Here is a 72,089-nt window from a genome sequence, read left to right on the forward strand (position 1 = left end):
CGACTAGATTGATCCTAGGACACATAGTCAAAAAGATTGTTATCAATGGTCATTCGAACCATAGTCATGATTCGTCTTCGTTAATAAGAATTGTTTCGAATAAAACGAGTAGTCTTGACAATCACTTGGTTATACGTAAGTATAATTTCCGTGAAAGGATAAGTAAAATAACATATGAAACGAAAGTATTGTTAAAGCATAAAGAATCTTAAAATGCAGGAATGTTAAATACTTCAAAAGTAAATGACATGAAAGTAAAAATACAGAAATGTAAATGGCAAGAAGTAAATGAAATGCAATAATACTGAAAGATATTTGAAAACGAAAGAGAATACACATGTATTAAAATGGTGGTGTCATACGTACATTTTCTCAGCGAACTCTTTCTCTTAACACTTGATACTTGAGTAATATGTGAGTGATTTGTACAAAATGAACACACAGAATCCTAACATTAAGACTCTTATTTATACTAATTTCGACCTTAACGGCCCTACGCTAATCTAATGCCACGTTTCTCATAAGAACTCCAGGGACGCCATCTGTTATTTAGACAGTTACGAAACCGTCTTCGAATTTCAAATCTTCCCGCCTGAGTCCCTCTTCGACGCGTGGCAGTGTATTTAAAAACACTACGAAAACACGCTAAGTAATAATACTTGAACATATTTCATAAATTTTGTCTAAGTCCTCGAAGACATATACTTCTACTAGCTTCAGTATTCATTATCTTCATAACGAACTTAGAAGTCTTCATTCTCGAAGCATGGCCATCAGGAGCCATTCTTTTATTTTTAAGGGATGGTCATCAGTAACCATCTTTCCTTCGAATTTTTACTTCTTCGAAGAACCAATTTATAAAACGAAATCTTCAGCTAACAAATTGCCCCCAATAAATGCCTGTTTCGACAATCAAGAGAAATAGGCGTTTTTTGCCATCATAAGATTTCGTCTCTTATTGATCTTTGAAAGTTCCAAGATTGCTGACTAACGTCACAATCATTGCTGACCCTGTTTCCAAAATGTCTTGTCATTTTCAAAGATGTCTTCTCACAACTTACATTCCCACGTTTTTGACCTTACTTCTTGATCATTACTCCTACATACTAGGAGTAAAGCAAATTTATTCGACCGCCGTTGGATTAAATCACTAGCCGCCACGTGTCCCTTGGTTTTTACCCAAAAAGATTTAAAAAGGGTTTCCGTTAAACCTTTAAATACTTGATCTTGCACTTTTATACAACTTTTCATTCCTACTTCTTCATCCTCTTCAAAAGGAAAAAAACACTCTCAACCCTTTCAAAAAGCTTACTTTTCCAATCAAAACCTCTCCATGGCTTCATCTTCAAATGTTCTTCAACCTGTTCTGAAGCTCCAAACAACAACGCGGTCTGGGGAACAAGAACACATTCCAAACCCTAATACCGCAGAAGTGCGCGCTATTTACGCTTCCCAGGTAATCATTCCCTTTGAACTTTCTGGAAAACCTCTTGCTTTTATGGGTCCATTACCAGGTGAAAACAATTCATCTATGAACAGATTCTTCCCCGCTTATTACAAAACTAGACCCTTAGTTAGTAAGATTAAAATAGATGAAGATGGTCGTTCCCCCTTAGGAGAATCTGCTAATACTGAAGAAACTTCAACTGTGACCCCTTTGGCTTTGGCGAAAATTAGGTTAAACTATATGACCAACTTTATAAAAGTGTTTAGGTCAATCCCTTTAGCCAAAGATCCTGATTTGTACTATGCCTGGTTAGAAAAAGTAGAGAGAACGAAAGGATCTTTCTGGAAATCGTTAGGCATATATGATTTAATTCAACTGTCAAAAACAGGCTTAGAATATAACCAACCCATGTTAGTAGCAGCGGTTCACTTTTGGGATGCTTCTCACAACACTTTCCATCTCCCATGTGGGATGGTTACCCCCACTCTCTTTGATATAGCTGCTATTACGGGACTTCGACCAACTGGGGAGACCTTCGATCCCAATGAGATGGATACTGATACTATTGGTTTTAATGAATCGACAGTTACTTATACTGCATTCATTCAGAAGCACCATAACAAAATGCAAGAAGAAGTTTCTGATGAAGAGCATATTGCTTTCTTGGCATTATGGCTCTCACGATGTGCCTTCTGCTCAAGATCCATACAGGTAGCAAAGAGATACCTTTGCATGGCTAATCAGCTACATGCTGGAAGAAAGCTCAACCTAAGCCAGTTACTTTTAGGATCTCTTTATGAGAATCTTAGCGAAGCTTCGAACCTTACCAAAAACTACAAAACTGGCACTCTGCTTTTTGCTGGTCCTTTCTGGCTACTGCAACTGTGACTTAATGCTACGTTCGAAACTCATCTTCCTTTTCGAGGCAATGTCAACGAAGAAGATAACAAAATTAAGAATCAAACTATAGAAGGAACCAGGTTGGCTTACCTAACTCCAAAAGAAGAAACTGGGAAGCTTCGTGAACATTTTCTAGCATATTCAATGATGTTCGCCCAGCGCAATCAGTTCGATCCTTCTATGGCTCCGTTCGTACACAGAACAATTGGTCCTGAATGGTTTACTCGAAAGTTCCCATCAACATCTCAGGATCAACAAACTGAGTCTATGGAAATTTGGGAGGCCTTTCTGACCCCAAGGTTGTTTTCTCATCGCCTTCGACCATCAAAAGGTCAATGTGTCCTTGTATGCTACCAACCGAATCTGGTTTCGAGACAGTTTGGGTTGGTTCAAGTAAAACCCAAGTGTTTATATGAGAAAAGGAACCATATGTGTTTCCATACCTTGTACCTGACTGAAGAAGAATGTGAATCCAAAATCAACAAATACGTTGGCGTCGCCAATCTTTCTCCTATTCCTTTCGAACCTGCTTTTTATACTACACCAGACTTTCATCAGTGGTGGACGGATTACTATACTTCTCAAATCTTTGATGCCGATAGTCTTACTCAAGAACTAACTGCAGCTTTTGCTGATGTGCAGGAGAATTTTCGAAAAGGTACCTCGACTCACATTAAAGAAATCCAAGCTTTTCAAAAATTCTTTGAAACTATCTACAGGCCTGATGATCTTAGTCGGACCGTTCGTGAGGCCGCAGTCATTTTGCGCGAAAAGTTTTCCGCCAAACTGGATAAGTTGAAATTGCCCTCGTATGTTCGACCAGAACTACGTTATGAAGTGGCTTTCAAACTTAATCCTCCAAAATTCCCTCCACTACCAAGTGCGGATTTTGGTGTGGCTCTGAGCCCCCCTTTTCCAAATTGGTTTGTGTGTGGCAACGTTTTAAGAGATCTTCGAGAAAGTACTAAAAAACGTGTTGAACGAGTGGTTCCGACTAAGCACACCTTGGATACTTTCAAAGGACATCTTCATATAGATCTTGAACATGTTCGTGTCTTGCTGATATACTGATTTCAGTTTCAACTACAGCTGTTGCTCGAAGGAGGAAGATTAAAGAAGCTCCTACCCAAAAGGATTCTGGGGCATCTAAAAGCAACAAACCAAGTGAAAGTGACTCCATTGTTACTGACAAGAAGCCCACGGTACATACCCACTTTATATTCTTAATCTTGTATAATCTGTGAGCAGTACTCATTTTGCTTAATATATATTTTTTCCAGAGCTCGAAACCCCCAACAGGTTCGAAACGGAAAGTCTCTTCAACAGTTGTCTCAGATGATGACGATAAATCTCCTCCTCGTACCAGACAAGGACATAGAAAGAGACAAAAGGCTGTTACCCCTTCAGGAAAAGAGAAAGGGGTAAGTTCTTCCAAAGTTGCTTCTCCTGGCGACAAGGCATCTTCTGAAGAATCTCCTCTAAAAACCGCCAGTAATGCTTTCATTGTCGAAAGCCATAATTCAAGTCCAGACAATATCCCAACCAAGGTATTTGGGTTTCAACCTGCATACTGTCTTGTAATTTTAACTAAATGATTAAACCGACATCTTACCTTGTTTATTGCAGGATGATGCTGGCACTGCCACTTCAGGTCTTAAAGCTTATGACCTCACTATTAATGTTGATAAACTTCATGGTAATCGTAACTCTTTTACTTCCGTCGATAAAACTCCTCAAAGCCTTATCTTTACGACTGATTTTGGTTTGTTTAACACAGATATCTCTCAAAAAAAAACTCATGTTCTCTCACCAGTCTTCGAAGATGCTAGGCCACTCACCACCATATTGCCTAATGAACCAGTCGAAGAAAGCCAATCTACTGACGAATCCCCACCTACTCATCAAGACAAAAATTTGGAAGAAGATCATCCATTCTCAGGCAGCGACAATGTGAATCCACAACCACATGACAGCGAAGACACTGCATCGGACCAAGATGCTATGGAGGAAACTTCTAAACCAGAAAAACACAATCCTCAAGAAACTTCAGCCCTAGACACAGAAACCACTCCTGGGACAACTTCGAAGCCTGCCCCTGCGAAGCCTACTCCTTTGGAACTGGAACAGCTTAAGCAAACTGATCCTCTTAGTTTTTTAAAGGCTATTATGACTGTGAATACTTCTTCACCTTCAGAACTTGATGTCTCTCCAGCTGTCGTTATAGAATCTGGTGACAAGGAAGATATTCCCAACCTCCTTCGACAGATAAAAGAAAAGTTCTTTGGGGTCAATCTCGTGGATGTTCTTAGCCGGGAACCGATTAAGAGTCACCACTTAAATCAACTCTTAAAGAAAGTGGATTTGTTTCAAGTCTCCACAGAAGTTTCAGAGATAATTGTTTTGCTAGGCTCTCTAGTTGAATAACTCGAGGCCAACATTCTTCGAAAGCAAAATGTCGAAAAGGAACTATCTGAGAAAATGGCCTCTCATGACTCTTCATGGAATTCTGCTGTGGATGCAACGAGACAAGGTGAGGCCCTCAAGCTTAAACATTCAGAAAATCAGAAGGCTTTTGATGATTACGAGAAGAACATCAACTCCTGGAAGCAAGAGATAAAGGCCCTCGAAGAAAAGATAAAGGAAGCTGAACATTGTCAGGCAGCCATACAAAAAGCCAACCAACAGGATTTGCTCGAAGTGGTGCAATCGGGAATTAAACATTTCGAAACTGCGCAGAAGTTAGTGCCAGAGATTGAAAGATTGAAGAAACACCGGGCGTTACTTGAGCTTCGTATGTCTTCGTGGGAGACTCAATATTTGAAAATAAAAAATAGCCTCCCTGAGGATTTTAACTAGCTGTTTCCAATCCTGTATTTTGTTGCATTTTCGTTTTGTAATCGAACCTTTTGTAGAAACATCTATTTGTATGCTTGGCTTCTATTTTCATTCTATCTATGTTTCTAATATTCGCAAGCACTATCTTTTAGCAAATCTTCCAAGTTCTGCCAGAATATATCTTCAGATTTTCCATAGTGATTTTATTTAATGCAACATATAGACCCTGACTATCCTTCGCAGCATCCTTGCCTTTAGACTTGACGTTTCCACTTCTCTAGCCATAATCATTATTAAACAGTGACGTCACTCTCTTCAAAACGTCTATTTGAGACGTGCGTGCATCAGTTTCATGATTACTTCTCAACTTCCAAGGGCGGGAAACGGCGGAAGCCTTAACTCCCTTTTTGGAAAACCAAATGCAGTCTAATCAATCATCAACATTTAAACCAACCTTTAGTATCCCAGGTCTATATAAAGGGTCTAATATTACTTTCATTTCTCCATTCCTGTGCTTTCTCACATACTAACAACAGAAAAGAAAAACCAACTTCTTTCTCTAACCCTTTTTCTGAAATGGTTGCACCTCTTTCTTTCAACAACATAAAAGCTCTTATCAAGAAAGAATTCAAGCTTTCTGAAGATGAACTTGATAACAACTTCATCAACCTCGAACACCTCTTTGTCAACCAAGAACTGGACTTCTACTTTGGAGACATCCTGGAGGGTCCTGTCTACCCTAACATGTTGGCAGATTTCTGGATGTTTGCGTCTCTACGCATAGATCCTGAAGGTAGGACCACCATTGTTTCTGAGGTTCGACATGCTCATATCAGCATTACTCCCACCACCATTGCCAACCTAATGAGATGCAACAATTATGGGGAAACTTTTGATGATAACAGCTTCAACATGACTACTCATCTCATGTTGAGGACTCTCATGGACAACGACCCCTTCAGTGCCAAGGTTATGAGGATCTGGCATCAACTGCTTGTGAGTAAATTCCATCCTCGGAGGCTTGATGAAAACAGCATCATGGTTGAAGATTTGGAGTTTATTCTCTGTGGTCTTCGAGGGAAGAAGATTAACTTTCCTTTGATGATTTTCAAAGGACTTGTTAAGGCTTTTTCCATAGGTGTCACACGTCAAGGGGCTGTGACATGTCTTCCCTATGGGAGACTCCTCTCTTACATTTTCCTTAAGAAAGGTGTAGTGAGGAGGATGCGCAATTCTGGATCCATGGACATGTTCGAAGCCGAAAGCTTGCCTGTGCTGTCCTTGGAGGGTTTAGACCAAAGGATTAATTAGCAAGTGTTTGCCCTAGGCTTTTATGCTTTCTTTTTGTAATCTCTGAAGTTTCTAGATCATGTTCTTTGGATCCTTTTTGTAATGCATGTATTTCTGGGTTTGAATGAAAAATATTTTGGTGTTTTCTTTGACTCTTTTCTTTTACCTTATCAACCCATTCTTATTATAAAGCCATTTTGATCAATGCAACGTATATGTTTTGATATATGCCTGACCATTTTGGCTTTTGTAGTACCCTGAATGTCTACGTTTTTGCAATCTTTACTTCGTATATGCTTGGTTTATATCTCTTCAAATATTTCCCGTTTACTCTCAAGATCCTACGATCTTCTGCCAATTCTTCAATTTCGTAAGCATTGTTCGAAAATACCTTTAAGATTCGAAAGGGTCCTTCCCAGTGTGGGGACCATTTACCAAGTGCCTGATTCTTTCGATCTATAGGTAAAATAACTTTCCAAACTAGGTCATTATTAATAAATGTTTTACCTTTCACCTTTTTGTTGTATGCTCTGGACACTCTTTCCTTTTGTCTTTTTATCATTTCCAGCGCTCGAAGTCTGTCTTCGTCCAAATCTACCAACTCATTCATCATTAACTCCCAGTATATGTTGGGAGGAATATCTGCTTGCCTTTGTATTCTTACTGATTGCAAATATATCTCGATTGGAAGTACTGCATCATGTCCAAACGTCAACTGGAAATGAGTTGTGTTTGTAGCTTCTTTTGGAGATGTTCGACAAGCCCAAAGTGCTTGGTCCAAAGTCTTATGCCAATTCTTGGGTTTCTTTCCCACATGTTTTTTAATAAGGCCAATTATTATTTTGTTTGCTGCTTCAACTTGTCCATTTGCTTGAGCGTAGTAAGGTGTAGAAGTAAATAACTTGAAACCTATTTCTTTGGCAAAGTCTTGCATTTTTCGTCCAGTAAAGACTGATCCTTGATCAGTTGTTATACTTTCTGGGATTCCAAACCTATATATAATATGTTTCTGGATAAACTCAATCACGGCCTCTTGATCCACATTCGCCAGTGGTATTGCTTCGACCCATTTCGTGAAATAGTCTATTCCTACTAATATGTACCTTTGACCTTTAGACGACTTAGGGTGAATTTCTCCAATCAAATCTAATGCCCATCCCCTAAAAGGCCAAGGTTTCACTATTGTACTTAATTCGTTTGCTGGAGCGTGTTGGATACCTGCATGTTCTTGGCACTCTTGACACCCTTTCGCAAACTCTATGCAATCTTTTAACATCGAAGGCCAGTACATCCCATAACGAAACAAAAGCCATTTCATCTTGTGCCCTGCTTGATGTGCACCACATGCTCTACTATGTACGTTCGACAGGGCCAGATATGCTTCTGCTTCACCTAAGCATTTTAATAATACCCCTTCAGGAGTTTTCTTGAACAATTCATTTCCCATCAGGAAATATGACAGGGCTCTATATTTGATTTTCCTGTCTGTATCCGTCGAAGGATTTTTTAGATAGTTTATTATTGGACTCCTCCAATCTGTATCTGCTAATGAGTCTATATTTAATACTTCGAATTCTTCTTTGTTGGCATAACCCAATTGTGAATTCTCTAGGTCACCTGGGGAAAGTTTAGTAGACATTGCTCTCCCTCTTACTTCAATCAATTCCTCTAACTTCTCTTTTGATACTTTGTATCCTGAAGCTAATTGTGCCAAGTCATTTGCTTCTTGGTTATTTATCCTTGATATGTGTTTTAATTCCACATATTCGAATTTCTTGAGTAGCCTATTTGCTATGACAAAATACATGATCAAATTTTCTTTGATGCACTTGTATTCCTTTGTCAATTGTTTAATGACCAATTCGGAGTCTCCTTTAATTTCGACTCTGGTTGCCCCCAATTCTAACAAAGCTTCAAGTCCAGCAATTAATGCTTCGTATTCAGCTTCGTTGTTGGAGCATAATGGACCTTCGATTTTATACTTGAGCTTTGTTGGAATTCCATTAGGAGAAATTATCAACATTCCAACTCCAGTTCCTTCTCTATGCGTTGAACCATCGAAGTATAACTTCCAGGGTTTTAAACCCACATACTGTTGATGACTCTCAACTACTGCATGGTCGACAATGAAGTCTGACACAATTTGACCTTTCATTGCCTTGAGAGGCTGAAATATTAATGAATATTCAGTAAGGGCTAAAGCCCACTTACCAATTCGACTATGTAGTATTGGCTTGGATAACATATGTTTAATAACATCACAATGAGATGAAACATAAACATCAACTGGCTTTATATAATACTTAAGTTTGATACAAGAGAAATACAAGCAAAGGCAGAGCTTTTCTATAACAGTATATCTAGTCTCTGCATCATTGAGTACTCTACTTAAGTAGTAAATGGCTCTTTCGATGCCATTCTCATCTTCTTGCGCCAGCATGCTGCCTATTGTTTTATCCGACGCTGAAATGTATAGGCGCATGTGCTTCTTCCCATTTGGGGGAGATAAGATTGGTGGACAAATCAAGTATTGCTTGATCTGATCGAAAGCTTCTTGATGTTCAGCACGCCATTCAAATTCTCCTTGCTTAAGCCGTAGTAGAGGTGAGAAAGCTTGCGTGCGTCCACTCAAATTAGAGATAAATCTCCTTAAGAAATTTATCTTTCCCAATAATGATTGTAGTTCTTTCTTTGTGGATGGAGACTTGGTTTCCATTATGGCTTTCGTCTTGTTCTGGTTAATTTCTATTCCTTTTTTGTGGACTACGAAACCCAAGAAATCACCTGCCTGCACAAAGAAAGCACATTTGAGGGGGTTCATCTTCAAGCCATGTTTCCTCATTCTTTCGAATGATTGGCTCAAATGGTCGAGATGACTCATACCCGAGGTAGACTTTACTACAATGTCATCTATATATACTTGCATGAATGTTTCTATAAAGTCATGGAATATAGAATTCATTGCTCTTTGATAAGTTGCCCCAGCATTTTTTAAACCAAAAGGCATTACAACCCATTCGTAAGTGCCTATTGCCCCTGGGCAACGAAATGCTGTTTTGGATACATCATCCTCTGCAATAAAGATCTGATTGTATCCAGAATATCCATCCAACATGCTCAAATACTCGAAGCCTGCGGCTGAGTCTACTAGCATTTCTGCTACAGGCATGGGATATTCGTCTTTAGGAGTGGCTGCATTAAGATCACGAAAGTCTATGCATACTCTTAATGAACCATTCTTTTTAATTACAGGTACTATATTAGCAATCCATTCAACATACCTTGTAGTTCGGATAAACTTGCAACGTAGAAGCCTTTCGACCTCTGCTTTAATCTTCGAATGAATCTTTGGCGCGAATCTCCTAGGAGTTTGCTTTACAGGCTTCTTCCCTTCTTTTATTGGTAGTTTCAATTCAACCAAGTCTCGTCCTAGACCAGGCATCTCATCATAATCCCAAGCAAAACAATCTCTGTTTTCTTTCAACATTTTGATGACCGTTGCTTTTAGTTCTGGTTCTAGTTTCGCGCTGATGTATGTTATTCTTTTTTGATCCATGTCTCCAAGATTTACTTCTTCAAGTGGATCTTGAGCCAACATCTTTATGTTCGACGCCATTGGGTCTTTTTCAAATCCCAAAGGCTCTTCGTCGTAAATTGCATCTAACCTTTGACTCGATTCTTCTCTCATGATCTTTTCGACTTGAACCGGGTCTCCAGAGGATTCGAAACTCGTATGTACCTCTAACTCTGTTACTCCTTTTTTGGTTAGAACTGCGTCCATCTTTGCATTTGATAGTTCGGCTTCGAGAGCCGCCTTCCTTTTGTTCTCGGTCACGTAAGCCGAAATCTTTTCGAAGAAGGAAGACTCAGACACTATTAATGTCATCGTCCCAGCCTGTTGGCCGTACTGCTGGATAATTCTCCAATTGTGCTGTATCTGCTGGACCATCCATGATCTCTCTATCCCACTGGAATCCATTTAGGTGTAAAGTTAAGTAATACAATGCATTCTTATTTGGGGCGTACATCTCTTCTGCAGCATGACAAGGACTTATGTTTGCCAGGTTCCTATCGAAGTTGGTTTTATTCACCTGGTTAACTTCAGCCATATAGTAACTCTGATCTCCTTCGATATTCTCCACTATACCATCTTCCCTCCAAATTGTCACCCTTTGATGCATTGTGGAGGGCACAGCTGCCACCCCATGAATCCATTCCCTACCAAGCAAAAGGTTGTAATTTGCTTTTGCTGGTATAACCATGAACATAGTTGGCCTTGTGACTGAGCCCACTGTCAAATTGACCTGAACGACTCCCAATGTTTGTCCTATCTTGCCTTCGTAGTTAGATAAGACCATGTTATGTGGCCTTATATCAGTATCGAACATACCAATTCTCTTTAGCATGTATTGAGGCATTAGGTTCACCGCTGCTCCCCCATCGACTAGGACTTTATTAATGCCAACATTCTCAATTTTAGCCCTGATATAGAGTGGCTTCAAATGATTTCGCATACCCTCATCAGGCCTTTCGAAGAAAGTGTTCTGTTCTTCAACTGCACCATTATTCAGCACATAATAACACACAGGCCTGTGCTTCGCCATTTCCTCGATATCAGCCTCTTCGCAGTCTTCAACTTCAGTCTCCTGATTAAACTCACGAGGGAGTACGGATACAACGTTGCAATTGAGGTTTATAGACGATACTCCATCAGAATCGAAATCATTTGTAATTCTATCCTCTTCTTTCCAGGAGTTGGAGCGCATCTTTTCTTCCTCTTCTAAAATGTTTTCAGCTTCGAAGAGCCTACGTTCCACCGGAGGTTTGTTTGACTTTGCCCCCTGGTGTGGGACTTGGTTGCTACTAGAATCTCCAACTTCTCTTGGTCTGTATTCCTTTTGAGCCTTTTTTATTCTCTGATGCCTTCTCCACTGGGAACGGGACATAGGATTTTTTCCTTTGTAATTCTCCAGTCGATACGCCTCTCGATTTGGTTTTTGAAATTGCTTCCTGTATGCTACTGCAGTTCTTCCTCCTTGGTCCCAACTTCGCCATTTATTGTTTCTTGCATTAGCTTGCACCCATCTATCCCTGGGTGCATCTGCAGGGACTTTGAATGTTACCCTTCGAGCTCTGGGGTGTGGGCTATCAGGCCTCTTCGTTGGAGTCCATATGTCGAAACCGTATAGGTTAGGACGCAACCCCTGAGTTTCTCGACCCATGTAGCAGTACACACGTTCGAAAGATCTTGCCAGCATTTCATTATAGACTGCCCCACATCTGGGGCATAGTGCAACTTCAGTGTTCCCTTTGTGGCATCTGACCAAAAATCCTACTAAGCTTTCCTCCATCCTTGGGTACACTTGTAGTAGGGGATTTGGTTCTCTCCCTGGGTGTTCCCATCTTTCGCGTCGAGCCCTTTCGAAGTTAGCTTCGACCCTTCGATTCAGCATGATCGAACACCTTGGACACATCCATTGTTTTCCACCATTCCTCTCATGGCAATTCCAAAGGTAGTCTTTGAGGCTTTCACCTTTTGGAGGAGCTTCGATGCCCCCATTTTGCCTCGTCAGCCATGTCTCTAATTCGCCAAATTCAGACACTGGACGTCTGGCGCTAACCATGTTAACAACTGCTGGAGGAACTTCAGAGATTTGGATTTTCTGGAGTTTCATTCTGAGGTCTTCAGTGGCCTCACTGTTGTCTTCCTTCGACCCTTCAGGTATCTCTATCTTGGAAGATTCTTCAACATCAGTATTGAAGAGTATATGATTATTTAGGCTCTCAGTAGCCTGCTTTCCATTGAACATTGTTTTGGTTTCCGCAACTTCGACTTCAGATGCCTCCACCATGTTGATATCTTCTAGCTCACAGAGGCTAGCGTCAGCAATGTTCAGGGGATTGGTATCGACCTTCATGTGACTCTTGGTCTTGTCAGCAAACTTCAACCTTCCATCTTTGATAGCATTTTGAATTAGATCCCTGAAAAGAAAACATTGTGAAGTTTTATGGCCTAAAAAACCATGATATTTACAAAAACCTCTTTTCTTCCGTTGTTCCAACGGAGGAATTTTGGAATTTGGAGGCAGTATCATTTGGCCATCTTTTACCAGTAAATCAAATATTTCATCACACTTGGTAACGTCGAATGTATAGGTTTTCTTAGGGAACCTATCATTCTTATCGTTTTCTACTGGATTTTTTCCATTTGCAGGGTTTAACAATTTGCAGGCATAAGGTGGCGCTTCTTTTAACTCAGCTAAGTCTATTTCGACTTCTTCAAGGTTATACGAGTCATTGAAAGACTCATCATCAGCGTCCTCGGCTTCGACGTACGCTACCCTTTCCTTCTTATAACTTTTATTTGCTCTAACCTTTTCTGCCTTCAAGCGTTCGACCTGTCGAACCCTATCTGCCAACTGGGCCATATCCCTAAGGTATTGGGTATCTAGTTTCTTTCTAATTGAATAATCTAGACCACCCGCAGCCATTTCGACTAGTTCATGCTCTGGGACTGTTGTAAAACACCTTGATTTCAACAGACGGAACCTATTCAAGTAATCATCAATTGGTTCTGTGAACTTTCTTTTAATACTGGCCAATTCTTTCAGACTTATCTTAGTTTGGCCTATATAGAATTGTTCATGGAAAAGCCTTTCTAAGTGTGCCCATGCATCTATTGAATTTGGAGGCAGGGTAGTGAACCAAATGAAAGCATTCTTTGTTAGCGAACTAGGGAAATATTTGATCCTTAGATCTTCGTTTCCTGCTAAGTCCCCTGCTTCTGTCAAATATCTAGCAATATGTTCCACCGTTGACTCGTTAGTTTCGCCTGAAAACTTTGTAAATTTGGGTACCTTAGTGCCCCTAGGTAACTCTGTCTGCATGATATAATCTGATATGGGGGATGTATAATTTGGACGTCGAAGTCCAGTACTAAGGCCATTATTGGCCATAACCCTTTCTATCATGGCAGTTAAGTTATTTTCTGTAGCCAGATTTTCTCTTCTGACTCTTTGGACAATCTCATCTGGATGCTCGTTTCTACCCACGATCCTTAATCTGGGTCTCTCTTCTTCCATTTCCTGTCGAACGGGAACGGTTCTTTGGTTTGAAGCCTCTAAATTAATTACTGGAGTCCCTTCGGTCATCTCTGTTCTTCGTGAGGGGCCTACATCTCTAGTGGTTGTCCTAGATGGTGGAACCACATCTTGTATACGTTCCAAAATGGGTCTCTCTTCTTGATTCGAAGGCTGTTTGTCTTTCCTTCTTGGTTGTGGCACTCCCATGAAATCTGCCATTCGATTCATTTGGGATGATATCTTTTGGAAAGTTTCCACATTATCCCGATTTGTATTAGCAATATTTGTCGCTAGTGGGTTCAAAATTGAAGCCAATTCTTTGGCCAAGACCCCTAACATATCATGGTTGCTTGCATCCATTTCTTGCCGAAATGCTGCTTGGTTATTTGTGGTAAAATAGGGCATCTGGGTAGAAAAATTAGTGTTGTGTGCACTTCGACCCACTGAACCAACATTCGGTGAAAACGTCGCATTGTTAGTTGTGGCATATGTGGGCCATGCCCCTCGTACGCCTGTTCCTAATGGATATGGCATTCCGTATGGATTATTAGCCTCCACTCGAAAGTAGAATTCGTGCCTTGGCCAAACAAGTTATTCGCAGCATTTGTCGAGGAAAACGGTATTTCCTCTGCGCTTGTGGATGAAGGTGCGGTTGTCGATACTGAAACTGGAATAGTCCCTGAAGGTCCTGTATTATTTTCAGGCATAGCCTGGGAATTATCTGCAGGTCTCGATCCATTTGGACCCTGTGTATCCCGTGTTCCCTGACTAGAAGTCGAATTTGCCGCTCCTGATCCTGAACCTTGTGGGGGACCTTGGTCACCCCCTGCACTGGCCGTAACGACCATTTTCTTGTTGTACCTTCGTTTGGGAATCGGTTGCGCACTGTTTGTTAACTTACCGTTCCTAAGGTTCATACAAGGTCTTGATATTGTCTAGACAAAAATAAAACAATTGATTAAAACAATCTGTTTGACACGGTCCCACTGGGCGTGCCAATTTGTTTACGGTGATTTCCGGTAAACAACCGCTAGTCTTCCAAACTATAATAAATATGATTTGGTTACTCGCAGGATCGACTAGATTGATCCTAGGACACATAGTCAAAAAGATTGTTATCAATGGTCATTCGAACCATAGTCATGATTCGTCTTCGTTAATAAGAATTGTTTTGAATAAAACGAGTAGTCTTGACAATCACTTGGTTATACGTAAGTATAATTTCAGTGAAAGGATAAGTAAAGTAACATATGAAACGAAAGTATTGTTAAAGCATAAAGAATCTTAAAATGCAGGAATGTTAAATACTTCAAAAGTAAATGACATGAAAGTAAAAATACAGAAATGTAAATGGCAAGAAGTAAATGAAATGCAAAAATACTGAAAGATATTTGAAAACGAAAGAGAATACACATGTATTAAAATGGTGGTGTCATACGTACATTTTCTCAGCGAACTCTTTCTCTTAACACTTGATACTTGAGAAATATGTGAGTGATTTGTACAAAATGAACACACAGAATCCTAACATTAAGACTCTTATTTATACTAATTTCGACCTTAACGGCCCTACGCTAATCTAATGCCACGTTTCTCATAAGAACTCCAGGGACGCCATCTGTTATTTAGACAGTTACGAAACCGTCTTCGAATTTCAAATCTTCCCGCCTGAGTCCCTCTTCGACGCGTGGCAGTGTATTTAAAAACACTACGAAAACACGCTAAGTAATAATACTTGAACATATTTCATAAATTTTGTCTAAGTCCTCGAAGACATATACTTCTACTAGCTTCAGTATTCATTATCTTCATAACGAACTTAGAAGTCTTCATTCTCGAAGCATGGCCATCAGGAGCCATTCTTTTATTTTTAAGGGATGGTCATCAGTAACCATCTTTCCTTCGAATTTTTACTTCTTCGAAGAACCAATTTATAAAACGAAATCTTCAGCTAACATGGGTATACCAGCATCAGCCACGGTATGCAGGGGGCTTTTGTGGAGCGGTGACATAGGGAGACGTCTTATTTCCACTCACTGGTTGGGGAGTTGACGATCAACTTGCACGATGTGCATTGTCTTTTCCACTTGCCAATTAGGGGGATGCTGCTGAACCATCCCCGGATCCAGAGGGTCGAGGCGATCGCGTGGATGGGGATCTATCTGGGTATGGACCCATACATGGCTGAGTTTGAGTGCAGGACGACGAGTGGGGCCCATATCCGGTTCTCCACCTTGAGAGAGCTGTATGAGCACCACTTGGTGGCGGCGGCCGATTCCGAGGAGGCGGGTAACGACCTATTTACGGAGTATCACCGTGCCTGCTCTCTCCGATGCTGGTTCATGTTCTTGGTAGGCACTGCACTCTTTATAGACAAGAGTGCAACCTACGTTGACATGACTTATCTCCGCTACTTCATGGACCTGACTACCATTCACCAGTGGAACTGGGGGTTAGCTATTCTGGTATACATATACCAGAAGCTGAATGAAGCCTCCAACTAGAGGACCAGGCAGTTGACTGGATCTGCCACACTCTTGACGGTACGTTTCCTTTTAATTTTTACACATTTATTTATGGTTCATATTTATTTTTAATACATTATCGTGTTTGTGTTTAAGGGCTGGATCATCTCCTACTTCCCCCGCATCTACTGTTTCGCCATTGATCCTGCGTACGATGACGCTTTTCCCAGGGACGCCCGATACATTCTCCAAACGGGGAACAACGCAGTGGGACCATATCGCGGGTACCTCGACCGCACAGCTCACGAAGATATCCGTTGGACTCCATTCACCGACTACACTGTTGTTGTCCCATTCGATCACATCGCTTTATACTCAGTATTGAGGCCACCCAGGAGTGGCACTGTGTAGAGGGGTACGTGACATGGTTCTATCGGGTGTCACATCCTCTGATGACACCCGACGCTCCCGGCGCTCTTAGGCCAGCATATGAGGAGATCTTGGAGAACCAGCAGGCTGAGGATGACCATGCCACTAATCTCCTTTCGATATGCCAGCGGATAGAGATGTTTGGGCGAGACGCGTTGGAGCGAGGTATCATTGATCAGGGTTGTCCAGAGGCAGTTGCCATGGTGGAGAGGATGGTCGGTGATGCGGGCGGTGTGGCGGCATATAGGAGGCAGAGGAGGTCCCAGGGAGTTAGGGTTAGGCATACACAGTAGGGGTTCCGGTTTATTTTTTTATGACTTTATTATATTCGGTTTGTATTTTTTGCATTTACGTACATTTACGCACACTATTAGTATTTTATTCGGCTTGTATATATAATATTAGTATTTTATGTTGATATGTCGCTTATTTTATTCGGATTATATTTTATTTATAGTAAGCGTTTTTGTTTAATTAAAAATACGGGACTAGACGTTTATTAGAAAAACATAAAAAAAAAAAAAACACAATTTCTGCATATTTCGGAAGTGCACTTTCGAAAACTCCCAAAAATGTTAAAAAAGTGTTTTCGAAAGTGCATCTCCGAAAACACCTCCTATTTGATGTTTTCGGAAGTGTACTTCCGAACTCTAGAAAAATCTAAAAAAAAATTTACTTCGAAAATGCATTTTGAAGTAGAGGTATTTGAGATTTTCGCTTGGGTCATCTCATAGGGGAGTCAGTCATAAAAGAAATTCTCTTTAAAAATACATTGGCGAATGACAATATTGTGATGCTTATTAATTCCTATGTCTTTAATCTTCATTTTTCATCAAATTTTCGAACGCTCCATGCCAAGATACTCCTATAACCTAAAATTAATGTATTCACGCCAACACCTATCATCCTAAGATATAACGGTAGTTTACAAAGAACTTTTAATGAGAATCACATGACACAAGAGGTATGTGAGATTGGAATGCTACCATAGTATAGAATAAAAACAGCTAAAGCAAGCCAAATAAATTTTCTAGCATCTCAATCCATGTCCTCGATGGGAGATTTGGAGGAAACAAAATGGTAGAGAATTAGATTTTCTATAGTGATAATTATAATTATTTCTTATTTATGGGAGATATCATGATTTTGATATCATGTTGAAAAAGTATTGGTTGATTTGTTAGAAAAAATTATTATTTAATGTTATTATTTTTTATTTAATGATTAGATTTTTAATTTAATATATTGAATTAAGATTAGTTTATATTAATTTTGTTTTGATACCATGTCCTCTTTGGATTAATTACCCTGTTTGATCTAGTATGAAAATATTTGAAAAAAACTATTGAGATACAGGTGTGAGTTGAAAGTTAAACATTATTTAAAAAGTGGAGATTGAACATCTTATAAATTAGTGGACTCATATACCCAATGTCTTCAGGTTTTGGTTGAATTTATTGTGTCTCTCTCACTTGTGTGTTTTTCATGACTCAATCCTCCTCAAGACCCATCAGTGGTATCAAAGCTGATGGTTTGAGTAAGGGATCGACTCCTTGTATCAAAAATCTTCCTAATAAGGTAATGGTTAAGTGACATGTCATGTTGAAGTGTTTTTCACGTGGTAAGGGTGTCAAGACGTGATAAGGATATCAACGAAGGTACAAGTGTATATGGATGAAAGAGCTTTCAGTCGAGAAAAAACTTAATTAATGAACTCATACTTGAGAGGGAAATTATTGAGATACAATTGTGAGTTGAAAGTCTCACATTTCTTGGAAAAATAAAGATTGAGCACTTTATAAGTAAAATGACCCATATACCCAATGTCTTAGGGAATGTTTGGAAATTTGGAAGGGAACGGAGGGGAGGGCTTAGAAAAAAAAAGGGAAGGATTAAGTGGAAATAATTGAAGGAATTTGGTTGGGAGGATTTTGAAAGGTTTACTATTCATAACACCAAAAACTCTCTAATTTGGAGGAACTCAAAATTTGTATTGAAGAAGGATTTTGGAGGGCTTACATAAATTTTTCAAATATATTTTATATTGCTATAATATTATAAAAATTAAAAATATAGTAATGATTAACACTCTTTTATCATTCTATACAAAATCATTCTTTCGAAAAATGTCAAATATTTTCCTATATTTTTAAAAAAATTCATTTTTCGGAAGCCTTTCCTTCCCTTCCCCTCTAAACTTCCAAACAAAGCCTAAAGATTATGCATGAATATGTGGTGTCTCTCTCACTTGTGTGTTTCTCTTGATCCAATATAGATGCTCCTTTTTATTGAGAAACAAGTGTGAGTCGTGTAAGTACCATGTTGCTTGAAAAAATGGAGGTTGAACACTTTATAAATGAGAAAACTCATACACCTATCACCTTAAGGTTTTGGGTGAATATGTGGTGTGTCTCTCACAAGGTGTGTTGCTCATAAAGAAAGACCCCAATATAAAAATTCTTCCCTCACATGACCTTCAAATTGATGACATAACATTTGGTATCAGAGCATGGTTCAAGTTAAGGTGCGACTCACTTGTATCGAAAGTTCTCCCCCACATGGTAGGTAGGAGACATGTCTCGTTGAAAGAGTCTCAACATCGATACAAGTATGTGGATGAAAGAGCTTTCGCTTGTTCGGAGCATAGTGGATAGACTTACACTTGAAGGGGAGATTGTTGAAAAACAAGTGTGAGTTGTGTAAGTCCCACCTTGCTTGAAAAAGTTGAGGTCGAGCACTTTATAAGTGAGAGGACCCATACAACTATCACCTTAAGGTTTTTGGTGAATATGTGGTGTGTCTCTCAAAAGGTCTGTTGCTCATTAAGAATGACTCTAATGTAAAAATGTCCCCTCATGTTGACCTCAAAATTGATGACCTAACATTTTTCATGATCCATAAAAAACAAGACACATGGTACCCGTCATCACGATCTCTTTGCAATGGGAATCAGGTGGGTTTGCAGAAACGTAACTCAACTGTTTATCACATGAAACAATTCCACGATACAAACTTACATTGGGTGCCCATTCCATGACTGACTTTTTCGCATTTACTTTCGTATATCACAAACAAGACATACAAAAAATCGTTTTATAAAGAGGAACTCCCTCGATTACTCTTGCATTATTATCAATGTAGATAAAAGTTGTAATAACACTCCAATCTGCACGGTATTTGGGGATACCTTCCGCATCTGATATATGGTAATGTGACTTCTCTGCTTTCAAGTTGAACTTCTCATATATTCTAAACGCTGAATTTTAGACCACTCGCAAATGACTCTCACTTACAAAAGGTGTGGGAATTACTGTTTTTCCTTGTTACACTATTGCTGCTGATGTTAGATGAATTTTATTTTTGAATAATCTAATTTTTTTGTTGTTTTTTTTTTAGGTGTTTAGATGTTGGACTTGAATCATCTCCTTCATTTTTCTCTCCTTCCTTCTTCATCCTCTCTATCTCTCTTAATCTCACTTTCACTCATCATTAAAAACAACATATAATTAAGAAAGAGAATGAAATTAAAAGAGATAGAGACAATGGATAGAGAAGAAGAGAAAAATAAAGGAAAGAATTTAAAGGGTTAGATGTCTAACACTCTATATTTATACGGTGTACCAATTTAATTAATTTCTCTCTTTTATTGTCTCAATTTTTTTTTTGTAAGCAAGGAATAATATAAAAAGGGAGTACTAGGGGTACTCAATCCCTCTTACAAAAATTGGTATCTACCGAAGAAGCGTCCGAAATTACATTACAATTGCAATCTATCTAAGAAAATGCAAAGGATCTTTGCAAAAATCATAAAAATTGCAATTGTCGTACGTAATTTTGCCGTGGAAAGACCATTTCCAAATCAACACTTTTATGCTCCAACAAATGTCCGAGACACTCCAATTATCGTTACCGAAAATGACTTTGTTCCTCCTTCTCCATAATCCCCAACACACCGCTATCCAAACCAAACTCTCCGACCCTCTCCTCACTTTCTTCCGCCTCATACTGTCATGAACTAGAAGAAAATTCTCCCAAACTAACGGAAGCAAAGCCAAATCCATCTCTAACCAAACCAAAATTGAAACCCACACCTTCTTAGCAACAACACAAAAAAAGAAAAGATGTGCTATATTTTCCTCACTATCTTTACAAAACTCACAAATAAGGTCGGAAGGAGAAGAGAATATACCTCTAACAAAAAGATGATTTTTAGAGGGGAGTCTATCAATCAAAACCCTCCAAGCAAAAGCTTTATATCTAAAAGGTACTAAAGCTTTCCAAACCAAATTCAAAGCCTTCTCTCTATCCGGAGTAAAAATAGAACTAAGACTATTTACCGAAAGATAATCGTAACAAGACCTTACCGAAAAATTCCCGTCTTCATTCGGGATCCACCAAGATTCATCATCCCTCCCACAAACCGGCCGGATATCCACTAACATCTCCTTAAGCTCTTGAAGCCGAATCCAAATAGGAGAATTAAGAGTTGCGGAAATTCCCAAATTACTCCACCTCCACCTCCACCTACCCTCTTCCCACTCACCCATACCATCCACCAATTCATTCTTCAATTCCGAAAGAAGGAATAAGTCCGGAAATACCTCTTTCAAGTTACAATCCCCCAACCAACTAACATGCCAAAAGAAGATAGAATTTCCTTTCCCTAGAATAAATTTACATCTCTCAAGAAAGTCGCCCTCTAAGTGTCTCTTTTCCAACCGCATGATATCTTTCCACCAAAAAGATGCTAACCTGCAAGAAAAACCGGTGAACCCAATCAAAATATTTCTACCTCCATATCTAGCCCTTAGCATCTTTATCCACTGCGCGTCTCCGCCTTTTGAAAGCCTCCATCTCCACTTCATAAGCAAAGAAACGTTAAACTCTTCCACTAATTTCAAGCCGAGGCCACCTTTCTCCTTAGGAAGGCAAACCAAGTCCCACCTAGACCAATGGATCTTCTTTCTATCCTCCACCCCTTTCCACAAAAAGGAGTTTTGGATTCTGGAAATCTCTTTACCAACTTGAACAGGGGCCCTGTAAAAAGACATCAAAAAAATGTGAAGGCTACTCAAAACAGATTTCAATAATGTAATCCTTCCTCCCAAACTAAGGAATCTGCCGCTCCATCCATTGAGTCTCCTTTTCAGCTTAGAGATCAAAGGCCGCCAAAAAGACAAGCGCCTCGGATTAACGCCTATAGGGATACCGAGAAAAGTGAAATTCTGAGACTCCGTATCACAAGCAAGAAAATTAGCTGCAGCCCCCACAAAATGCACACTCGTATTTATGCCAATCAACCTACTCTTATGGAAATTTACTCCAAGACCGGATACAAGATCGAAAGCTCTAAGGACCGCCTTCAAAGCCCAAATATGATTCCAACTTCCATCCCCCACCAATAAAGTATCATCCGCATACTGAAGAAGATCCACCTTGCACTCACCATTAATATTTATCCCCTTGAAATTCTCAACCACGCAAGCCCTCCTAACAAGACCCGCCAACCCTTCGGCCACCAAAACGAATAAAAAGGGAGACAAAGGGTCACCTTGTCTAAGACCTCTGAACACCTTGAATTCCTTTGTAGGACTTCCATTCACCAACACCGACATATGACTATTACACACCAACGCTTCCATCCAGTTCAACCATAAGTCTCCAAAACCTAACCTCCTCAACATATATCTCAAAAAATTCCAACTAACTTTATCGTACGCTTTTTCGAAATCAACTTTGAAAAGGACGCACTCTTTCTTTTCCTTTACCACATAATCTACAAGCTCATTCGCCACTACCACACCGTCAAGGAGTTGCCTACCCGGAACAAACGCCGTTTGACAATCCGAAACAATATCCTTCAACACCATTTTCAACCTTGATGCAAGTAATTTCGCCAAACACTTATAAAGGCATCCAACCAAACAAATCGGACGGTAATCGTCAAGACTCAACGGGTTGTCCTTTTTCGGAATAAGGGTCAAGAAAGAAGAATTAACCGCTTTGGACAAAACCGCATACCTGTGAAAGTCGTTGAAGAATTTCACGAAATCAAACTTCAAAAATGACCAACACTTTTTAATAAAGAGGAAGTTGAAACCATCCGGACCAGGACTTTTAGATCCTTCACAGCTCCAAACCGCTTCCTTTATCTCATCCTCAGTAAAAATTGCCTCCAACCCCTCAACCTTAGAAACATCCAATTTATCAAACGGGACGCCTTCCAAAGTTGGTCTATTAAAATCACTCTCTTTGAATTTTTCAGAAAAGTGTCGTCTAACTTCCTCTTTAACTTCCTCTACCTCCTTGAGAACTCCCCTCGCCGAAGGTAAAGAACCAATATACTTTCTCCTCCTTCTCTCCTTCATGATACAGTGAAAATAACGACTATTATCATCACCTTCATTATCCCATTTTAGCCTTGATTTCTAAAAAAGGAGATTCTCTTTTATTCTCAAATTAGTCCAAAACCGACTAGTAGCTTCACTCCTCTTTTTAACCGCTTCCTCTGTATACTCAAAATTGCAACTTTCCATGAATTCGTCCTCCTTATTAATCAACTTAACACCCTCCTTTATAACCAAATCGATTTTCCCGTACACCTCTATATTCCAAATCCTAATTTTCTCCTATAAAATTCTCAGCTTCTCCTTCAGCACATAATCTCCTCTCCCACTTACATTCAAGGACAGCTAAACAGACTCAACAAAAGGCTTGAACAGTTTATTATCGAACCACCCATTGTTGAAAACAAAAGGCTTGGGACCCCAATTTTCCTTGTCCACCATTAGCCAAACAGGACAGTGGTCCGAAATATCCCTACTAGCGATGTATTGTCCAACTAAACCCCAATCTGCGATCAGATCTTCGGACACCAGAAAACGGTCAATCCTACTGCAAGACAACCCGTTACCGCTATACCATGTGAACCTTTTACCCTTACAAGGTAAATCCACAAGATCCACCGATTCCACAAAGCTGGAAAATCCTGCCTCTTCCGCCCTCCTACTGCCCGAAGATACTCCCTTCCTCTCGGACTCAGAAGCTACAGCATTAAAATCACCAGCTAAGACCCACGGCGCATCAGAAAATTTCGTCCTCAGCTTAAGAATAGCACACCACAGCGCCTTCTTTTGCTGCATGTTGCACGAAGAATAAATATTAACGACATAGAAGAAACACCCATTACAACTCAGCTTAATACCCAGGTATCCATCCCCCTTAAAACTCAGAATTTCCTCGAATATGTCAGCCCTCCACATTGTTAACAAACCCCCTTTACTGCCAACAGCACCCGCGTACGACCAACCAATGTCATCCTTCTGCCACAAAGAACCAATCAGCCTGCTATCAATCTCCTCTAACTTCGTTTCTTGAATTAAGAAAATTCCAGCCCTCCCCTGCTTGATAATATTTTTTATCCTTCTTCTTTTCAAGGCACTACCCCCTCCCCTTATATTGAAGGATCCTATTATCATAATAGGCATTTGTTATTCACCTTCTTGCTAACCATCCTAGCTTTATCTAACATTTCCATCTCTTCAATCTTCTTTTGATAATCAATATTGATGTTGCTGCTAACCACTCCCATATTAGATATAGCCTGCCATGTCTTATTCCCAATGTTTGTGTCCACATTTTCCCAGAATCTATTGTTGCAATTTGCCATATCACCATCCGAAATTGGGTCACTTCAAAGAACCGTCCCAGCTGAGAATTCATCATCGGCCTCATTTGCTGGAGAAGACAGAAGTAGAACTTTGTTTTCATCCTCTTCGTCCCTTGCTACCGTCTGACTTAAGGGAATAACAGGTTGTTCATTCAAGATATGTTTCTTAACCCTCTTTTTCTTTGCTGAAAGAGGACCAACCAGATCTATTAAAATTCTGTTCTTGATCTTCACTCCACTGTTGGCCTTCTCCGCGAATCTGCTATTAACCTTGCCAATTTTAAGAGATTCCTCCTACTTAAAGAAAGTATCCACCGAACTGCTCACCAAAGAACACGATGAATCATTCGGAACTTGTAGAAAATCTCTACATTTGTCCTTCTCCATAGCCGTATCTTTAAGCTTCTTAACCTCCCCAACCGCCTCGTCAAAAGAGTAAGGAACTTTCTTGTTATAATCACTCTCCGTCGGTTTGGAATCTGACACAAGTTCCCCTTCCTCCAAAGAAATCTGGGGTTCGTTTCCAGCAGGTTCCCTGGCTGTTTGAGGTGGCGAAACCTCCTCTTGGACTAAATCCTCTTCCTCTTTACCTACCACCGATCCTGAGAAAGAATTCTCAGCCGTATCATCTTCCCTATCTGCTCCCTGATTCAGTAACCAGTCCTCTTCAGAGTCAGAAACCTCTCTGGCGGCAGGTTCCAACCCAGAGTTGTGAAGATTAATTCTGAGAGGGCCTTGCAAATCCTCCATAATCTTGATAGAAAAAGGGACCCCGTCGATCCTAACACACAGCTCTTCGTTCAGCACTTTCGCACAATGAGTTCTAACCATAAACCTCGCCACATCAAGATTCACCGCCTTCAAAGTATTATCGTCGGAGCAGATATAAGTCCCCACCCTGTTGGCTAAAAAATCGAAGAAATCGTAACCCCAGACATGGCAAGGAACCCCGAACACCCTGAGCCAAGTTACTCTTTCATCGTCTACGTCCTCTATTCTCCACTTTCTAATCTCCGTGAACCATTGCTTCCACCAGCTCTCGCCTTCCCTAACCAAAATCTCTATCTCTCCTTCCTCAACCTCTTCCAGAAGACATAAGTTCGCTCCCAGCGGAGTCACCTTAATTGAGAAATAGCCCTCAGTTTCAAAGCAAGTCTGAATATTATAGGTCATACCTGGTGTCGCCACTTTCCCTACATAGGCTTTGGCAAATCTAGCTACCACCTCAGGAGACGAAGCAAACTCCTCAGCGACTTTCGATCCTCCTGCTCCACCCTTAGCTTCCTTGCCGTTAAGAACCTCAGCGAAGGATCTGTTCCCAACGCCCGGATCCCACTTCTTCTTCCTAACGAAAGGCAAAACATTGTTGCTCCGAGTTGCTGGAATTGAGTTCACTCCAACTGAAACCCCTTCCCCTCTAGAACATCTCTCAAACCTCGGCAGATTAGCGTGGATCTTCACGCCGTCAATAACAACATTGTCCAATTTTACTGCCAGCATCCTAGAGTTATCCACTTCCTTGAACCTGGCGAAGCCAAACCTCTTTCCCCACTTGTTCCTCCTTGGAGATATCACCACCTCAAAAACCTCCCCAACACACCCAAACAACCCGAACATGTCTCTGGCATTTACCCTGTCTGGAAACTCCGAGAAATAGACAGAAGAGCACCTTTGCGCCGCCTCCCCAAAAAACTTCCTTCCCCCATGGGGAAAAACATCCCATCTTGGGGAGATGTGCTTGAAAACCCTCTTACCCTTGCTTCTCTGCCAATCCATGAAAAAAGATCAAAACTCCGCGCAGCGAGGAACGCGAACACCCAAGTCCACGCGAAAACCCGAAGCCCTAAATCGGAGACAGAACCACCACCTCGATAAGGTCCCTAAGCCCTAAAGCCAGGAGTTTAAACCAAAATCAAGGAGATGAACGTTCCTTTCTAGAAGCCCCAAATTCCACCGGAGGGGTTCATTGGTCGCGCCGGAGAAAAGTTTGCTTCCTAAAATTCCCCAAATTCCGCTAGAGAATTTCTCATATTTCTTACACGGTTACACCTTTTTCATCTTTTTTATTGTCTCAAATTTTGTGTGTGTTGATATACCACGGATTTAAACATGCAAAAAGTAGTAATCATCTTAATTGATAAGATATATACAACAACACTCATCCAATTACTTTTTATTATTATACTAAAAACGATGCTTACGTACTCATAATCCCAAATCTAAATTATTACAAAACATACGTTTAAAAGAGAAATCATTTTTTATTATTGAAAAATAACTAATTGACAATAATTTATATATGTGTTTAAATATTTTAATCTGTGATAGTGAATTTGGGACTACATTGACCACAAAAAAATTATCCACAATGCAATATATATTAAATTGTCAGTTAACTTCTAGAACAAGGCACCTAGATTTTGGATCTAGGTGTTAGGTGTATATTAATATATTCATCCCCACTTTTCTTTCAATTATTGTGCATTTTAAATTTGGCGAAAATTTTTTTTTTATTCAATATCTTACGTTTTATAGGCTGAAAATATAAATAATATTTTAAAATTGTATTCTTTAAATCAATTTGTAATTAATAATGATATTCACACTGATATTTTAGACTATTGACCTGAATATATTTAAATTATTATTCCTAAAAAATATAATTGTAATCATAATAGAATCTTTAACACATCAACATCGTATATAAGTTGACATTACCCAACAATTAAGGTTTAAAAAAATCTTAATTTATCTGTGTGTACCAATTTCTCTATTTTATTCAAACAAATATCATAAGAGAAAAGAAGTAGTGCATTAATAGTGTAAAATAATTTTATACTAACATGATAAACGGTTAGTTTTTTATTGGATGACAGTCAGTGTATATCTATTTTACACAGTCAGTCTATATCTATTAAACTCATATCATAATCAATATGAATATCCACTAAAACTAAATTTGAACCCTTAATTGAATTTTCAAATTTAAAATTTGAAAAATAAAATAAAATTTTATAATTGATCTTAAAAAATCCAAACTAATCTTAATTTAATATTAAATTAAAAATATAATTATGAAATCAAATATATTAACATTAAATGATAGTTTTTTACAAGAAAAACTTCTATTTGAAAGAAGGGGAGAGATTAGTAAATTAATACGGTTAAATTAAGTTTTTTATTTTATTATTGTAATGAATTTTGTAGCTATAAATAATTTCAAATTATTATATATATATATATATTTATATATATATATATATATATATATATATATATATATATATATATATATATATATATATATATATATATATGAAAATGTTAATGTTATATTATTTTTTAAAGTTTATTATTCAATCTTATGACCGACTAATTTTAAAAAAAAAAAATCAATCACATAATTCATTTACATGACACATTTAATATATAAACAAATCTCTAACCTAATGCATAATTATTTTAGAACTTAATATCAAAATATTCTTACATTATCAACAAATGTCAATTATTAATAAATATGATTTTAAAAATAATTATAACTATTGGTTTAACTAATATATTCATCGAGTTCGGATATGCTCCATTTAGGATAAACTCCTTTTACTCCTTTTAGGTTTATTGATGTAAGACATGTGGCAAATAAGAAATTAATGGTTGAGATTTAAAATTAATTACTTTTTATTTATTTAATAAAAACAATGAGAGAGAAAATCACTTTCTCTATATTCACGTTTCTCTGTTTCCACACGTTCTAACTTCCAGTATTCCATCATCTTCTTTATTACTATTTTTTTTCAATACATTCTCTCTCTTGCTAATTGTTTAGAGACTCATGCTTCTTTCTTCTCTTCATTTATCTCTACATATTAATCTTTCATCTCCATCAACCATTACCGTGTCACTGCAGTTAGATATCGCTGTATCATTGTCGCCGTCGAATATCGTTATTTTACCTCCCTGATCGTTGTGACTGTTTTGTTGAAGGTATCACTACAGTTTTATGTTGTTATTAGTATATTTTATGTTTAAAAAAATTACTTCAATCAGTTTTTTATTGTTGTTATTATATGTTGTTATTAGTATATTTTATGTAAAAAAAATATTCCATTCAGATTGTTATTAACTAATCTACTTTGTTATTACTTTAGTTTTGCAATTCTGTTTAGTTTTATGTTGTTATTACGTTGTTATTATTTTAGTTATGTTGATACTATTTCATGAAATTTTCTTATTTTACTATGCTTATTGTAATCATATTTATTGTTACTTCATGTGTTGTTACTGTAATTTCTAGATGAAGTTTCAGATAATAACTATGGCCAACATTACGGCAACATATGAATTTTGACTGCAAATTTACAACAATATATAAATTGTGATAATAGAATTACGATAATATAATTACGATAATTTATGAATTTTTGCGGAGGAGATGACATGAAAAAGAAGTAAAAATAATGAGAAGAAGAAAAATGTTGCAGAGATTGGAAATAGGAACGTGAATATAGAGAAAGTGATTTTCTCTCTCATTGTATTTATTAAATAAATAAAAAGTAATTAATTTTAAATCTCAACCATTAATTTCTTATTTGCCACATGTCTTACATCAAGAAACATAAAAGGAATAAAAGGAATTTATCCTAAATGGAGCATACCTACAAGTCTCCCATGAGATAGTTGAAAGAAAATAGAATTTAAGTTTTAATATAAATAGAGATAGTTAGTTTGAGTTTTAATATAACAACAAAATATAGTCTTTTTAGGTATATTGGAGATTTGCGTGGTTTTGTGTGTCTAGAGATGGTTTTTCTATTTTTTTGTTCAAAAATAGTTTATTGAGAGAATTTTTTATTTTTCTGTTCAAAAATAGTTTGTTGAGAGGATTTTCTATTTTTCCGTTCAAAAATAGTTTGTTGAGAGGGTTTGCAATTTTTCTTTCAAAAAATTGCAGTTGAGAGATGGTTTGTAATTTTTCTGTTCAAAAGTTGCAATTGAGAGAGGGTTTACATGGAGAAGCAAATGTGAGTTTTAAGTCTCACATTGCTTTGAAAAGTGGAGGTTGAACACTTTATGACTCGAATCAAATAAATGATAAGGAGCATTCTAAAAGATTATCCTTTTTTTACTTCTTTTTTGAAGGAGCTTGGAGCTAAGGAAATGTATGATGAGTTCAAACATTTCAAAAACATTAATGAGGTTATAATACCTTCCAAGCGTGAGATTAGAGGGCGTCGTTATGGTTTTGTAAGATTTTTTTTATGTTAGGGGTGAAAGTCATCTGGCCAAGAAGCTAGATAATCTTTTTATTGGTAGAGGAAGATCTTCACAAATCTTACGATATTTCAAAGAAACAATACCTCCAAGTAGAGACTGAATTAGAAGCATGTTGTGTCTGGTATGCATAAGATGTGGAAATCAATTGTTGGCCAAAATTCAGGAAACTCGCAAGCTCATTCCTATGTAGTGGTTCTTAGGAATAAAGTAGCTTATCCAAATCCTTCTCTGAAGTTCTCTCTTGAAAATGGGGACCTTTCAAGATTCCAACAAGCTTTTGTAGGTTTAGTGGAAAATCCTGGAATGACTTATAATATGGAAGAGTATTTCAACTTAAAAGGATATTTTTTGGTTCTTGTTACTCCTCTTGGTGCAAGTTTGTGTCTGCTAGAAGATCGTGTCAAAATGGAGCTTAAAGCACTATTGAAAGATGGAGGGAAATGGTTGAGTCAATGGTTCATGGAAGTTCGATCATGGAAGGAGACTTGCGTGGATGATGAAAGAGTAACTTGGATTTGTTGTTATGTTATCCCTAGCCAAGCCTGGAAGATGGAGTATTTTGAAGCATTAGTGGAATCTATGGGGATTTACCTTTTATGTGATGACAACAGAAGATTGCAAACTAAAATGGATGTCTTTCTCGTATTCTAGTTCGAACAAGGAAATTTAAAGTTCTAAATGAAGTCAAAGATGTTTTGATTAATTGTGTGCTTTTCACGGTAAAAATGGTCGAAGACTCTCAAGGCCCCTCCTCATTATTATGTCAGAGTTACCGTCCTTAGATTCATCCTTTAGTGATGAATCCGACAATTTCTCTAGTGATGTCTAGAAGGAAAAGCTTACGAAGTTAGCTCAGAGGAAGGTGTTGGACTTGAAAATGATTCTAGAATTAAATGTTCCCCTAAAGGTAACACAAAAGTGGCAGAAGATCAATCCAAAATGGTGTCCCATCAGGAGATGGTGGTTCCCAATGAACTTGATGAAAATCCTAGGTATCATAATATTTCAGAAATTGACATAGACAGATTAGAAAAGTCAAATAGCGTGGAGTCTTGTCAAGCTGCAAAATGGTGCCACTTTTCAGTTTAAGTCTTTGGGGTGTAACGTTATTTCAGCCTTAAAGTTTTCTTCTTTGGGTAAGGTTCTTCTTTATGAAGGTGGGCCTTTGGATTGTCATCGGATTTGACTAGAGTTTTAGACTATATTCCAAGAATAGGACTTAAAGTAGTTGCTTCTAGACCGATTTCTTCTCTAGTCAAAATGGCCCATCCTGCTCGTAACTGTAAGATTTTGGGAGCACCAGAAAAATCTCCTTTGTCCCCTTCTGCCACTTCAATCACTTCGATTTTCTCCCCTATTTCTAAACCATCATATTTTCCTTTCCAACCGCTTCGAATTTGTCTTCAGTAATGTTCTCAGATGGTTTTACATTTTGATGTGATTCAACCACATATCTTAATATAATACAAGGAAATAAAAGGTTTTGGGCAAAGAAAGATAATGCTTTAGGCACTAAAATCTGCAGAAGAGCTTTCAACATAGGAATTAGGGGCGACAATGATGATTTGGCTTACATTGCAGAAATTAGGAGGTTAGAGAAGAAAAATCAACTCCTTTTCAAATCGAAGGATGCAAAATTTAGGGGTTCAAAATGAACTTGGTCTCCTTTAATACCATAGGGAGTGGGATTTCATCCAATTTGAAATCTTTGAATTCTTAGTTTCTTTAGGGGCTATGAATATTTTTTTTATTTCAAGAATATAATCATCAATTCATGGGAGATTCTTTTATTCATGCTCTGTGGAATGATAAGGATGTCATGTCAGGTGGTATGCTTTTGATGTGGAAGCCTATTTTTTTTGAATATTTTCTAGTTTTGAAGGTGAAGGATTTGCTGGTATTTAATTGAAGTGGAAAGATATCTAAGTGTATTTTGCTTGTATTTAATCTTCCCGCATCTCTTGTAATAACAGGATCATGTGGCGTAGTCTTTTTATGTTGAAATCGTCTTTTCTAATTGATGATTGAAAATTTCTCAATGCGCCAAATTCTTTATGGAGTTTTCTTGTATTTAGATTTGGTGATATCAATAGTCTCTATTTAGACCCTCTTGCTTCTATCAATAATAGGAACTTTTCCTTATGGTGGAATGATTTGAGGTTTGCTTTAGCCTTTGGTTGTGAGATTGTAAGTTGGTTCAGTTTTTCTGGTTCTTGCAATCTTGGAGAAGGGATATTTTTTAAGGATCTAGTTAGGATGCTTATAGTTTTCTTGGGGGCTGGTTTAGTGGATATTGTATTGGCTCCTTTCTATTTAGACTTCAAAACTGGTTTTCTAACCATTTATTGTGGTTTCTTTTTGGGAAATGCTCTTCCCACCATTATGTGTGCATCCCACACCATCATAAACCCGAAAATACCCTTCATGCATCCAAAGATACATCTCTGAACGCACCCAAAATCACATCAGAAACGATTATGATATCCACCCCCTTTTGAACAAAATATGGTCCAGAGATGCATTTCGGACGTTATTTGGGTGCATCCGGAGATACATATCTGAAATGTACCATCAATGATTTCAGAGCAACACCATTGTCCCAACATTGTAATTTTTTTAGGAAAAATTATATTAAAGTTAACTCAAATAATATTAAAGTCAAATGAAAGTTAAAAGTCGCATATTAATTAAATTAAAACAAAAAGGTCAAGACCATACATAACATTTTTTTAAAAATATAAAAAAAATAATACATCCAAACATAACCTACTAGGTATATCTGACCCATTGCTTTCTCCTCCGCCTGTACTGCACGACATTTAGTAACTCGACAATCACATTCTCCGTGAGGGCCGACTAGGGACTGTCATGCTCAAAGAGTCATGTCGATATGCCCGCTCTACCCATCTCCATAACACTCGATATACTGCTGAAAGTCTCTCAGTGGGGTCACCCTGGCCTTAAGTACCTCTTGATTAGTTGTCCTAGGTGGTCTTCAAGGAGCGTCTGGTGTCATGATAGGGTGTGACCTCTTATTCAACCATGTCATTTGGTCGTCAAATACATCTCACTAAAAATGAGTTGGCACTTTGTGATACTCCTTTAGCACCAAGTGACTCTTGAAATCATCCAGCATCACATCAAGATCTTTACGGAGGATGCCGGGAGGAGCAGACTCATAGGGTGGTCTCAAAATAATCTGCAAGTAGCCAAAGTGGCGTATCACTCACTTGGGAAAATCATGATACATAAGAGATGACCCACATGCCAGCCATCATGAGTCTAAGGAAATGACGTCAAATTGACGCGTCTCGGAGTGACCCTTGTATGGGCAGAAGAAAATGTCATATGGTACATGACGATCAAGATACACTCTAAATGACCTGACCATACAATTTCCCCTGTACGGAACAAATGTGGCAGCACATATACTCGTGGCCTTGTGGTCCTGGCTGCTGGCCTCTCACGTCGTACTGACGCGGTTTGGGACACACGCCGAGCCTAATTCTGCTAGTGTCGTTTTCAGCCATTGAACATGAGTTACAAACAAACACAGATAAAAACATGTCAGAGCAAATCCAGAAAATCAACCAAATTTTTGCCTATGTCAAATCCAGAGATGCATCTTTGAAAGTAGCGCTGAGAAAATCCAGAAATGCATCTTCGAATAAACCTGTGACTCTCACCCTTTGTAGAAACAACATTTCTACCCTAACCGTCCAAAATTACCTCAATGCATGTTCTTCTAGCCTACCAATTTCGTTCATAGTCCTATCTAATATACATAAACAACTAATGTAGCTCTTAAATAATTAATGTAGCTTAAACACCTAACTACAAATCAAAACATAAAAAAAAATTTTAAAACTTACCAAATCAAATTGATGAGAAGTAAAAAATTGAATGTATGAGATATGAGATGCTGGAAAAGAGGAGAAAGCGCTCCAACGGTAGAGCTCCAATGGTTAAAAGAAAAAGTCTAGCACGAGAATATGAAACTAATTTTTGAATAAATGATGTTTACGAAGATACATCTTTAAACGTACTTTTTACGTATACAAAAATGTATCTTCAAATTAAATTTTGATATGAGGATGTCTCCTCAATTTGATATGAAAAAATGACTTAAAAGTGTGTAAGAAAATATATTTCCAAACTCTAAAAATATTTGTGACTTTTAATGATAGTGAAGAACAACATACTAGTATAAAAGTAGAAAGAACAACCCTTTTTTTCTTGTTGAGTTGGGTTTTTTTTTTTTTTTTTTTCTTTTCCTCTCTTTGTATTTGGATTCAGCATCTCTTATATATATTTTTTTATTTCTCTTAGAATAAAAATAAAGGTTGCATGACGTAATTTTGAATAGTCAAATGTATAGACAGAAGCATACAAAATTGCATTACCAAAATCCAAAATTACAAAACTCTTGACATTGAAAAAGAAACTTGTGACACTTTACAGTCACAAACGCTAAAGTTATAGCCAAATCAAACAACTATAATAACTAAATGACAATAATTTTTATGTGTATGTTTAAATCATTTTAATTTGTGGTTGTGAATTTGTGACTACATTGACCACACTGAAATTATCCACAATGCATATATAATTTATCAGTTAACTTACAGAATAAGGCACGTAGATTTTGGATCTAGGTGTTAGGTTTATATTAATATATTCATCCCCACTTTCTTTCAATTACTGTGCATTTTAAATTTGGGGAACACAAAATCTTATTCAATACTGTCCGTATTACTAAAAATATATAAATATAATAAAATTATATTCTTCAAATCAATTTGTAATTAATCATCATATTGACACTGATATTTTAGACTATTGACTTGAATATATTTAAATTTTCATAGTTAAAAAAATATTAATGTAATAATAATAATAATAATAATAATAATAATAATAATAATAATAATAATAATAATAATAATAATAATAATAATAAAATCTTTGACACATGAACATAGTCTATAAGTTGACATTACCCCATAAATAAGGTTAAAAAATTTTAATGCAGCAACGTATACCAATTCCTTTACTTTATTCGAACAATAACATAATCAACATAATCAATCAATATGAACATTCACCAAAATTAAATTCGAACCCTCAATTGAATTTTCAAATTTAAAATTTTTAAAAATAAAATATAATCTAATTTTATAATTAATCTTAACAAATCTAAACTAATCTTAATTCAATATTAAATTAAAAATAAAATTATTAAATTAAAAATATTAACATTAAATGGTAGTTTCTTTTCTTACAAGAAAAACTTCAAATTTAATTTTGTAGAAACAAATTATGACATTCATTTGAAAGAAGTGGAGAGATTGGTACACAAATGGTTAAGTTAAGATTTTCTTGCTTTATTGTTGTAATGAATTTTGTAGCTATAAATAATTTCAAATTATTCAAGTTAAATATATATTCAAAAATGTTAATTTTTCTTATTTTTATGATGATTATTATTATTATTATTATTATTATTATTATTATTATTATTATTATTATAACTTTTTTAAAATTTTATTATCACTAACAAAAAAATCAATCACATAATTCATTTGCATGACACATTTAATACTTTTTAGAGCTTAATTTTAAAATATTCTTACATTATCAACAAATGACCATCATTAATAAATATGATTTTAAAAATTATTGTAATTAAAATCAAATAATTTTAATGATTTAATAATTATATTAAATTAACTTCAAATAATTTTAAAAATTATTCAAAAAGACTTATATCAATAATATATAAATTAGTTACAATTTAATTTGTATAATTAAGTCAAAAAATTAATTTCTATAACATAATTTTAATATATAATTTTCATTTTCAATCTATTTGATACTTACATATATTTAATAAGATATTGTTTTCACCAAATTAAAAATACACAATAACTAGATTTTTTTTTCCTCCTTTAATTAGCAATAACTAGATTGAAAGAATAGGTATCAATCAAGTCATAACTACTATTAACTATATCCAAAAATTCCAAAACGTAGTTTTGAATAGTCAAATGAATAAATAGAAGCAAACAAAATTACATTACCAAAATCCAAAATTACAAAACTATTGACTTTGAAGAAGAAACTTATAACACTTTATAGTCACAAACACTAAAGTTATATCCAAACCAATTTCAAACAACTATAATAGAAATTTTTTCTTCAAGAATTCCTATAAACATGAAAATAGAACATAATAGAAGACTTTCAGTTTCATCTTCGTTTTCAGTTATCAACACCATCACTAAAATAGCAAAACCTGCAGCGTATTTTATCCTTCTCGTGCTAACTTACACCTTAGGTTACTTATCTCATTCTTCTTCTCCTCCTTCATTACCACAACCGACGCTATCAGCACCATCATCGCCGACGCTATCACCACCACCATCATCGCCGACGCTATCACCACCACCATCATCGCCGACGCTATCACCGCCACTATCTCCCGTTTACCGTCTATCTGACATCAACACAACCGAGCTCGAACCATTCCGAGTGAAAACATCTTGCGCCGAACCAATTCCACCAGAGAATATTCATAGCATACTCATCGAGCATATCTTCGACGGAGTCTCGCCGTTTATCAACTTTCCTCCGCCGCACGCGGAGGAGAAGCTTCGTCTCAGCAAGAAAATCACAGGATGGGGTTCATACGGCGCCGTTTTCGAGAACCTTATTCGGAAAGTCCAGCCTCGGATAATCGTTGAGGTTGGAACGTTTCTTGGAGCTTCAGCGATTCACATGGCTGAGTTGACTCAGCGACTCGGACTCGAGACTCAGATTCTATGCATCGATGACTTTCGTGGTTGGGCCGGGTTTAGAGACAAGGTAAAAAACATAGCGATGTTAAACGGTGACGTTTTGCTTTATTATCAGTTTCTTCAAAATGTTGTTACTTTTAATCAAACCGGGTCGATTTTACCCTTACCGTTTTCAAGCGGGTCGGGATTATCAAAGCTTTGTGAAATGGGTATTTGGGCTGATTTAGTAGAGATTGATGCGGGTCATGATTTTTTATCGGCCTGGTCGGATATTAACCGGGGTTATCGGATCGTCCGACCCGGTGGGATTATTTTCGGGCATGATTATTTTACTGCTGCAGATAATAGAGGAGTTAGAAGAGCTGTTGATTTATTTGCCAAAATTCATAACCTTAAGGTGAATGTTGATGGTCAACACTGGGTTATATACCCTAATCATATACAATAACCATACACATAATAATCATGGTTAAGATTTTTTTTATTGAATATTTTGAGATATATGGTTTTTATGATGTGTATAAGTTTATTATTAAGAAGAAAGGTGTGTGTATAAATAAAGTTTTCAAGTTTGATGAAGTGATGATGTGTGACTTTTTACTTTATTTTAATTGATTAGTTGAAAGTATAAAATTTCGTTTCAATTTATGATGGCAAGGCATTACTTGCACTGCAAGGCAACTTTTTAAGAGCTATTAGAATTTAAGTAGAATTAGAGTAATTTATACTTTCCTAATTTTATTGGTTTGTTACTTCTAAGAATTTTTTAGTTTCATCCTAACAATCTAACAAGAATATATAAGTGCTTACTGTCAAAGGAAAAGGAATATGTAAGTGCTATATGTAGACAAACGGAATGTTAGGAATGTAGAAACAAAGAATTGTAACCCAAAAAAGAAGAAGAAAAAAAAAAGAGTAAAGTATGGACAAAAATAGGAATGACCCTAGTCATCTCATCTCACCTTATGAAAATTCAATTTTTATTTTAACAAAAGTCGAAATGGATGGATAGTTCAAAAATGACGAAAGGGATTATATACTCTCAATATGAAAATATTCTTGAGTTTTACAAAAAAAAAATGCAAGCTTTTTCATTCATGTTTGAAGTCACGCCATTTAAATGCTTATAAACATCCATTTCAGTCTTAGTTTGTATTTGTTTATAAACATATGATGAATGAGGCAGCATTAAATAGTAAAAGAAGCATAAAATAAAGTTAGAAATTAATAGTTAGTGGTTAGAGATTATTTCTCAAAGTTAATTATCAATAATGGTTGAATAATGAACTTAGGTTAAAGTTAATGAAAACTTATCAGAGGATTGATAGAATCAAAACCTCTACACAACAAATTTTCAAAGGTCTTGAACCAATGGTCAAATAATCAACCATCATTGAGCTTATAAACATATATTTAGGCCACAAATGATCATTTTTCGATACAGGTCAAATTTAACACTATGTTAAGCAATCGCCAAGTAACTTATATAAAAGTCACCCTACAACGAGGCTGGTCAATACCAATTTATGTGTTTAAAAGCAAATTAGAGAAATGGTATGTAAATCATTCTCCTAAAATTTGTAACACATGTAGAATAACGAACAATGGGATTAAGATGAAGAGGGAGGCAAATGGATCAAAATAAAACCAGGTGTCCAGATGAATTCCTTTTGATTTTTATGGGATTTCATCTTAATGATCCATCAGAAGAATGATAAAATTATAACCTCTACAATATGGATACCTTGAGACTTACACCCACAAAATCAAAAAGAAAAGAGATGGAGGGAGAAAATCAAATCAAATATTGAATAATTTTTCAAAAGACTTTAAAAAAAAAGGAAATAAGAAGCAAAAAATCAAATAAAATATCTAAACATAAAATAAATTCAAACCAAATATCACCATAGGTCAAAAACCATCGTAGGATCATTTCCAAATTTTTTCATAATTTAAAATGCTCAAAAATATTTTTAAACCAATTAAAACTCAAAGAAAATGATAGAAAATATTAAAAATATGAGATGATAAAATAAAAATATGGGAAAATAGTCATAAAATCATAAATAACAAGCACCCTCTTTTCCTCTGATTCATCCTCCGGTAGTGGCTCATTTTTCAAGTATCTAATTATGGACGGCCTCTAATTCTCTTCCTCGCTTAGATCTATAACAAGCACGATTTTGACTTGTGTGCTAGGAGCTAGCAATGTCTCTTGAGCCACCTTCTTGTTATGACCCTGTCTTTTGGTGCTGGCGAACTTTTAAAGCAGATCTTTCTTAGTGTTCTCGTCTCTTGGAACATAGATCATTTCAATTTTTTGAAACTTTTGGCCATCTTTTAGAACTTCTATAAATATCTTATCAAATATGCTTCCCTTAGTTTGATACTCACCTGTCACTTGGTTTATGACAAACTAAGAGTCACTACGGGCACAAATGTTTATGAACTATACTTTTTTTTGCTAAACTCGTCCCATCGATTGAAGACTCATATTATGCTTGGTTGTTGCTAACTTTGATTTCGAAATGTAAGGAATTCTCGATCAAGATGATGCACGACCCTTCAACACTACATTGACTTCGCTCCCCTTTAAGTAGGAAGATCCATCCACATATAAGATCCAAGTGTGAGCATAAAATCAAGATCTTGTTGTGCCGATGACTGCCAACACTAACCTCTTAATCTTAGCATATTTTAGCTCAACTCCTTTAAACACCTTGCATACAAAGTAAATTGATATCTCTTCACTAGCACCGAGCTCATAGAATTATCTGTGACTAATAAATACACAAATAAATTTATATCTTTAGTTTTACAAAGCTATTTTCATTCTTTCGTCCATTCAAACTCTTCTTTCTTCTTTAATATTGAGAAGAAATGGAATGACTTATCACCTGAAAGCGAAATAAATTTGGGGAGAGTTGTAATCCACCCTATTAACTACTGGACTTATTTGATTGAGGTAGGACTCCCTGATTGAGCAATCCTAGTGAAAAGTAAATGATAAAAATTCCGAAGTTTATATTGAATAGCAAATAAAATTTAGTTTGAAAACTTTAAATGCTATTTTCTCAACTCATATTTTAATTTCTTATAACAATTTTTGAAACACAATAAAATAGAAAGTTACTCTTTTCCTCCATATCGTTTCTTTCTTCCTATTGTTTTTTAAATTTCCTTTCCCATAAAGAAAACGGAATACATGGACCATTTTGCAGTATTTCATTTACATTTTGTTGAGGGTGCTTGTTATATATATATATATATATATATATATATATATATATATATATATATATATATATATATATATATATATATATATATATATATATATATATATATATATTAAACATAACTTTTGATGTTGCCCCTTAGCACCATCCTTTATCTGGATCTATATCAATTTATTCACCCCTACTTCCAAATTACCCAAACAATACTGCAATATACAATTTTCAATAGTAAAAATCTATATATAGAATAGTAGCAACAATGAACTTGAAGGATAAAATCACATTACTCTAATTCAAAAACACAAAACTCTAACATTGAACAATATTTAAGAAAAAAAATTCCATAATTTTTATAAACATGAAAACAGAGCATAACAAAAAACTTTCAGTTACTAATACCATCATCAAAATAACGAAGCCCGCGGTGTATCTTAAGCCCCTCTTGCTAACTTACACTTTAGGTTATTTATCCCATTCTTCCTCTTCTGTTCTTCCTATCTCCATCATCAACAACACTACCGAGCTTGACTCGTTCCGAGTCATAACTCAGTGTGCCAATCCAATCCCACCGGAAAACATTCGCCAAACACTCATCAACCGTTTCTTCACCGGAATCTCCCCGTTTAACAACTTTCCGCCGCCGCACGCAGCAGAAAAGCTTCGTCGGAGTACGGAGATCAAAGGCTGGGGTTCAAACGCCCCCGTTTTCGAGAGACTCATCCGTAAGCTAAAGCCTCAGATCATAATTGAAGTGGGAACATTCCTCGGTGCTTCTACGCTTCACATGGCTGAGTTAACTTAGAATTGGTTTAAAAACTCAGATTCTCTGCATCCATGATTTTCGCGGTTGGGCCGGGTTCAGAGACGATTTCAAAAACATGGAGATTTTAAACGGTGACGTTTTGCTTTATTATCTATTTTGTTAGTTTTAACCGACCGGGTCGGTTTTACCCGTACCGTTTTCGAGCGTGTGAGCGTTAAGCCGTTAACGAAGCTTTTTGAATTGGGTGTTTGGGCTGAATTGGTAGAGATTGATGCGGGTCATGACTTTTTATCAGTCTGGTCTGATATCAACTGGGGTTTTCGGATCCTCCAACTCGGTGGAGTTATTTTTGGGCATGATTATTTCTTTTTTTTTTTTTAATGAAACCTTGTATATATAAAAAGGAAACATTACAAAAAATCGGACAAATAGCCCGTCAAGAGGTAAACCTAAAACTAGGCATTCCAAGCCTATTACGAACAAATTCCTTCCTAATGCCCAGAGGAATGGAATCAAAAAATAAAAGAGAGTTACTAGTAAGACCTATGTTAGCAAAAAAATCGGCACAAGAGTTACCCTCTCTGAATATATGAGAAATGAAAATCTGCCTAGAAACGAAATAATTTATACAAAAATTCCAAGCTACTTTGACTTGCCAAGGGACGAGCACAGGCTTGGAGAAGGCCTGAACCACCACAAGCGAATCTGTTTCAATCCAAAGCTTATTCCAACCTCTTTCCATAGATATTTCCATGGCACGGATAACTGCGACGAATTCAGCTATGTAAGAGGACGACCAAGGAACTGAATCTGCAAAAGCCAAAAGGAAATTCCCCCTATAGTCTCTGAACAAACCTCCACAAGCCGCGGGAAGATTGTTGTGATTGTAAGCTCCATCACAATTACACTTTATCCAACCTAAATTTGGAGGATGCCACAAAACCTCCTTGATCATTGGAGCTTTAGGCGGTCTAATTTCCAGATTGAAAGCCTTCAGCAGTTTGAAATCATCAATAGAAGCATGGGAGCTGGCAGAAGAATTGTGAGACACGAGGCAAATGAAGTTGTTAACCCTTTGAATGATGTTTTTCAGATTGGGTTGCACATTGTTGAATCTCTCGAAATTTCTGGCCTCCCATATACCGTACAGAATGTAAACCGTAGCAGCAATGAGAAGCATTTTACATTGCTCAGACCTTCCCCTGGAACAAAATATCCACCAAGATTCCATATTTTGCGGATAATTTTGCAGCATAGCCTTGTTGATAAACCAAAGCCAAATCTTCTTTGAGAGAATGCAGTCAAAAAAAAGGTGTTGTGCTGTTTCCAAGGAGGATCTGCATAAGCTGCAAATAGAAACAATATTACATCCTCTTATAGTCAGATTATCATCCGTGGCAAGTTTATTCATCATCAGCTTCCATATGAAGATAGATTTTGAAGGAGGAATGTCCTTATTCCAAACAGCCTTGGTCCAGACTATAGGTGCAGAAGGGTTTTTGAATTTATAAGCCTCTTGAAGAGTTAAAATACCAGATGTACAGTGAGGCCATGTGCAAATGTCTTCCGCCTCCAAGTTACTGAGAAGATTTGTGTTGAGTTTATGCTCTAAAAAAGGAAACAAATCTGACCAAATTAAAGGAATGTTCCAAGAGCTGTCATGAATAAAATCTCCGACCTTGGACTTGAGGGAGATGTCGTGAAGGTTTAGAAATTCCACAGAAGTGCTCATGACCAGCGGATTCCCGCACCAGTTATCTAGCCAAAAATTGATGTTCGAACCATTGCCCAATATCCAAGCGCAGTTCCGAATCAAAGTAGGCCACTCAGCTTTAATAGATGACCAAATCGAAGAGAAAATGTGGTAGTTTATCGTTCCAAAACCTTTTAGAACCCTGGCTCTGAGGATGATAGCCCACTGCTCTGCACTATTTCAAGACCTGCTCGGAACTGGATCTTTGAGAAGTGAAGGGGGTTGTACCTGCAAGGTACTCCGATGCTAAAGTAAGAAAACGAGCAAGAGAGTGCAAGTACGAGCTAAAGGTTAGAAGAGAATGAATACCCGACCCTCTAGTGAAAGAGGGTATTTATAGCCCCCAGCGCTGGGCCATGATCTCGTTACTGGGCTGGATTTCCAGGCCCAACTAGGAGATTGTCAGGTTTCCTAGGCGGAAATATCGGAGATGCGTGAGTGCTTTCCGTCCTGGTCAACCACTCCAAAGTTTAAGGGTGACGCGGTCTTTTAGGGACCACGTGGACTCCGCATTATTCGGGGGGGGGGGGGGGGGGGGGGTTAGATGTGAAGGAACCCTACGAGGAGAAGGGTCCTCAGCAGAGTAGGTGCTCGCGTAGAGCACGCTTTGACATGCTCGGGTCCAGGTGAGGAGGCAGGTCCTCGTCAGAAGGGGTGCTCGCGGGAAGCACTCATGCCGAGCACCAAGTAGCTTACTCTAATGTCATTGGGTCCTCGAGTAGCCGGACACTATTTGTTCCTTATGAGCTCAGGGATGGTTTGGACCTCCGAGGTTAAGTGGGCCGAAAGTAGATTGGGCCGAATCTTACCGAAAGTAGAACTAATTAGTTAAATTATAACTAATTTGCACAGGCTTCAGAAAACTTGATACGGACTCTGTTGAGAGACTAAAATTATATTGAAGTTTTATATTGTCAAAATTATAGGATTGTTGGATGAATTTATGCACTTAACCATTATGTTAAATCCAATTAACAATGAGAATCAAAAGTTGTGATGAAATTATTTTGAAGACTAAAGCTTGGTGAAATATTTAAGATAGAGAAATAAACATATTTAAACTCACTTAATATATACGAGCATAACATGTAGATTTATATAATACCATAATTGCATTAATAGTTCAAACTTTCAACATAATCATAAGATAAAGTAAAAATACTAAATCATTGTAACATAAAAAATAAAATAAAAAAACTAAATCATTATAGAGAAATGTGTATCAAAACTGTGCTAATTAAATTTTGTCCAGACATTTTAAATAATATTTTTTTTTTTAAAAGTGATTATTGTATTTAATTTTAGAATTAAATATTTTTTTGTCCTCCTAAATATAGCGAAATTTATTTTTAGTCTCTAAAAAAATTTCTTTCAAAGAATGATTCTCCTAAAATTTTTCGTTTCAAATTTTAGTCGCTACCGTCAATTTTGTCTAACAGAAACTGTCGTGGCATGCCACGTCACTTAAAGTCAACACTATAAAAAGTTAGAAAAATTGTGGGAGTTTCAAACCTCCTTTAAATAACTGAAAAAGCAATTAAATATTGGCTCTTAGAAATAATACATAGTGAATTAAAGCACAAAAATTATACTCTAAACTATTTGATTAGCCATTTAAATAGATCTTTTAAGTAATTTAGACATAGTATCATATCTCCATATATGAATTAAATGGGCAAAAATTACGTCAGGTAACCTGGTTATAGTGTTACCAAATTTTGTGAAAAATTTTTTTACAAAGAAACTTTTTATAAAATCTTCAAATGAAAATTTTGTTTGAATAGTTATTTTTAAAATGTGATTTAAGGTATTTCATCTATTTATGGAAAAAAAGTTTGGATATCAAAATTTCAAAAAATCACTTAATTTTGAAGCTATTTCAAAAAAAATTTCATAAAAATCATTTTTGAAATACAACTTTTTGAAAAAATTATGATTTTGACTAAGTTTTGGTCTTCAATTATGTATGTTTATGTTATAAGATGTCAAAATTAATATTTCATTTTATAAAAAACGAATATAAAAAAACTTGTAATATTTTGAAAAACGGTTTTAGAAAATCTATTTTAAAAAATAAAAAGAAAAAATCCATTTTTTTAAAGTTGAAACAAACTGACCCTTAGGATAGAGAAAACACATACAATATGAGACGGAAAATATAGACTTAAAGTTTCAAAACACTAGCACTGACCGTTTTCACAATTGACTGTAGGAACAGAGAGTGAATGGTAGAAAGTTGAACTGTAATAACTTGTAAAATACTGACAATAATGCTTCTTATACGAAAGGGGAAAAATCATAGCAGAAAGATTGTGAATCATCAATAACATGTAAAAAACAAATAAACTAACAAGTAGTGGGAAATAAAAAGAAAAGTTATGAACTCCATGTTTTTGCTTAACAGATATTTAAACAATTCAATAAAGGAATCAAGGGATCAACTCTTAATTTTTCCCTCAACCTTCGATAAGTTATGAACTTTTGGAATAGGGGTAACCCCATGCGAGTGCTGAGAATTGTAGCCGCATTTTATTAGAAATGTGCAATAATTTTATGGCATTTTTAGTTGGAATATAGTTTTTCATTTTTCATTTTTTTTTCTTCAGCTTTCTGTTCATGAATCAAACAAACAATGTGTGTTGTATGTTGTAGTTTAACTCATTAAATGAGTTTAGTTTTCAATTCAAATTTGATTAATTGTTTGTGAAAAATTATTGTTTTTAGAGTTATTTAAAGGGGGTTTAAATCCCCCGCAACCTGTCTCTAGTATTGACTTTAATTGATGTGGCGTGCCACATTAGCTTTCGTTAGTGGAATCTAGCGGAAGAGACTAAAAATAGAGACGAAAAATATTGCGAGGACCATTGTTTTGAAGAAATTTTTTGTAGGGATTAAAATTGAATATTGTCATATTTTTATGGACCTCAAACAGATTTAACCCTTAATTTTATTTCAATTTCTTTGTCATTTAAAAAAAAAAAGGATGAAAAACGTATTTGTATATTTTGAAGTGATTATGATAACTATTAACTTTAAAAAAAAAACAAAATGGAGGTTCATTAGCAAAATTTGTTGGTTCCATTCCGACTTGAGCCCAATTTCTATTTCATCCAACAAACACAAAAGGAGGTGCATATGAATAATGTAGAGAAAAAAAGACTTTGAGTGTTGACTTTTTTGCATCTCTCCTTTTCATTTTTGCACTAATCTATCTCATTTTATGCATTTGCTTTAGAGCTATGCTATGGCTACATCAATTTTTTACACCGTATGCAATTACACTATATATTTGCCATTGATTCACTTAGAGCTGTCAATATGGGCTACCCGGCCCTAAACGGGCCGGCTCTAGCGGGCCCTGGACTTTTCAGGGTTGGGTCAAAAAGACCCTGTATAATATGGGCTTGAGATTTATTACCCGAGCCCGGTCTTAGATGGGTTTCGGGCTTCCTGACCCTAAATGGGCTTTTTTATTTAAAAAAATTAAAATAAAAACTTCATGATATTTATTATAAATAAAATTAAAAATTATGTTATTTTAAACATAATACATTTTTAAGTACTATGTTATCTCTTATAAATACTATAATGTGTTTCTAAATACAATATATGTCTAAATTGTATAAAATAATACTTGAATATTTATTATAAAAGAAAAACTAATATAATACGATGAAAAAATGTTGATTATATTAATGTATAATATTTAAAAGAGAAAGATTGAATAAAATAGAGATAAAATTTAGTGAAGTAAGAAAAATCAATATGCTATTTTGGAGTAAGATAATATAAATATTAATATATATTTTTAAAATTTATAATTATGCGGGCCTGATGGACTACCCACGGCCCATATGGGCTAGCCCTAATGGATAATGGGCTTTTCAGGGCTGGGCTAAAATGGCCCTGAAAAATATGGACTCTAATTTTAAGGCCCAAGCCCTATGATTTTTCGGGCCCGGCGAGCCGGCCCATATAGGCTCGCCCATTTTGACAACTCTAGATTAAGTGATGCATGGGTTTCAAAATGAGATAAAAAATTATTAAAAAGATAATTGAGTATGTATTTTAGGTAGGGGTGATCAAAACCAAACCAACCCAATAGAAAACCGCAAACCAAACCAAACCAAATCGAAACCGCAAAAAACCGCATTTGGTTCGGATTAGTTTGGGTCAGTTTTTACAAAACCGCACGGTTCGGTTCGGTTTGCGGTTTGTATTTTGTAAACCAAACCAAACCGAATCAAACCGCACTATGTTACAACCTAAATTTTACTAACTCACATCCAACCCAAACTTAAACTTATTATACATTAGCATTATGATTACGAACAATTTTGTCATCTTTACACATATAATTTCAGTTCCGATCTTCTAAAATCTCTAATAACATTAATATCGCACCTTCTTTGCCAGATACATCTTCCATCTTCTTCTATAATCTCTACTCTCTTATATCCTTTCTTTTTCATCTTCTCATTTTTATGTAAATGTTCCGTATTTCAGTTTCGTTTTTATCGCATATCTTCTTCTCTAATCTCTCAACACTTTTTTTCTTTTTCTCTTTCACTAATCTTTCGTCTCTTCTATTTTTTTGTTTCGTAATAATAATTTTTATATTGTTTTATGATATTATTTTATGTTTAATATTCCACTTTTGTCTAATTTAATTTTTACATATTAAATGGAAAATTGTTGTCAAAATATGACGAGTTTTGTTGTTATTTGATAGTGTATGAATGTATAAATACAAAATTATGTTTTCATCTATATGTGTATGTATGGCTCAATAAAATATTTGTAAAAAACCGAATCAACCGAACCGAACCAAACCGCATTAGTTTGGTTTGGTTTGGTTCGGATTTTTTTTAAAAGTCAACCGAACCAAACCAAACCGCACTATTTTTTCTCTTGCGGTTCGGATGATTTTTTTCGTCAAAACCGCCCAAACCGCACCGCGAGCACCCCTAATTTTAGGTATAAAATATATGGAAAAAGATATTCATACACCCACTTTTGACACTCACACCGTAATATTATACTTAAAACATACTAATCTTATTTTTTAAATAATTTCTTATATTTTAATTTATGTGCATGTAAATTTTTTTTTGTTATCTTTATACGGTGTAGAGGTATGGTGTAGAGAAAGTAGGGTAGAAATAGCAATCCTCAAAATATATTGTAAGTGTAAATTTTAGTATCATAATAGTATTTCTCTTTGCTTTATCAAAGACCGCATGAATCACTATCTTTTTCTACATTGTCATGGAAAATTGATGCATTATTCAACTACTACATATATACTACAAGGCAAAAGACAACTTTTTCCTTATCTTAATCCTTAAATTAGATTTGCACTCCACCTAAACATGATCACAATCTTTTTCCATCTTAATTCTTAAAAAGAATATTAAAAATTAGTTTGTAACATTGTTCATTGTTAATGCAATGATGAATTTGTGCCTATATATTGGAACACAAATTCAAAGTTGAAGGAGGTGGAAATAAGTGGAAACATTGAGAGCTTAGAGTGGAAAAAAGCTGAGTTTTAGAGAGAGTTTGAGTGAAAGTACTAAGAGAGATTGAGGTAAAAAAAAAAGCTTTCTTTATAAAGGAAAACAAAATTAATATTTGCTTCCAAGGTTTTCTCTCATTTGTTTTTTTGATCCTTAACTTGCCTTTCATTTTTATACTTTAGTGTTCTTATTATTGTCATATATTTTGCTCTGCTGTTGTAATATTGTAGTGTTTTTGTTGTTTATGTTCAGATGTAGAATAACTTTAAAACACTCTCATAGAGTCATAGTTGTGCATTTTTAGAATAATAATTAGTGACATCATGTAATCATAACATGTGATGCACACCTATGTTTCAGTTATATTTGACTGCCCTTAAACATGTTTGTTAACTTGCTCACACCATAAAACCAATTTGTTCTCTTTACAATAAAAAATGGAAGTAATATAACTTTTAAAAAATGTTTAAATAAATGCACATCTATCTTAATCGTCGAGTTTTTAAGATGCAAGTTGTATAACTTAATCATTTTGAATCTTCTCTTTATATAAATAAAATTTGATTAAAAAGGTATTAATGGGATGAACATCCTTTTTTGTACTCAAGTGTTCGGACACAAGTTGCACAACTTATTTATTCTTAGATGTGTCTTCCTTTAAAGGTTACAACTCGATCGTTTAGAGTTTCATCCTTTTATTGAATTAAAAGGAATTAATTGGATGAACATCTTTTTAATCCTCAAGTGTTTCGATACAAGTTGCACAACTTATTTGTTCTTACACTTGTCTTGCTTTAGAAATTAATTAGATGAATATCATTTTTATCCTCAAGCGTTCGGACGTAAGTTGCAAAACTTGTTTGTCCTCGGGCTTGTCTTTTCTTCAAAATATCACTACAACCAAACCACAAACAACATTTCTACTTCAACATAACATGATCAAATCCTTTTTTCTTTTAAAATCATCAAACACACAAACATTTTCTATCCAAAAACTATATTGCTTTGAATTCTCCATCACACTTTGAAATACGTAGGAACAAGAGTCAAATTTTATCAAACACAATAATTAAAAAAATTATTTTTTCCTTTCGCTTGTAAATATGCTATATTTATTCTTTGATGATTAGGAAACAATCAATATAATAAGATTAACAACATCTTTTGTATAATTAATTAGAGATAACCGTTTTTTAAGCGGATGTCATAGAGTGCTAATACCTTCCCTATACATAATAGACTCTCGAACTAAATTTTTGAATTCTCTGCTTTTTTTTTTCTAGCAAAAAGAGGGTTTTATACGTAGCATCAGTTTCAAAATAAATAAATATTTCCCCTTTCAAAGTTTACTATTAAAACTTTTTACAACTTTTTCATAAAATAAAATTTAATGAATAATTCTATTCTACGTGCTAAAATTACAATAAGTGACAACTCTAATTATGTAGGGATGTTAGAGGATTTTAGGATTGTTGTTGGTGAAGAGCAAGCTCACGCAAGAACAATGATGAGTTATGTATCCCTTAAACTCATATCAAAATTCAATCAGAGAATGAAAGCGGAAGCATACTTGAGTTTGTCATTTGGGATCGATGAAGGTTGCAGATATCTGATATTTCGATTTGTAAAGTTTCTTAGATTTTCTTGAATCTCTTCTGATGGGGATGAAGAGAGAATTATGATAAACTGTGTGTTTCGATCCCTCTACAAATGGGGACCATAACCCGTATAAATAATCGTAGGGTTATTTCTTAGTTTTCAATATTCTAATTTGACCCTTCATCAAAATAGATATTGAGTTATGGTATTTGCATAATAATCTTAACTTTCATGACATTTATGCTTTTAGCCACAAACTTAATATTATTTAGACCACTACAGTTTTGACTAGTTAAATAATGACCCTAACGCATGTAATGTTACATTTGTGACCCAAAATACTAACAAATCACACGCATAACCCTCGGGAAAAACAAGAAAACAAAGAGTCGAAAGGCTAGATCTAAAAGAATCTTCGATCAACACAAACAACAACAATAATTAAAACAACAATTTTGGAATACCATATCACAATAGTCCGAGATTCAAAACCTTAAGATAATGCGTGTATAAATTCTCTTATTTATAGTGTTCAACTTTTACTTTTTCAAACAATGTAAAATTTACACAACTTAGACTTGTTTCTCAATTAATTTTTTGAAAAAGAAATTCTAACTTTTAATATGCTAAACCCAAAAATTAATATCTAGTCTTTAAATTGGTATGTAAAAACAAATTAGCTCTTATACTGGTCTCTAAATTAACTACTCCCTCCGTTCCTTTTTAAGTGTCGTTTTAGAAGTTTTTTTCCTATTTAAGTGTCGTTTTATAATTTAATATTATAATTTGTCAATTATACTTTTATTTTCTTAATAACTCCACCTCACATTTTTCAATTAGTCTACTTTTAATATAATAAAGTAGAATACATATGAAATCCTATAATTATCCCTCTAATCACCATTTTGAGGGTGATAAACGGGGACATAGATGTAATTGCATCTCCCTTAATATTTTAATTAATAAATAAATTTTTTAATCATTTTGTAACCTTTCATTATCCTTTTTTTCTTTTACCATCATTATTAATCGTGAAAAACTTTATTTGGAATTGTGCAATCTTTCTTGGAATACAGCAAAACCACCTCCACGTTTCTCCTCTTTGTAATCATTTTTTTTTGCTTTCAAAACTTTCAATCTTCTCTTTTCCTCACTGCATCATTGCCATTGGTTTGCCTTCTACTATTTCTTATTTCTCTCAATTCTCTCCCAAACCCTAATTCCTCCATTTTCATTTTTTCTCCTCTGTCTTCATCAGAAATTGGCATCAAAGGTTGGGTTCTAAATCCCTTTTTCATTTTCGTTTTATTCATGTATTCTTTTTTTGCTCCTTCATTATGTTAATGCTGTTGTTCGTCGTGCTGTCCCTCCATCAATTTTTTTTCATGTTTTTCTTACTAACTGCATACAATCAATCTTCTGCATCTTAAATATTTGCAGCATGCTTGCACAATCATAGCAAACTCAAAACCAGATCTGAAGCAAACTCAACAAACAATCGTAGCAAAACCAGATCTGAAGCAAACTCGGAAACACAATCATTGCAAAACCAGATCTGAAGCAAACTCAACAAATAATCGATTGGGATTCTCAGTTAGAAAGTTTAGATTTTTTCACATTTTCTTTAGTCAATATATTCCTTCACCATTTTGAAATTAGATTTTGATTATTCTAATGATGACTTTTGCTAATCACTACCTGTTTTCAATCTGCGTTTTCTAAAAACATTTTAAGTCAGTAACCATATTTGATTTGCGCATGTTGATATTTTTTAATTTATTTTACCCTTAAATTTATCGATGAAGATATTTTCATCATAAAAAAGGTTGAATTTTGATATATTTTCTTATGTCAATAGATTCATTCACCATTATGAAATTAGTTATTGATTCTTCTAATGATAACTTTCACTCATCACTACCGATTTTCAATCCATAATTTCTGAAAACGTTATACACCGGTAATAGTATGATTTTCACATGATAATATTTCCAAATTTATTTTACCCTTCTATTATGATTTTCACACGTTAATATTTTTGAATTTATTTTACCCTTCTATTTGTTGTTTTAATTTACCCTTCTATTTATTGTTATTTCCATCACCAATTTCCCTTAAATCTTAACTTTTTTAACATTTGATTTGTGAAATAAGGTCTAAATCAATAGCTAAATTATACTGTTATTTTTTCAATAAACACCACTGATTACAAAATTTCTGCAAGTATGAATATCAATAATTAAGAATTTTAAAACGGGTTATTTTTAAATTTCTGCAATAGTTTTTAACATTTTTGTATATGATTTTTTATTGTAAAGTTGTATACTCAATTGAAGAAAAATGTCTTGCAAATTCGACTATATTAAGGATATCAATGATTCGATGGCGACATAACGTCTTGCTACTCCTATTCTTGATGTATGGATTGTCATTAATGGTAAAGGTGTTTAAAATGGGTGCAAATGTATCATACAGTTCATCATTTTTTTTAATCATTTATGACTTTAACAAATGTTTACTTATAAGTGTAATTGTGTATGACCATTGATATCCAAAATGCATGAATGTTTGTAAATTCCACCGGTAAATTTATTACCTATTTTTGCACCAATCAATCATTTCATTCCATATATGTTCTCAGGGCTAAAAATAAGTCTTTTTCAAGGTGTATAAATAAGTCGCTTTAATTGTCTTTCCATTACTTTTATTTTATTGAGAATTGGTCATTTTAATTATGTTTTCATCACAAATATATTGCAAATTTTTACATTATACATTAACACGATTTATCATTAAGTATCCCAGGCACTAGCGTGAAATTTATGACCAAATTAATATATTATTTATTTTCTAAAAATATCTCAATGTATATAATTGATATGCATTATTTTGTTTAACAATGGCTATAATGGATCAATGTATATAATTGATATGCATTATTTTGTTTAACAATGGCTATAATTGATAGGTATTATTTCTATAAATATACCAAAAATAACTATGATCAGATTAATATATAATAATCAATTGAAATCTTTTTTTCAAATTCATTTAAACCATTGAAATCTTTTAATGATTACACTATAGTTTTATCATTATTACACGTGAAAAACTTTTTTTTGGAATTGTGCAATCTTCTTTGGAATACTGCAAAACCTCTTCCACGCTTCTTCTCTTTGATTTCTGAGAAACCCTTCAAATTAAGAATGGAATAACAATTACAAAATTTCAAGGGATGTATATGCATTCAATAAAATTAAAAAGTATTTAATTTTTAAGTGGAACAATGCGAATACACTATGGTTGTCATTTTTAAAATTCATTCCAACATTATTATTCGTTTACTACTCTTCACATGAAAGTAATTTTTTTTCAATTATTTTTTTATTGCACATATTTACCTTTTCACATGAAAAAAAAGGTTTATTATTAGTTAGTATGATTATTTATTTTTCTCTACAATATTATTTATTTAAAGACATGATTAAGATTTACTTTGTAAGCATGTTGTTGCATTCTATAAATATCAAGTATATGACAAGTATATACTTAAACATTTTATAATAAAATATTAACATTAAAAAATTATATAAATATTTTTTTTATAAAAAAAATGAAATAATTATGATTGGTGAATTCACAAAGTTTGAATGAGAATATAAATTTGTTAATCTTAATGAGCAATTCTTATATTTTCTTTTTTTAATCACTTATTATTTTTCCTATAAATGTGAATTAATTATTAATTATAATAAATTGTTATTCCCGTTCTTTTTCCAATAACGGTTGCTTTTCTATTTGTTAAAAATATATTTAAGAACACAAATAAGAAAATAATTCAATCTAAATCCAAATTTATGAGAATAAATAAATGATTATAATATTAATGTATAATTATAAAGATGAATAAATTATAGGTAAAGAAATATTATATTTTAAATGATAATTGAGTTATAAATATCGCTAATTTATAGTTAAAGAAATATTATATTTTTAATGATAATTGAGTTATATTTGTGAATACAAATAAAAAATAAATCAATCTAAATGCATATTTATGTTCAACCATATTATAGTTAAATTATTTAATAATTATTTGTTTATTTATTTTTAAAATACTTTATAATCATTTTTTTATAATTACTGTGAGAATAAATTATTTTATTTGTATCAAATAGAATGAGATTTCTCAATAATGATTTACACTATTTTAAAAGCGTATGCGTGATTATTATTGATATTCATATTTATCTTCATCTCCTTAAAAATAATAATATTTAATCATTCTTTTTTTAATGTTGGAACCTTGAAAATATCACATTTATTCTTCTTTCTCAAATTTGTATTAAATTAGAGTTTAACAAATAATCTGTTTTTCACATTCTTTTCCATTCTTTTCCATTATATTAAAAACTATGGTCATTTATAAACTATTAAAGATTTCAAGTGAAATATTTGGATGTTTTTGTCATTTTTTTATGTTCTTTCACGTGATTATTCAAATGGGATGAATATAACTATTGATAATTGAAAAGTTTGAAATATCACATTTAATGAGGCCAAATACAATTATACACTCATTCTTATTTACGTGAAAAAATTATTAGTAAAAAAAATTATGTTCAACTATTTCACTTCCAATGCATTTTTAGGCTCTCCATACTGTCACATTTATGATTGGAATTTAGTTTACTGTTTTTTTAACTTTTCAAAACGATCAAACTCGCCTATTCCAATAAATGGCCTATTCCAATAAATAGCCTATTCCAATAAATTATTATTCCAAATCTAATATTCTATATATTAACTTGATTTACACCTTTTATTATCAAGGTATTAACAAGGAATCGATGATAACACGTTTTTATATCTTCAAAAATTAATTTGATTTAATTTTAAATAATATATTATCATTCAGGTAGATTTGATTTAATTTTAAATAATATATTTTCCTAGCCAATACCAGAGTCAATATATCCAACATTCATCCTATTTTTTTATAGGATTGATTAATTTCTTACTATTCAATTCAATTTTGTCTTGAGATAGTTTTCACTATTATTTATTTTCTTAGCTTATTTTGAAGGGTATAATTTGTCTATGTGAAAACATGTAGAATTTGTTATTATCTAGAAGTTGTATTTAGTTGATTATAAATAATTATTCTCAATTTTAATTATTATCTTTCCCATTAGTAGTTTTAAATAATTCAACTAAAATAATCAAAATAATAAAATACAATAACTATTGATAATTGGGAAGTTTAAAAAATCACATTTAATGAGGCCAATTACAATTATACACCCAGTGTTGTTATTCACGTGAAAAAAATATTTTAAAAAAATGTTGAACTATTCCACTTCCAATGCGTTTTTGGCGGCTCACCATCACGTTTGATGTGCATAAACCAATTTCAACGCCATTTTGCAATCATTCTCTTACATTCACAACCCTTCAAATTATTATTATCTTTATTTTATTTTTTATTTATTATGGCTATATTGTGATAGGAAGACTAAATATATTTAAGTTAATATGTTTTCAACACAATTCTCTAAATTACAAAACAACAAAATTTTGAGATCATGGTATAATCAAATCGATCATCATCACTAATAATAATATTAACTAATGAATTATAAAATAATATTTCTAATTTGACATAATAACTTAATACTATATATATGCAAATTAATACTATATATATATATATATATATGCAATAGAGGTAGGTATTAGTTGTAGGTGATAATAATTAATCATCTTTTTTTAATTAGTTGTAATTGAGTTTAGGTGATAATAATTCATTTTATAGGTAATTGTAGGTAATTATTAGTTGTATCAACAAGGCTAAATTTGAAAATATCATTGGGAATATGTAGTTTTACGCGATAATAATTAATCAGTCTTTCTTAATATTTGCAATTGTTACTATTTTTTAAGAAATTATTCATCTACTATTATAATAACTACTATTATAATATTATTTATCTATGTGATATGGGGCCAATAATGATATATTTATTTTGTATTAAATAGAGTGAGATCCTTTTGTGTCATATCTTTTTAATCCATTTATCAGTATAGTTTTTGTTTAATACTAATTATAAAATTATATTAGTCTACTTATAAATTCTTATAATGTAATAAATTTATGGGTAATGGTAAATGAGACCAAAATAAAGAAAATTTATCTTAAAAAAATTAATAAAATAATCTATTTATGAAATAACTATCTTTTTTGAAGAAAAAAATTCCAAAATATATATGAAAAGAGAGAGTTCATTTTTTAAAAACTTACTCTTTATTATAAAATAACTATCTTATTTGTAAAAAAACTTAAGAAAAATAATTATTTAATATAATATTAAATAATTTTTTTAATTATAATATTCATTTCAATTACATAAATTTTATTTTTTTTCCGAATTCAATTACAAATAAAAATATACTATGTCAACTAATATATTACAGGTAAAATATATAAACAAGCCTATAATATAAAATTTCTTAAATTTTAAGATAATATATTTATTTTCAAAGTAATCATTAAGAGGTAGTACATGATTATTAAGAGGTAGTACATGATTACCTATTATAAGTTTTACTAAAAAACCCTCTTATACCTTTTACTAAAAACAATATTTTAATAATTTTATTTATTACAGACCATTCATTAACGTATTGATAAAACTAAATTCATTATGACCTGCCTCCACAACTTCTTGGGAAACCTACACACCTCTTTTACCATAAAATCTTCAAATTCTAAGATACTTCAACTATATTGTGGTTCTATATATGCAATCATATTAATCACCTTCCCTTCTATTGTTATTCAAAAATTATTATACTCTTGCTTATCAAGCATCCATTCAGATATCAACTGATTATTATATACAAGACAAACACGATCAATAATTGTTTCGTTTGGTATTAATCATTTAATTTTATTATTTTATCATAATCATTGTTGTTGTTTAATTTTTTTTATTTAAAGTTATATCAATGAAATGAATATTTTTAATATTATTTATTTATTAACAAAATAACTAATTTTTTTCCATAAAATATTAATCAGATTGTGGAGGAGGTCTTTTGTGAGATATAATAATGACAGTTTAAAGGAGTATTGGGGTACTCTTTGGAACATAAAAGCTCCAGCTAGAGCAAAACATTTGTTGTGGAGAATATGTAGGGGCTACTTACCAACGCGTATCAAACTTCGTCAACATTTCGTCCCTTGCCCGTCAACGTGTCAGTTTTGTGAGAATCAAGATGAAGATGATTGGCATATTTTCTTTGAGTGTGATACTTCTATCAGGGGTTGGAGAGCAGCATTTGAATGAATTATTTATTGATCAATAAATCAAAGAATTAACTTATTGTCAGAATTGCTTCATTAATCTAAACTACTAACAATAATACTATATAATTATACTAAATATAGTTTTATCTATAAATATTATTTATTTTTTTATGTTTTTTTTAAAATATATATAATATATTAATTATAATTAAAGATACTATTAAAGTATAATAAAAGATACTAAAAACTTCAATTATCAAAAAAATGTTAGCAATTTTTTATGATAAAATTTAACATTTATATTAAAAAAATTGCTATTAATATTTTTTTTTTACAAAAAAACATGAAACAATTATGATGTATAAATACATAAATTTCTTATGAAAAACATACATTTTTCGACTGAAACTACTTATAAAATTACATTTAACATGAGACAATTATGATTGATGAATACATAATTTCTTATATAAAAAAAATTGTTATTCTTTTTGTATTTTACATACATTTTTAACCATCACTATTATATTAATTTACTATTTATAATGACATTGTATGAACCGTGTGAACGCACGGGTAAATGATTTCTTAATTATTTTCTTTATTTTTCTACTAAAATATACATTTTTCGACGGGACAATGCTACTTAATGTGTATATATTTTATTTACATTTTTAACCATCATTATATTATATTTATTTACAACTGATAGATAAATACTTAATTATTTCCTTTATTTTTTATATGTACATATTAATCTATAACTGATATTTTTGAATAAATAAATCTATTAAATATATTGAAATTTTTATTTAAAATAAGTAAAAAGATTTCAAATGCTTATAATAACATAGGAGTATGAGTGACAATAAACAAAATTTGGACAAAAGAGTTTGGTACCTCTTACCAAATCAAATAAATATAATCACATATATTATATTTATTTATTATTCATAATATTGTGCAATACGTGCGAACGTACGGGTAGATGATTACTCATGATAGATTATAACTATATTGTATGATGTGTGCAAACACACGGGTAGATGACTACCTAATTATTTTATTTATTTTTTCTACTATAGTATATATTTCTAACTAGATTAAATTAATATTTATTTGACAATTATAATTTAAAATGTTATTTATTTTTAATTTGTGTATCTTTTATATATATTTATTAACCATCGTTATATATTTATTTATTGTTTATATCGACTTTGCGTGACCCGTGCGAACGCACGGGTCCATTACTAGTTATTGAAAAAAGAGAGTGCATGAATCAATTTATTTGGAAAGAGAAAAATAAATAAGGATATGCTAGGAAAAGTAACTCTAACAATCCATTATCTTGGTTGAAGAGCTTTTTGCTAAAATGACACTTAAAAAGGAAGTACTATTTTGGTCAAAGACTCCATTGACATTGTGTATTTCTCTCACAAAATAATGAACAAATAAAGAAAAAACAGATCACTCTAACTCAAACCTCTTCATAAACTAATGGAACCCACCATACTACTATTTACATGCAGTCCCCAAATAGTTCCTTACAAAACATAATCAGTGAGTGTCTATTCACAAATGAGATAAACTCAAAGTTACTAAAACATGTCAAAAGTATTCCAAACCAAATCAATCACAAATTTTGTTGATATTATATTTTAGAGCTATATTTCACATTCTGTCCCCCACGTTTTTGAATTTATAAGGTTTTCTGAAAGAGGACAAGAATTATAAATGAAAAGGAAACAAAATTGTAAGGAAGAAACATGAACCACGATTGAAGAAAGTCAGTGGACAGCAGAGCATTCGTTCAACAGAAAAATTAAATGTGGCATCCCTATCTCGCATGTGATTTGTGTTATGTTGTAGTACCTTTAGCTCTTAGTTGTTTTGTTGTTCACGCATGCATGTTATGAGACAAAAAGATGGACTAATACAAACACTTCGTACACAATATAAATCAAATGATCAAAATCTCTTTTGAAAATAATACTATTTCACAATGAAACTAGTTTTTTTAACATAAAAGAAATAATTTTATAATACAAATATAATATTGTTGTCTTATTAACCACTTTTATTATTTTATTAACCATAAAATATAGGTTATACACTAGCCATGCTCTCTTACTTTTTGTTTTGTTTCCGCGCCTTTTTAATAATCTCTGATTTCATATATAAGACCTAAAATATTTTTGAAATTGTCTAAAAGGGAATTTATCTAATCAATCCCTCTTGTTGGGTTATCATAAGGAGCATCCACATTGGATCAAGAGCAACATGTACACAAGTGAAAGAAACACCACATATTCACCCAAAACCTTAAAGTGATAGGTGTATGGATCATCTCACTTATAAAGTGTTAAACCTCCACTTTTTCAAGCAATGTGAGACTAACAACTCACACTTGTGCACAACAATCTCCCCCCCAAGTGTGAGTCCATCCAATATATTTTCATTGACAAAGAGAATTTCCTTTGTAATACCTAGATATCTAAATTCCAAGTAAGTACTTGATGTGTCCCAAGTCTTTAATGCTGAATTTGACATCTAAAATGGTCTTAATGTTGTTACCTGCAAGAATTAAACCGTCAACATAGACAAGAATAGTAGTAAAATTAATGTTAGATGTTTTAGTAAGTAAAAAATAATATGATCTAGATTATTTAAAATCTAAATAAAAAGGAGTAGAGGTAAATTTTTGGTTCCATAGTTAGCTAGATTACTTGAGTCTATGAATAGACTTGTTAAGTATATAGACAAGGGTTTCATCAGAAATATTTAGAGCATGAAGCATCTCATATAGACTTATTCATCTAAGTCACCATGTAGGAAAGTTGTATTAATATCCAATTGGTGCAAGAACCAATTGTTAGTGGATGTTATAGAAAGAAGAAGTCTTATAGTGGTTATTTTTATAATTGGCTTGAATTGTTTCTAGGTAATCTAGACCTCCAGTTTGGTTAAACCCTTTGGCTACAAGACGTGCCATATATCTTTGAATATTGCCATTGGCTAGAAATTTGAGTTTGAAAACTCATTTGCAGCCAATGGCCTTTTTGTTAGGTGGAAGAGAGGCTAAATCCCAAGGATTAGTGTTAATAAGGGATTGAAGCTCAGTTTGGACATCTTATAGACGATTTGGATATTTTATTGTAGAAGTATAATTAGTTAGTTCAACGATTATGGAAAATTTTAAATTAGAAGTTTGTGATTAAGTGATAAATTATTATAACAAACATGATTAGATAAAGGATAAGAACAAATGTCTAAGGTGGGATGATGAGGAGACATAGAGTTACCTTGAATCAGCCCATTGTGGTAGTCTTGAAGATAGGTATGGGATTAGAAATTTTGGTGTATTTTCTTAGAGGAGGGATAGGAGGAAGGTAAAGGGTGGGATGGGTATGATTGGGAGTTGTATGAAGGTTAGGTTTAGTAGTAGTAAGGTTAGGGTTAGTAGTGAGTGGGGAATATATGGTATGAAAGGATTTAGGAGGGCTATAGGAAGGTTATAGGCGAGGGAGGCTGGATTGTCAATGACGTAGTCAAAGGTGAAGTCATTGGGATGGTGATAAAGAGGATGAGGGTGATTATTTGGTGAATGGTGAGTTTTGGTGTAAGCAAATATAGATTAAAAAATTATAGTATCCTAGACATGAACTAGTTTTTGTCGTGAATGTCATAGAGAATAGAGCCTTTAACACCAATTTTAATTCCAAGGTAAACACACTTCCTAGGCCTAAAATCTAACTTGGTTCTATGTTTTTTAGGGCTACAAGCTAAAACAAGGCAACCAAAGACTTTCTTACTAACATAATCAAGTTGAGTATTAAAGAGAATAAAGTATGGGTTCTTAAGTAGTTTAGAAGGAAATTTGTAATAAGGTGAACAACATGAGAAATGGAATGAACCCGAAAAACCTTTGAGAGGTTGGATTGGAAAAAGAAGGGCATGTGTGACACCTAAAAGGTGTTGGTACTTGTCATACCCCAAATTTGTCCTACCCTTTTGTGTTTAACTAGCTTAGGCTTTACATTCATATGCATCCCTCCATTAGGTCATCTAACACATCATGCATCATTAATCAATATATTTGGCTTGGGATCATTGGTTGAAAGTGTAGGGCTTCCACATAGCTTTGAGGCTCCTACCTTAAATTAACCTATTTCAACTGGTTCCTCTGTATGCGTTGGGTGATTGAAATCAGGGTTTGAACTCATGGTTATTATGGACTTCTCTATCATTAAGCTACAAGGCCATTTTTTCTCACGATTCACCAAGATCAAGAGTTCGGAGTTTATCTCCCTATATGTATCAGAAGATTAGGATTTTTGTCAGGGTGTCTAAGTTGGTTAATTCAAGTGAGGTTCGTTGGATCTTATGTTAAAGTGTTCTGCTGGGCTTTATTTCTTATCACATTCAAAGACGCAAAGTATTATTGTGGTACAAGTGCAGTGGCATAAGAAGTGAGCTAGTAGAGACTTCGGTCAGGACAGTTTTGTCGCTTCAAATGCAAGAGTTAGTGCACCATGGATTTTGTGGACCTAAAGTCAAAGAGAATTCAAGCTTTGGATTTAAAAGAGGAAAACTAAATGTCTCCATCACATTATCATCCAAAATCCACACCGATTCAAAAGTCCATTAAAATCCATCATTCATCACAAGTTACACTTCAAGTTAGAAACTTCATTCCATTACAAAACTGAAAGCTCATTCAGGTGGAAGAGTATAAAGGAAAGTTCTATGTCACAAGAGGGTAATTACATAACATAGAATTGTTTGAGACCCTTGACCAATCTAGTTTGACTCTCCGGAAAGAAAAAACTATTCAGCATCTTCAGGTCCATCCAGAGCCTCCAACAAGTGCCAACAGTCATCATCCAAATCTATCCAAGATAAAAGCCATAAGCAAAGTCCCATATCTCAGTCAACATTACCATCCTACTGCACCAAGTCAGACCCTGCACAAGAATAACACGCCATCATCAATCATATTCAATTTTCAAACAGCATAACAAATTCCCAAACAAGTTTCATTCAAAGAAAACAAACAATAAGCTGCTGCACTCAACATTTATCCGAGAACCATTTACTAAGAAAAAAAGAAGTTCACATTATCATATTAACCCCATTCAAGCATACCTACACATTATCAATTAAACTAGTCCAAAAAACTCAGTTCAAAAACAGTCCCTGTCAAGACAGAATTCCGAGTCATCTTTAATACCAATTACAAGTCTCTAATTTCAAGTACCAGCCACCCCTCCAATAGTCTTCTAAACTTGTTCAACTAAATCTACAAAAAAAAAACAACAACAGTTTGTCATTCAGTTTCTTTTCCCTAACTGACATAACCATAACAACATATATAACCACCTCATAACTAATTCCTAACCTATAACTAACTTTCAAACATCTCATAACAGTCCAAACTAACCTAACAAACCACATAACAGAAAAAACTGAATTGATAACAAACCTTCAACAGATTGTAACAGAAAATCAGAAGAGAAGGCTCACCTTTTAGCCATTTGACTCTTCCCTCCACTGCTATAAATCAAAACCTCCACCTTCATTCAAGGGCTCTCAGCCATTCTTCATCATCAATCTATCTGCACTTCACCATAATCTTCATCTTCATCTTCAATTCACCACCATATCATAAAAAACCTCACTCTTCATCGCCTTCATCTCAGAACCTCCCTCTCAGAAATCTTCATCACCTTCATCATATCCATCTTCTTGACCTTGCACTTTCATGCCAAATTCGACCATCATCATCACCGCCTGAATCTTTCTTCAAATATAACAATCCAATATTCTTCATCAGGAATTCCGCAACGCAATCACCATCACTCCGCTGCGAAACGCAACAGCAACATCATCATCGCAAGTATCAATACATGGCAACGGTAGCAAGAAGGAGAAGAAGAATGGAAGTATAAGAAGTTACCTGAGGTTGAAGTTCTCCACTGCTCGATCCAACGATCCATCCGCACAACTTTGCCAATCGCAACTTCACGACCTTCGAGCGTCGCTGAACCTATATCATCGTTATCGCAAGATCATTATTCCTTTGATTTCCGAGGCAACAAGATCGGAGGACCGATCGGAGTTCGTAATCGGAGAGTCTGAGAACAAAATCGAAGAAGAGAGAAAGAGCATCAGAGAAATAAGATCATCACATCACCGCTCCAATCTTCTCCTTCGAACTTCATCGATTCAACCTTACCAACACCTTCGCGTCATCATCCTCGCAAATTCTCCTTCAACGAGTCTTCATACCAGGGCAACAACACCGATTCAAGAGGATACGAAATCGGAGATGAGAGGTGAAACTGAAACGAGACTGAGAGGCGAGCAAGGGCGGAGCCGAAGAGGTTGCTTCACGGCGGCGGATGAGCTATCGTCGTCGTGGGAGGAGAAGGTTGAGGCTACCGGCGCCGTTTTGGCTTTGTGAAGAAGAAAGGGACGAGTCTGAGAGGGGAGTTCAAAGGTCACAAAATGTGAAAACCCTAAAATCCCTTTTCGTTTTTTATTTCATTTTTTTATTTTAATTCATTTCTTTTTTGTTTAATTCTGATAACCTGATGGATCATAATAATCAACTTTTGGGCCACGAATTGCTTGCATGCACCCCCTGAGCGCATGCCATTGTTTGGCAAACAAGGCTTGAAATGAGAAAAATTCTGACTGGGCCATGCGCCAGTTTTACTAGGCCTACCACTATTTTCTGACTGAACCCCCTGCGCCATTCATTCTGCTCACACACCTATATTCAGTTCACACTCCCCCTGATTCACATTTAATTGATAGTTTTTTAGGTTTTTTACTTAGTTTTGTGCTACTTCTTTTAGGTAATAATATGACATAAAAACCTCATAAAAAAAATACTAGTTTATGCTTATTAGAATTTAGGTTCTTTAAGTGCAAATTAGGTTTGAATTAGAAATCTCTCAACATTAGAAAACTCATAAAAATAGTAGATCTTTTAGGTTAATTTTGACATTTGAGTTCTTTTATAAAAACCCATAAAAATAGTAGTATTTTTAGTTTAATTTTGCACTAATGCTTGATTTGTTTTGTATCATTTTCATGTTATTTTTGTATGATGCTTGTGTGATTTTATTGCTTGTATTTTTGGCCTTATTTTAGGCCTATTTCGTTTGTACCATTTTTAGACTCCTTTTGTACATAGATAGGAATTAGAACGACTTAGACTAGAATTTAGGAATAGTTCCCTTCTCATTCTCTTTTCCTTTTCAACTTTTAAAATACTTAATAAATATCGATGAAGATCATACCGTTACTATATTTCATAGTAGGAAAGAAATGATTGGGGTGTAGGCCCCGATGTATGTTCTTTCCTACTTAGCGAAGAAGAAATGATTGAGGTGTGAAGCCTCGATGTATTTCTTAACCGTTGTTTAGAAAAACGATCGTGGTGTAGGCCTCGATGTGCATTCTCTAAATATTCACAAAAGAACTCTTTTTGTATCTCCTTTACTTAGCGGAGAAGAAATGATGGAGGTGTGAAACCTCGATGTATTTCTTAACCGCCATTTAGAGAAACGATTGTGGCGTAGGCCTCGATGTGCATTCTCTAAATATGCAAAACAAAACTCTTTTTGGTATGATCTAAATCACAAATAAAACCCCTTAAAAAACACCAATCAAAAACACTTAAAACACTAATAAATGGTCAGATTTAACACAAAGTAAGGAAGTGATGCGAGACCTTGTAGTGGGTTCTCGTCATCATGGAATTACCCTAAAAGACACAAACCAATCTCTCTTTTTCTTCTTTCTAAGGGCATTGTTATCTCCGCTCTACTGCATCCTAGGCTGTCCCCTTATGCAAGAGCGCGAGCGTTAACTCCGCCCAACTAAAAAACACAAAAACAAACAGAAAATCGTAAGCCGAGCTACGGTAACTCTGATTCCTGAAAAGGATACGTAGGCAGCGGGGTAGGGCCCGTGCGAGTACAATTCTTTATTTTCCCTACATTTTTCATTCATTCGCATTTAGACATAGACATAGTACACACCCTTTAGATAGAAACAAACATAGGTGGATACCATCGAGTACGATGGGCGTGAGGGGTGCTAGCACCTTCCCCTTGCGTAACCGACTCTCGTACCTAGATTCTCTGGTCGCAAGACCCTGTTCTTACCCTTTATTAGGTTTTCTAATATTCCTTTCCTTTATGGGATAAATATATTGGTGGCGACTCTGTTCATTTTTCGCGAGCGTGCGACAGCTGGCGACTCTGTTGGGGATGTTGTTAGACCTGTGCGGGTGCATTCTTAGCGAGTCGATCCTAGCCTTTGTTTGTTTCTTTTATTGGGTGTTTATTTATTTGTTTATGTGTTTACATTTTGTATATATGCTTGCATATCATGTTTATTTCCTGCTTGCATATCATGTTTACTTTCCGCATGCATCTGGACTATATTATGGGTCCCCGTGGGGGCCACATATTTTCTCTGCTTGCAGGTTGGGTGGGGATGATTCTATGAGGTAAAAGGCCCAATACACAGGCTATAAGTGCACTTTAGGTACCCTAGGATAGAGTGGGAGCATGGTTTGTCTCGAGGTGTACGTCTCGGGATGGATCATGTGACTACGAGCAGAGTAGTGGTTTCAAACGGAGGTATTATCGTCACCCGCATCCGCGCTGTGATGATGCTTACCTTCGGGCGGACCGTATACTGCGTTTCATGACCTTACCCTGACCTAGATTCACCTGTGAGTGGGGAGGGATATACATGACAGGTACCGTTGGTGACTATTCTGTTCTGATGGTGACTATTGTTCCTATGGCTGTGTGGTACCTACGCCGGACTTTTGATCTCATGACATCTGACCTATATCAGTTATTCAGAAGATTGTACAGTGGTTACTAAGATTATATGGACCTTGATCCCATGCCTTTGCATTGCATAACATCATCGCTTTATCCATTTCATTTGTGGGGGATCCTAAAGTCTGTTTCCAAAAAAAAAGGAAAGGAAACGAAAAAAAAAAAAGAAAGAAAAAGAAAAAATATTATATACAAAATGAAGCTTTGATTAAAAAAAAGAGGATAAAAGAGAAAAAGAAAAGGTGTGTGAAAAGACTTTAGGATTCCTCAAAAATGAAACATTGCATTCATATCATATTGCATGTCATGGTTCCCTATCAGATGCTTATTGGGGTCCCTTTCAATCCAGATTTCTGCTTCATCATCAAAGTTGACTTCCCTACATTCGTATCATACGAGGATTAATCAGAGGAGAATCATGGACCATCTTGAACAGAATCAGGCTGAACTTCGTAAGGACTTGGATATTATGGGGGAGAGGATTACCCAACTCTTGGACACTCTCCATGCTGTTGTTCAAGGGCAAGAAGAGCTAAGACAAAGTGTTGCTAAGTTGGCTAATGGTACTCCGACCACTGTTGCTAATGGAGGATCAAAACCTGTGCCCGTGGAAGTTCCTAACAAGGAGGATTCACATCATGAGAATGATTCTGAACTCGAAGCTTTCAAATTCCCGATCGAGGAAAATGAAAACAAATTCCATCTCCTGGAAGAAAGATTGAATGCTTTAGAAGGTCGAAGCTCCTCCGGTTTAAATGCTATTGATTTGTGCCTAGTGCCTGATATCAAGATTCCTGCTAAATTCAAAGTCCCCAGTTTTGAGAAATACAAGGGTACTACTTGTCCGATGAGTCACATCAAGGCATTCTGCAACAAGATGGCACCATATGCAGAAAATGATAAGCTTCTAATGCATTTCTTTCAGGATAGTCTCAGTGGGGCATCTCTTGAATGGTATACACGACTCGAACGAACCCATGTCCGCACTTGGGATGAACTAGCAGAGGCTTTTCTCAAGCATTACAAGTACAACAGCGATATGGCTCCTACTAGACTACAACTCCAAAGTTTAACTCAGAAGGTTGATGAGTCTTTTAAAGAGTATGCACAAAGGTGGAGAGAATTAGCTTCCAGAGTCCAACCTCCTCTTTTGGAACGAGAGCTTGTAGACATGTTCATGAATACTCTGAAAGATCCTTATCTGAACATGATGATTGGGTGTGCTTCCTCCGAATTCTCAAGTTTGGTTGTCGTAGGAGAACGAATTGAAAACGCCTTAAAGATGGGTAAAATCCAAGATATGGCCAATGCTTCCGAATTCACAGAAGAAGAGAAAAGTGAAACAAATGCAATTTCAGAGAATAGAGAAGAAGAACTCCCTGCTTATCCTCAGGTTCATGTTCTTAACTATCACCAAAATTACCAACAACAAGGTCCACGAAGGCCGAGAAGACCACCAAGAAAGATTGACCCGATTCCTATGACCTACAGTCAACTACTCTCTCATTTACTCAATGATTCCTTGGTCCAATTAAGGGAGTCTAAGCCCCCTCCAACACCGATTCCACAAGGATATGACTTAAATGCCAAGTGTGAGTACCACTCTGGGGCATCTGGACATTCAACTGAAGATTGTAATATTCTGAAACGCAAAGTCCAAGATCTCATTGACTCCAAAGAGATATCATTCACTCCAAATGGTCTTCACATAAATTGAAGGGTTCCTGGGGCTCCCGCACGAGGGATAAGCAAGACGTACTCTTATCTTGAGCATTGCATCATTCGCCTTGCTCGAATCCCTAAAGCATTACAAATTCTTGGGTGACTTTGTCAGAATCTTCTTCCGTGTGATAATCAAGAGTGTTCTTCACAATGCTTCTCATTCTCAAGGTTCTACTTCATATATCAGTTTCCTTTTCTCAGGATCTCCTTCTCAGTGGCCTTGCTAGTTAATAGAGACAAGAAGAATATGAGAAACAAATTGACGTGATTCTATTGCCTTGTACTCATTCGTTTCCTTGTTTGTTGGAATCACAATTGGTTAAGATTCTAGTATTGGGTCTTCTTCACCACAAGTATCTCTTGAGTTGATGATCATACAAGATTCTTTCCATTTAGGATGGCGATTACTACTCTAGCAACTATGCTTGGGGCTCCCGCACGAGGGATAAGCAAGACGTACTCTTATCTTGAGCATTGCACCACCCACATTGCTCGAATCCCTAAAGTAAGGCAAAATTGACAACTTTTGGGCGACTTCGTTGGAGTTTTCCTCTGAAGTAATCTGAAGTGTTTGGAAGGAACACATGATAATACTAATTGACTACCCTGCTGGAGCACAAAAGTCATTCAACTGAGGATTGTGTGTCGTTCATTCCAAGAGGTTCATGCATAAGTTGAAGTCCCTATGAGGTCTCAAAACTGCAAGAAGTATTCAAGATCAATAAGTCCAGACGGAGTCAAGTCTCCTCAACAATGGCATTCATTTAGTTTCTTATTGCATTCTCATTGTAATTCTTCCTTTGTGTGTTTAAGTATCAATAGCATGTAAAAACTTGTTAATTTCTGAATGGAAATCATAATACATTGTTTATGTTTGTCTTGAAGTAATCCATTCGTTTTCACTCATAAAATGCTTTTGGCAATACGATACCAACTTTACTAATTGCTTGTTTAGGCAAAAAGCTGAGGGAGAATGATGAAAAATAAAAACGCAAAATCTCTAATCGTGTGTTTTTGAATAAAACCCTACTGAGGATGTACAGGCATTATTTCAAATCCCCAAACACCGGAGATATAAGGGAGATAGACCCTCGATAGCCCCTTTGAGCCTTGAAGTAGGAGTTTCTTTTCTCATTAGAAAAAACCCCTAATTTTAACCTTCGGGCAGGGTAGTGTACATTTAACTTGATTGAGTGTTCAAAACTCACCAAAAGGGTGTGCATCTAAGGATACAACAATGGTTATCCTTCCAAAGGTTGAGGAATGTCAAAACCGCAATGATTATCCTTATTCCATCAAGAGATCAAGAGATGACGATACCACAGTGGTAATCCTTCATCAAATCAAAGGAGCGAGGCAGTCGCAATCACCGCCAACGAATCAAAGATAATGCGAGGTCACACGACTTGTAAAAAAATATATAGCAAAAAAGAAATGGCAAAAAAAAAAAGAAAAGGATGAAAAGAAAAATGACAAAAGAAGCAAGAAAAAAAAGATGATGAAATTACCAAGCAAGAACAAAGTCGTGTGACAATGAATCAGAAGAATAAAAGGTGAGCGACCGCCATGTCCAAAGAACCTTATTGATTCCTCAGCCATTCCAAATTCCTTGTGAGGGATGAACACTCGTGTCGAGTTAATTGAACATAGGATTGGAGAACATCACGAAGGGGGTGGGCACCAAATAATTTTGAGCCTAAAAATCCTTTGTTTCCAGAACCGTGAACCTGGCCAAGTTACAACCCTTAAAAGTCCTAATTGAAGTAGGGTTTATTTTGAAAGCGCACTCCGATGAGATAGTGTTTAACTGACTCCCATTGAAGCGTAACACATATCCATGTTGGTATCGTATGCTTGCTTTATCTTCCATATGCAAAAATCGAGGTTGTGTCAACTAGTGATCCATTCACAAGAGGTCGCAACCTCATTTCATAAATAGTTTTACAACTTCAAGACTAACATAGGCTTTGCATTAGAATCATCATTCTTAGAATTAACATTCTTTTGCATACAAATATGTGCTTAACATCAAGGAAATTACCATGGTGAGAATCAGTGAGTAACTTGACTATGTCAAAGTTCAAGAGACTTGAGAACTCCGAGGAGTAAAAGCTAATCATTCCAAATGTTGACCATCAAGGGGAAGGTTCTCTAAAGAACTCTGTTGGGCATGAATAGTTGATGCGTTCTTTGATTACTCTGTGAGGAAGAGTTTGAAGACTCCGTTGAGCGTGGTAAAGTTGTTTCCACGTTTGTTTGACTTCTAAATAATAAAAGCTTGAGGATTCTAGTAAGATGTACCTAATCAGGAGAAATTGAATCGAGGTTTGACCTCTCCAATTTGGCATATCTGGGGCAATCAAGTCGAGGAATCTCTCTCAAAATCAACCAATCTGAGGCAGTTACGTCGAGATTTGACAAATCTCTCCAAGGATCCACTAGGGCAATTTCATTCATGGGTCATGAAACTTGGGGCACGATCTTCTGAGTTTTATTGTCCTCTCCCCAATCATAGGAGTTTATTTCTCCTGGAACTTTGGTCTCTCCCCAAGCACTTGAGTTTATTTCTCTTGGGGGTTGTTCCAACTTGGTCTCCTTATCTGAATTTCTCATCCTCATTACGGTGAACCGAGGGAATCTCTTCAAGCTCACCACCCCCAAGCAATTCAAGATGTAGGGAAAGTCAAACGAAGTCACCTCCTCCCCAACAAAGTTACACTTCAAACCTCAGCACAGTTGCCAATAATCCTTGGCATTGTAGGGTTTCCAACACTGATTCATATTGGTAACTCAAGACTGCAAGCAATGGACCCCAATGATCCTGCTTCTCTATCATACCAATGCCTTTATTTGGCACTCTGCATATAGTATTCACTGCATATAACATTGCATCCTCAAAAGCGTAGCATATCCATCAAAATGGAGCATTACGCCATAGAAAAATTCAAACATACATACAAAGCATAAGCCAGATAATACAAATCAGCACCCAATCAAGACAACGATACTTCCCCACATAAAAAGTTGTCCTTACAAACTCCAATTGATATCTGCTACTACATTACAAATCTCCTCAAGCCACGGTGCCGATACTTGGTGTCCTCAATCCCCAGAAGTAGTCTCGTTTTCTCTCTCTAGTATGGATCAGACACAATGTCTCTCTTCGTCGGAATCGTTGTCTCTGAGGTTATTTCTAGTAGGCTACGTGCAGATTAGAGCGTGAATGAGGGTGGGCATTCAACCCATTTCATTTTTCAATCGTTTGAGTAATCATACTTGGTGTGTGGCAATTCGAACGATTGCCGCTCTTGAAGAGTTACACCCCGCCTTTTGGCCTGAGGGATTAATGTAATTCTTATGCTTCGTAAGCATCGATATTCCCGTAATCCCCAGTGGTTACTATCGCCTTCTTGTCGAGTCTAGTCGTCTCTAGTCTTGTGATGGTTATGTCCCGTATGTTGCGTGCAAATTAGAGTGCGAATGAGGGTGGGCATTCAACCCATCTCATTTTTCAATCGTTTGAGTAACCATACTTGGTGTGTGGTAATTCGAACGATTGCCACTCTTGAAGAGTTACACCCCGCCTTTGGCCTGAGGGATTAATGTAATTCTTATGCTTCGCAAGCATCAACATCTTCGTGATTATGTCTTTTGATCGAGTCTAGTCGTCACTAGTCTCCGTGATCTCTTCCCCCGTACGGGAAAACTTTTAGATCCAACCCCCGTGTTGTGTATCCTTTGCCTTCCGTCCTGGCAAACCATTTCAAAACTAATTCCCAATCCCCAACCTCAGTGTTGATATTAACTCTTTCTTCCCTTGACCTCAGTGTCGATACCTTTCTTTTCCAACCTCAGTGTTGATGTCTATCCTTTCCTTGTCCAACCTCAGTGTTGATGCCTATCATTCCTTCGCCGACCTCTGCGTCGATGCCAATCGTCATTCACAACCTCAGTGTTGATGTTTATCTTTTCTTGCTCCAACCTCAGCGTTGATGTCCCCCAACCTCGGTGTTGATATGCTCCAACCTCAGCGTTGATGTCCCACAACCCCAGTATTGATGTTTATCCTTTCTTTCAATTCTTGTGGATCGTAGGTCCGTTGACCTTATCCTCATCTTTTTCATTTCTTGTGGATCGTAGGTCCGTTGACCTTATCCTCATCTTTTTCATTCTTGTGGATCGTAGGTCCGTTGACCTTATCCTCATCTTTTCCAATTCTTGTAGATCGTAGGTTCGTTGACCTTATCCTCATCTTTTTCATTCCTGTGGATCGTAGGTCCGTTGACCTTATCCTCATCTTTTTCAATTCCTGTGGATCGTAGGTCCGTTGATCTTATCCTCATCTTTTTCAATTCTTGTGGATCGTAGGTCCGTTGACCTTATCCTCATCTTTTTCATTCCTGTGGATCGTAGGTCTGACGACCTTATCCTCGCCTTTTTCAATTCTCATGAGTCGTGAGTTTGTTATTTCTCACCCCGATGTTGGGTCATAGGTCGCACAAGATCTTTTCCTTTCAGTCATTGTTTCATACAACCACCCTCTTTGAGAACCTTGTATTGGCACCTTGGCTACGTTACAAGCTATCTCCATTCAACCATTACTCACCATAAACTTTTCCACCAAAAAAAAAAATTCTCTTTCCCCAGCAGATATCAAAACAAAATAAAAAAATGGGGATAACACTTACACCATCTTCTCTTTAGGATAAATTTCAGGTCTTGATATTTAATCTTCTTCTACCTTGAACGTTCGAAAGGCTAGCGCCAATCTCACCTTCAGGTTTAAGACGATTAAATAGGGGCAGCTGTCATACCCCAAATTTGTCCTACCCTTTTGTGTTTAACTAGCTTAGGCTTTACATTCATATGCATCCCTCCATTAGGTCATCTAACACATCATGCATCATTAATCAATATATTTGGCTTGGGATCATTGGTTGAAAGTGTAGGGCTTCCACATAGCTTTGAGGCTCCTACCTTAAATTAACCTGTTTCAACTGGTTCCTCTGTATGCGTTGGGTGATTGAAATCAGGGTTTGAACTCATGGTTATTATGGACTTCTCTATCATTAAGCTACAAGGCCATTTTTTCTCACGATTCACCAAGATCAAGAGTTCGGAGTT

General features: G+C 35.1%; 2 protein-coding genes and 1 pseudogene across 2 annotated transcripts; 2 read left to right on the plus strand and 1 right to left on the minus strand.

Moving 5' to 3' along the window:
• Positions 1-23,140: 23,140 nt before the first annotated feature.
• LOC131619974 (uncharacterized) lies at positions 23,141-24,117 on the minus strand. The gene is made up of 2 exons (XM_058891006.1): positions 23,947-24,117; positions 23,141-23,848 (listed from the first exon to the last, which is right to left on the minus strand). Exons 1-2 carry the CDS (start codon positions 24,115-24,117, stop codon positions 23,141-23,143), a joined length of 879 nt encoding a protein of 292 aa, XP_058746989.1.
• An 11,382-nt stretch (positions 24,118-35,499) lies between these two features.
• On the plus strand, positions 35,500-36,770 carry LOC131618254 (uncharacterized). The gene has a single exon (XM_058889517.1). The coding sequence runs from the start codon at positions 35,611-35,613 to the stop codon at positions 36,637-36,639; it is 1,029 nt and encodes a 342-aa protein (XP_058745500.1). The 5' UTR covers positions 35,500-35,610; the 3' UTR covers positions 36,640-36,770.
• Positions 36,771-39,788: 3,018 nt separating this feature from the next.
• On the plus strand, positions 39,789-40,574 carry LOC131619975 (uncharacterized; annotated as a pseudogene).
• The last annotated feature ends 31,515 nt before the right edge of the window (positions 40,575-72,089 follow it).

The sequence above is a fragment of the Vicia villosa genome, linkage group LG7 (genome assembly GCF_029867415.1).
Source record: "Vicia villosa cultivar HV-30 ecotype Madison, WI linkage group LG7, Vvil1.0, whole genome shotgun sequence".
NCBI classification, from domain to species: domain Eukaryota; kingdom Viridiplantae; phylum Streptophyta; class Magnoliopsida; order Fabales; family Fabaceae; genus Vicia; species Vicia villosa.

What these genes read in the sequence shown, in the direction of transcription:
- LOC131619974 (XM_058891006.1), bottom strand. Translation starts at nt 24,117, where the DNA reads ATGGCAAATTGCAACAATAGATTCTGGGAAAATGTGGACACAAACATT. An exon ending in CTAGGATGGTTAGCAAGAAG is followed by an intron (nt 23,849 to 23,946) that starts GTGAATAACAAA and finishes ATTATCAAGCAG; the next exon opens with GGGAGGGCTGGAATTTTCTT.
- LOC131618254 (XM_058889517.1), top strand. Translation starts at nt 35,611, where the DNA reads ATGAAAATAGAACATAATAGAAGACTTTCAGTTTCATCTTCGTTTTCA.